At 53.6% G+C, this 70970-nt stretch overlaps 1 protein-coding gene across 1 annotated transcript; it reads right to left on the bottom strand.

The window, feature by feature from the left end:
* Nucleotides 1-39904: 39904 nt before the first annotated feature.
* On the bottom strand, nt 39905-52456 carry SPATC1 (spermatogenesis and centriole associated 1). The gene is made up of 5 exons (XM_074946705.1): nt 52204-52456; nt 50759-51076; nt 46887-47153; nt 42239-42378; nt 39905-40610 (listed from the first exon to the last, which is right to left on the bottom strand). Exons 1-5 carry the CDS (start codon nt 52454-52456, stop codon nt 40278-40280), a joined length of 1311 nt encoding a protein of 436 aa, XP_074802806.1. The 3' UTR covers nt 39905-40277.
* Between the last annotated feature and the right edge of the window lie 18514 nt (nt 52457-70970).

Raw genomic sequence — 70970 nt, 5'->3', positions numbered from 1 at the left:
ACAGTATGCAATCAGCCTGAATGGGCCATTAGGAAGGACAATAAGACTTTAAAGATACTAATTTCCCTCCTTCCTGAGAAGTTTCCTGGGACACTGCTTTGACACGGCAAGGTAAAGTGATCATGTCATCTGGTACAGGATATCTTGAAATGCTGGTACTTTTCCAGGGGAAGGGGGTGGGTTAAACTAGGAGACAAAGCATTCCTGCCATATGCAAATCCTATTTAAGGCTGGGGAGTGAGTTAATCTGGGCTCTTCTCCACTGCCTCCCTGCCCAAGAAGGAAGACTGCTGAACATACCTGAAGAAATAAAGGAACTAACCTGGGGGAGGCAGGCAAGAGAGGTCGGCCTGTAAAAGGAATCCCTGGAGATTTAAGCTGCAAGCAGTGCAGTTTCCCTTCAAGAAACCCTGCAACCTGCTTGAAACATTAAGGGTGAGAAATTATTATTTGTAGCCAGTATTCCTTAGTGCACTAAGCTTCATTTGCGTGTTTTGTTTTATTTGCTCAGTAATCTGCCTTGATCTGTTTGCTATTCCTAATAATCACTTAAAATTTACCTTTTGTAGTTAATACACTTGTTTTTTTTAATTCTAAACCCAGTTTGTGCAATTCATAACGGGGGGCGGGGGAAGCTCTGTATATCTTCCTCCACATTGAGGAAGGAGGGCAAATTTTATGAGCTTACGTTGTAGAGATCACTATACAACGTAAGACAATTTAATTTTGGGTTTACACTCCAGAGGGTGTGTGCACCAGAGTGCTGGGCAGTTCCCCAAGCTGAGCCTTCCCATACAGAGCTGATTGCAGACTGTGTGTGATTCTACAGCTGGGTGTGTCCCTAGCTGGGTGTGTGCTGGAGGGGGCTTGAGAGCCACACTGGGTCAGACCAAAGGTCCATCTAGCCCAGGATCCTGTTGTTGGGCTATATCTATATTTATAGATATATCTTCCAACATTCCCCCCCTTGATACATGATTAATGCCATTAATTATTGTATCACTTTATAATTTTGCAAGCAATTCAATTTCATATATCACTTGCTCCAAAACTTCTTGTCGCTTGCTTATTCAGCAGTATGAACATAGCATAATAAAGGTTAACACAATCATTAATGCAAACAATATGACAATAGGATGTAGTGTTCAATTTAGCAGAGCTGCGACACTGGGAGACCATCCTTTAAAAACATCATACCAGTGAGATATTTCCAATTCTTCTTCTTTCCCCAGTTTTAATATTTGACCATTGTGGATCAAAGTGTTTATTCCCCCCCCCCTCGCTGAGCAGGCTTCGATACATCTTTTGCACGTTGCTTGATTTTTTCGCTTTCATCCATCAGTTTTTCCCACTGTTCCCAACGTATCCCCATGTCAAAGGGCCAGTCCACATCTTTTCATTCCCAAACAATTTCCTTTTTTTAAAAATAGAGGACCTCGGTAAGTAATTCCATTCATAATGACCTCTGTTACATTACATTTACCTGTCTCAGTTGGGCCTTTTTCTGTCATACTTCCCCAAAATACATGTTTTTCAGTGGTTACCACCCAGATACACCCATTGCCTAAATCAAACACTCTTGTGCCATTAAAGGCTAAATATTGCATGGTACATTGTCCGCTTGAATGGTTCAAATGACATCCCTCTAGGGACCAAGTTAGTTGTGGGCATACCCATTTGCTTCATCCCCACTCTCCATAATGTTTCATTCATTCTACTAATTTATAATCCCCTTCTTCTTGAATCAAGGGTGTCCCACTTATTTCTGGTTTCAGAATAACAGCCGTGTTAGTCTGTATTTGCAAAAAGAAAAGGAGTACTTGTGGCTATTTGCCAGAACTCTCCATGAATAACTTTGGGCAACCCCCAGGCCATTGCTGCTTTTCGTTGCTTCCCTGTGTTGTGTAACATCATTCTGCCTTTCCACTCTCCCCTCAGGGTAGTTTGATCCCAATTAAACTTCATATATTTCTTCCATCCTGTAATTCGTTGATTCCATATATGAGGGTTTTTGAACCATTCCAAAGGCCATTGCCCATTACTTAACAGGTTAACTTTCTCTCTATGTATTGTATCCCATAAGTTTGCATCTGTACACATCGTGTTGCTAGTACAGTTTTATTGCCAATCTCAGACACACCAAATAGATTTACATTTAGAGACGTTTTCAAGGCTTAGGCTTGTTTCAGTTGGAGTTCCACACTTCTTATTCCTTGTTCCGATAATGCTTGTGCCTGTAGCCCCCAAAATCTTACCCAAAGCTGACATTTTCCCTTGTAACGTCTCAGTATCAAACGAGTTTAAAACTCCGGCTCCAGCACCAATACTGCCTATGACCTATTCGTCTGCACCTCTCTTATTTTGTACAGTCCCATCTCCCCATTGGTGCCACGCTTGTAATAGAGCCCAGGCATATGGCCCACACTCCGGATGTTGTACACTTATGTTTACTTGCACTCCTTCCAACCAGATTGTTTGATCCACAAAAGTTGGGGCTTTGATTACTTCTCCTCTCCTATACGGGTGCTTGTCTGACACGATTCTTGGTGCAGTCTTGTTGACTAGTGTCTGATTAATAAACGTAAAAAACCCGACCACATCCCCGAAAATATATTCCCCCAAATATTCGAAAAACATAAAAGCCAAAAACCATATTTCCACCCTTTTTGAATTATGAAGATCCTCAATATTGAAGCCATGGCCATTATTCCACTGGAATAATGTCCGATGCTTCCAGCCATATTATTCTAACTACGCTCACCTTGTCTATCTTTGCTCAAGCGCTGGCATTCGTTTTTTTTCTTCCTAAAATATAATGCACACATCACAATTCTTCTACTAAGCACAAAATGCAAACCAAACCAAGCATAAGCAATAAACCAGTTACAAAAATTGTAGCACCGTATCCACACTCCAAATCCAAGGTCTGTACCGGATAATCTCCAGCACAATTGAGCATTCCTTTCCCTCTGTAAAATAAACTAAAAGAAAAAGAAAGGAACATTATTTAATCTTTAGGCCATAACTTTAATTGTGATGTGTGGACCCACTTTCCCTTTCCCCCCTCATTAATCTGCACTACAGGCGGTGAAATTTTATTCATGATGGAAAATTGTCCAACCCAGTTAGACTCCAGGACATGATTTTTCGATGTTAATTTCAAATACATTACTCTATCTCAGATTTTCCGTAATTTACTGTCCTGAGCCACATGAGAATCCACATAGTCTCTAGCTTTTTCAATGGCGTCAGTCAGTTTAAATTCCATTTTCTTAAGTTCTATTGGTAACTCCCTTGCCCATTGGGTAACTGATACCTCTTCTTCTTCTGGGTGCAGTAAAGGGCTTCACAATCTCACAGGCCTTCTGAAGAGGTTTGATCCCAATTAAACTCCATATATTTCTTCCATCCTGTAATTCATTGATTCCATATATGAGGATTTTTGAACCATTCCAAAGGCCATTGCCCATTACTTAACAGGTTAATAGGGTAAGGCTGGTAGGCAGGATCCCATCCATCACGACTCTGGATGGCCGCCAACCACTGGCAACTTATCATCCCAATCTTTGCCAGTTTCTTGCACTGCTTTGTGTAAAGCTTGTTTAATAGTTTGATGAATCCATTCCACTGTCCCTGACGATTGAGGACGATAGGGAATATGTAGTTGTTGTTTTATTCCTAAGGCTTTTAATAGACTTTTAATTACTCCTCCTACAAAATGTGGCCCATTATCTGAATCAATTACTTTTGGAGTTCCACATCTACTGAACACTACTTCCCAAAACTTTTTGGCAGTGGTCTCCGCAGTATGATTTCTGGTGGGAATTGCCTCCACCCTCCCAGAAAAGGAGTATACTATCACTAATGAATACTGATTCCCACTTTGGGTCTTAGGCAATTTATCAGTATAATCAACCTGTATTCTACTCCATGGCCGCACAATTCTTTGGTGCAACAAGGGTCCTGAATTCGGTGGTCTGTTCCGAGCTGCTGCACACCTTATGCAATTTTTAACAAAGTTTTCTTTGTCCTCTTGCACCTTAGGCCATATTCCAATTTGTTTTACTTTAAAGAGAGTATTCTCTATTCCTTGGTGGGCCACAGAGTGACACAGGTTAATAATCTGTTCTCTTTGAAGTTTCAGAGTAACAGCCATGTTAGTCTGTATTCGCAAAAAGAAAAGGAGGACTTGTGGCACCTTAGAGACTAACCAATTTATTTGAGCATAAGCTTTCGTGAGCTACAGCTCACTTCATCGGATGCACACAGTATGCATCTGATGAAGTGAGCTGTCGCTCACGAAAGCTTATGCTCAAATAAATTGGTTAGTCTCTAAGGTGCCACAAGTCCTCCTTTTCTTCTTTGACGTTTGTCAGGTACCCACTTTACCTCTCTTGTTTTCTTATTCACCGCATAGCTGCCTTGTATATTCCAGTTTCCCCATCTTTCCTCAGGTTTAACCTCCTGTTTTATGGCTTGAGCTCTAGTAACTACCATAACTCCCTTTGCTGCTAATTTTGTTAAAGAATCCGCTTTAACATTCCAATATTTGTCATTCCCTTCTCGCTTTTGACGACCTTTAATATGTCTTACTCTTAATTTTCCTGGGTGTTTTTTCAACCAATCATAGATAGATTTCCAATCCCCCTTTTGGACAAATTTTTTTCCCTCAGCTGTTTCCCAATGATTCTTTTTCCAAATCCCAATCCGGTATAACAGTCCTTGTACCACAAAGTCTGAATCTATATAGACATAAAGACAGCCTGCTACATTATTCTTCTGTTTAAGCAGATCACTAAGAGCTCTGACCTCTGCTCCCTGAGCTGAAGTCATACTGCTAGAACCAGAAATAGTTTCCCCATCAATTTGCACAGCCGCATATCCCATATATTTCGGAGAGTTCTCATGGTATGAATGACCACTTGCAAACCAAACCTCTTTTTCTCTGAGGCTTAACACTTCATCTGCTGGGCACAGGCGCTGACTCCGGGGCTGGAGCACCCACGGGGAAAAATTGGTGGGTGCTCTGCACCCACGGGCAGCCAAACTCCCCGTCCCGCCCCCCCCAGCTCACTTCCACCTCCACCTCCTCCCCTGAGCACGCCGCGTCCTCGCTTCTCCTCCCAGGCTTGCTGCCACGAAACAGCTGTTTCACAGCTTAACAAACTGTGGGAGGGATGGGGGAGGAGCAGGAACATGGCGCACTCAAGGGAAGAGGTGGGGAAGAAGCGGGGCTAGGGCGGAGATTTGGGGAAGGGGTCCAATAGGAGCAGGGAGGGGGTGGAGTTGGGGCGGAAACTTTGGGGAAGGGGTTGGAATGGGGGTGGGGCAGAGGTGGAGTTGGGGCACGGGGCACGAGCACCCACCAGTGCCAGGAGAAGTTGGCACCTATGCTACCGGGGGTGCTTATTCAACTAACTTCAGTTCGGTTTCTGGAAGTGGGCATTCATGCTCCTCTCCTTCCATCAGGAGGGCATACGGTAACATGCTTGCTTGCTTGTTATTCTCATAAGTAACATCTCTGCTAGTTAACATCAAGGTCCACTGGGCCATCCTGGTATTTGTTACGCCTTCCCCTGCAGTTTCCCTGGTAAAATATACTTCAGGGGAGAGCGCGGTGTGTGCATGACAGTCGCGGCTGGGCCAGCAGTCAAAGCAAAAGTTTCAGTGGCCCACACAGCAGCTAAGCATTCTCCGTCGCAGATCCCAAGCTGCTGCTCCATAGGGGCTAATCTAGACTCGTATGCTACCGGGATTAATTTCCTGCCCATTTCCGGCATCAGTAGCGCTGCTAGACTCTGTTAGGTTGCTGCCAACTTAATCACAAACAGCTTGTTTATCTCTGGGAATGTCAGTCCTGGAGCTTGCATCAAGGCTTGTTTTAAATTACAAAAAGCTTTTTCTTGTTCAGGCCCCCACTCCCATTCTACTTTCTTTTTTAGTAAATGCCACAAGGATCCAGTTATAATGACAAAATTCCAGGTGTGTTTCCTTAAATAGTTAAACCCTCCTAACATCACCCTCAACGCATGAGAATCCTCTGGCCTTGGTAAATTCATTAATGATTTCACCTTTTGTTGACCTACCTGAATTCCTTGCTCCCCTAGGGTCATAGAATCATAGAATCTCAGGGTTGGAAGAGAACTCAGGAGGTTCCAGCCCCCAAATAGTTCTCACTCCTCTGCACCGATTGGGCTTTCTCTGTATTAGCCTTGAAACCCGTTTCCTGGATGAGTCTCTAGACTTTTTTAGTCCGCTCAGTCACCTCCTCTTCAGCGTCCCCCAACACTAATATGTCATCTACCTACGAGGTGACATTCTCCCGATCCTCTTTGGACAATTGATCCAGCATTCACCCCACTTGTTGGTGTGCAATAGCCGGAGAGCGATGTTGTCCCTGGTGAATTCTTTTAAATAAGTTCTGTTGTCCCTTAAAAGTAAATGCAAAGCGGGCCCAAGAATCGGGATGCAATGGGATGGTGAAAAAACAATTTGCCAAATCTATGACAGAGAACCATTTAGGGGCCCCCTGTGTTCTTGCCATTACTTGAGGTAGATCTGCTACTACTGGGGCCATGGGGGGGTAGCTTTATTAATTTGTCTAAAATCCACTGTCAATCTCCAATCTCCTGAGGCTTTTAATACGGGCCAAATTGGGCTATTGTATGCGGAATTCCCCTTTTCAATCACTCCCTGTTCTAGTGATTCAATTATTTTCTCAATTCCCGCCTCTGCTTGCACAGGATATTTATATTGTCTCTGCGGTGGCACTTCATCCCCCACGATTTTAACACACGCTTTGATTTTACCACATTCTGCTTTATTCTTAATCCATACATCGGGAAACTCCTTTACCCACATCCTGATGATCCAGTATAATCTCCTCCACTGCTTCTACAGCACATATTCTTGGAATGTGCCCTGATGTCAGGATGCTCGCCGTCCAGCCAGCCACATGCCACAGAACTCCATTCGTTAAATCCAAAACTAACCCATTCCTCTTCAAAACAGGAGTCCCCAATATTACTGGCTCAGCCACCTGATCTATCTGAAGCATTTGTTCTTTACAACAAAAATCCCCCACTCTCTCTCTGGGTATAGCTACTTCTCCTGAATGACACATTTTTCCTGTCCCTCCTTCCCCAATAAAGGAGGCTGCTGTAACAATCTCTGACACATATCGAGTCAAATCACAACAAGAGCAAATCGTGTCAAACCAGCCTGAGAGCTTTCTTTGACAGGGCAACAAGCCTTGTGGATAAGGGGGAAGCGGTAGATGTGGTATATCTTGACTTTAGTGAGGCTTTTGATACTGTCTCGCACGACCTTCTCAAACACAAATTAGGGAAATGCAACCTAGATGGAGCTACTATAAGGTGGGTGCATAACTGGTTGGAAAATCATAGAATCATAGAATCATAGAATATCAGGGTTGGAAGGGACCCCAGAAGGTCATCTAGTCCAACCCCCTGCTCGAAGCAGGACCAATTCCCAGTTAAATCATCCCAGCCAGGGCTTTGTCAAGCCTGACCTTAAAAACCTCTAAGGAAGGAGATTCTACCACCTCCCTAGGTAACGCATTCCAGTGTTTCACCACCCTCTTAGTGAAAAAGTTTTTCCTAATATCCAATCTAAACCTCCCCCATTGCAACTTGAGACCATTACTCCTCGTTCTGTCATCTGCTACCATTGAGAACAGTCTAGAGCCATCCTCTTTGGAACCCCCTTTCAGGTAGTTGAAAGCAGCTATCAAATCCCCCCTCATTCTTCTCTTCTGCAGACTAAACAATCCCAGCTCCCTCAGCCTCTCTTCATAAGTCATGTGCTCTAGACCCCTAATCATTTTTGTTGCCCTTCGCTGGACTCTCTCCAATTTATCCACATCCTTCTTGTAGTGTGGGGCCCAAAACTGGACACAGTACTCCAGATGAGGCCTCACCAGTGTCGAATAGAGGGGAATGATCACATCCCTCGATCTGCTCGCTGTGCCCCTACTTATACATCCCAAAATGCCATTGGCCTTCTTGGCAACAAGGGCACACTGTTGACTCATATCCAGCTTCTCGTCCACTGTCACCCCTAGGTCCTTTTCCGCAGAACTGCTGCCTAGCCATTCGGTCCCTAGTCTGTAGCGGTGCATTGGATTCTTCCATCCTAAGTGCAGGACCCTGCACTTATCCTTATTGAACCTCATCAGATTTCTTTTGGCCCAATCCTCCAATTTGTCTAGGTCCTTCTGTATCCTATCCCTCCCCTCCAGCGTATCTACCACTCCTCCCAATTTAGTATCATCTGCAAATTTGCTGAGAGTGCAATCCACACCATCCTCCAGATCATTTATGAAGATATTGAACAAAACCGGCCCCACGACCGACCCCTGGGGCACTCCACTTGACACCGGCTGCCAACTAGACATGGAGCCATTTATCACTACCCATTGAGCCCGACAATCTAGCCAACTTTCTACCCACCTTATAGTGGATTCATCTAGCCCATACTTCCTTAACTTGCTGACAAGAATACTGTGGGAGACCGTGTCAAAAGCTTTGCTAAAGTCAAGAAACAATACATCCACTGCTTTCCCTTCATCCACAGAACCAGTAATCTCATCATAAAAGGCGATTAGATTAGTCAGGCATGACCTTCCCTTGGTGAATCCATGCTGACTGTTCCTGATCACTTTCCTCTCATGTAAGTGCTTCAGGATTGATTCTTTGAGGACCTGCTCCATGATTTTTCCAGGGACTGAGGTGAGGCTGACTGGCCTGTAGTTCCCAGGATCCTCCTTCTTCCCTTTTTTAAAGATGGGCACTACATTAGCCTTTTTCCAGTCATCCGGGACTTCCCCCGTTCGCCACGAGTTTTCAAAGATAATGGCCAAGGGCTCTGCAATCACAGCCGCCAATTCCTTCAGCACTCTCAGATGTAACTCGTCCGGCCCCATGGACTTGTGCACGTCCAGCTTTTCTAAATAGTCCCTAACCACCTCTATCTCCACAGAGGGCTGGCCATCTCTTCCCCATTCTGTGATGCCCAGCGCAGCAGTCTGGGAGCTGACCTTGTTAGTGAAAACAGAGGCAAAAAAAGCATTGAGTACATTAGCTTTTTCCACATCCTCTGTCACTAGGTTGCCTCCCTCATTCAGTAAGGGGCCCACACTTTCCTTGGCTTTCTTCTTGTTGCCAACATACCTGAAGAAACCCTTCTTGTTACTCTTGACATCTCTTGCTAGCTGCAGCTCCAGGTGCGATTTGGCCCTCCTTATATCTTTCCTACATGCCCGAGCAATATTTTTATACTCTTCCCTGGTCATATGTCCAACCTTCCACTTCTTGTAAGCTTCTTTTTTATGTTTAAGATCCGCTAGGATTTCACCATTAAGCCAAGCTGGTCGCTTGCCATGTTTACTATTCTTTCGACTCATCGGGATGGTTTGTCCCTGTAACCTCAACAGGGATTCCTTGAAATACAGCCAGCTCTCCTGGACTCCCTTCCTTCCCAGAGAGGAGTTATCAGTGGTTCACAGTCATGCTGGAAGGGCATAACGAGTGGGGTCCCACAGGGATTGGTTCTGGGTCTGGGTCTGTTCCATATCTTCATCAATGATTTCGATAATGGCATAGAGAGTACACTTATAAAGTTAGTGGACGATACCAAGCTGGGAGGGGTTGCAAGTGCTTTGGAAGATAGGATTAAAATTCAAAATGATCTGGGGCAAATTGGAGAAATGGTCTGAAGTAAATAGGATGAAATTTAATAAGCACAAATGCAAAGGAGTTCACTTAGGAAGGAGCAATCAGTTGCACACATACAAAATGGGCAATGACTGCCTAGGAAGGAGTGTTGTCAGACGCTACCGGTGTGGTGCTTTGCTCTGTTTAATGATACAGCTAGGGGTAGCCTAGAATTCCTCCTTACCTGTAAGGGGTTAAGAAGCTCAAATAACCTGGTTGGCACCTGACCAAAAGGACCAATGGGGAAAGAAGACACTTTCAAATCTTCGGGGCCGGGGGGGGGAAGCTTTGTTTGTGCTCTGTGTTGTGTGTTCTCTGGGGAAGCAGAGAAGCATCAGGTCAGAAAACTCCCTCTCCTAAAATCATCCTAAAATGAGTCTCAATACTGCAAAAAGAGTAAATAAATAAGGCAAGGCATGTTAGATTATCTTTTGTTTTTAGCTTGTGAATTTTTCCTATGCTTAGAGGGAGGTTTATCGCTGTTTTTTATAACTTTAAAGTTTTGCCTAGAGGGGAATCCTCTGTGTTTTGAATCTGATTACCCTGTAAAGTTACCTTCCACCCTGATTTTACAGAGGTGCTTCTTTTACTTTTTTTTTCTTTATAATAAAGTTCTGTTTTTTTAAGAATCTGGTTTACCTATTTGGTTCTAGATTATTCTCAAGCCTCCCTAGGAAAGCGGGTGAAGGGGTTGGGGGGATATTTTAGGGAACAGGAACTCCAAATGGTCCTTTTCCTGAATCTTTGTCTAACTCACTTGGTGGTGGCAGGAGTACCCATCCAAGGACACGAAAGGATTTGTGCCTTGGGGAAGTTTTTAACCTAAGCTGGTAGAAATAAGCTTAGGGGGTCTTTCATGCGGGTCCCCCGATCTGTACCCTAGAGTTCAGAGTGGGGAGGGAACCTTGACAAATGTTGATAGCAGGCAGCTGCATACGTGTGTTTGAATAACAAATAAAAAAACCCATAAAAAACAAAACAAAACTATGATTAATAAAAGAGAATTATTTTTGTTTGCAATTGCATTATTTGGTGAGGCAGAAATATATGTACATATATTTGTAACTGAAATCTTTTGAACTTTGCACAAAAAAATTGGTGTTAATAATACTATGATTATACCCCAACCATGATCTTAAAATAGTGTGATACCACATCTACATATATTTTTAAAGGGTATAAAATTAACTTTTGTTGCAACAAAATAAAAATAATAAAAAATAGTTACGTGACACACATACACATAACATACAACTGTGATGGAGCAGGGGCTGGGGCGGATTGACCTGGGGATGTCGCAGGGGAGTTTTACTGGGACTGTCTGCAATGGGGATGGGGTAGCAGGGGGTGACTTCACTTGAGGGACGATACCTGAGCCTGTCACCTGAGCCAGGAGGGGGGATGGGGCCAGGTGACACCTTCTGCCCGGGAAATTGGACAAAGGCTGGAGGAGGAGCCGGGGGATGGCTGGGGGAGACGGCTGGAGGGGGTTTCAGTTTGGAGCAGTCTGGGGAAACAGAGGGAGCCCCAAGGCTGGGGTCTAAGCTCCCTGCCCCCAGAGGGACCTGACTGAGGGGTCCTGTTTGCACCTACAAGTTCTGTCTGGACTGTGTTCCTGTCGTCTAATAAACCTTCCGTTTTACTGGCTGGCTGAGAGTCACGGGGAATCGCAGGAAGAGGGGGGTGCAGGGCCCTGACTCCCCCACACTCCGTGACAACAACATACATGACACACAGGACTAACTTACAATGAAAAACAAATGGCTCCAGAATTCTATTTATAACTATACATAATAAGGCAAACAAAAATACAAAATAAACAAAAGGGTTAAACATTTAAATAGGGAAGTTATTACCTTGTTATTTAAAACTTTTAATAAAAAATGATAAAATTCATATAATTATTTGCAAAATTTGTTGTATTAATTTAGTAACTCAAGGCATTTTGCATTACTTTATATTTAACATTATTTTAAAACGTTGCTCTATGGAAATAAGAAAAGCTCATGTTTTAAATATTAGTGAGTGGTTAGAACTAGAAACAGAGTGTGCATTTTTGTTGCTTGGCAACCATATCTTCAAGAAAGTTAGGAATAATTTTAGTTGTTGCATTCCTGAAGGTTAAAATAATTAATTTACTGGATTTACATAAAGTAAAGTTTTTATCTTGTTTTCTTTTTGTTTCTTGTTTTGTTCTGTTTTTAATTGCTTTATTTTTTGGAGGTTTCTATAAAAACGATAACTTTTAACTTTTAAAACAAAGAGAGAGCCAAAGTGAGGAGAGGTGGCGGGCAGGGGGGGGGAGAAGAGCAACCTAGGAAGGTAGCGAGACCTGAGCCAGGAGAGATCAACTCTGAAGGTACAGGCAGCAGCTGCATCCAAGAGTGCTAAAGGAGTTGGCGGATGTGATTGCAGAGCCATTGGCCATTATCTTTGAAAACTCATGGCGATCCGAGGAAGTCCCGGACGATTGGAAAAAGGCTAATGTAGTGCCCATCTTTAAAAAAGGGAGGAAGGAGGATCCTGGGAACTACAGGCCAGTCAGCCTCACCTCAGTCCCTGGAAAAATCATGGAGCAGGTCCTCAAGGAATCAATTCTGAAGCACTTACACGAGAGGAAAGTGATCAGGAACAGTCAGCATGGATTCACCAAGGGCAAGTCATGCCTGACTAATCTAATTGCCTTCTATGATGAGATAACTGGCTCTGTGGATGAGGGGAAAGCAGTGGACGTGTTGTTCCTTGACTTTAGCAAAGCTTTTGACACGGTCTCCCACAGTATTCTTGCCAGCAAGTGAAAGAAGTATGGGCTGGATGAATGCACTATAAGGTGGAGAGAAAGCTGGCTAGATTGTCGGGCTCAACGGGTAGTGATCAATGGCTCCATGTCTAGATGGCAGCCGGTGTCAAGTGGAGTGCCCCAAGGGTCAGTCCTGGGGCCGGTTTTGTTCAATATCTTCATTAATGATCTGGAGGATGGTATGGATTGCACCCTCAGCAAGTTTGCAGATGACACTAAACTGGGAGGTGAGGTAGATACGCTGGAGGGTAGGGATAGGATACAGAGGGACCTAGACAAATTGGAGGATTGGGCCAAAAGAAATCTGATGAGGTTCAACAAGGACAAGTGCAGAGTCCTGCACTTAGGACGGAAGAATCCCATGCACCGCTACAGACCAGGGACTGAATGGCTAGACAGCAGTTCTGCAGCAAAGGACCTAGGGGTGACAGTGGACGAGAAGCTGGATAGGAGTCAACAGTGTGCCCTTGTTGCCAAGAAGGCCAATGGCATTTTGGGCTGTATAAGTAGGGGCATTGCCAGCAGATCGAGGGACGTGATCGTTCCCCTCTATTCGACATTGATGAGGCCTCATCTGGAGTACTGTGTCCAGTTTTGGGCCCCACACTACAAGAAGGATATGGAAAAATTGGAAAGAGTCCAGCGGAGGGCAACAAAAATGATTAGGGGACTGGAACACATGACTTATGCGGAGAGGCTGAGGGAACTGGGATTGTTTAGTCAGCGGAAGAGAAGAATGAGGGGGGATTTGATAGCTGCTTTCAACTACCTGAAAGGGGGTTCCAAAGAGGATGGATCTAGACTGTTCTCAGTGATAGCAGATGACAGAACGAGGAGTAATGGTCTCAAGTTGCAGTGGGGGAGATTTAGGTTGGATATTAGGAAAAACTTTTTCACCAGGAGGGTGGTAAAACACTGGAATGCGTTGCCTAGGGAGGTTGTGGAATCTCCTTCCTTAGAAGTTTTTGAGGTCAGGGTTGACAAAGCCCTGGCTGGGATGATTTAATTGGGGATTGGTCCTGCTTTGAGCAGGGGGTTGGACTAGATGACCTTCTGGGGTCCCTTCCAACTCTGATATTCTATGATTCTATGATTCTATGACCAGTCTCTTCCCCTGGAAATGGGTCCTGAGGCGTGGGAGACGGTAACTAGAGTAAGGTGGGATTCAAATGGGAGGCCTAGGACAACTCTCATTGTGGGAGATAATGGCCCCAAAGATGCCCTGTTGGATAGCGGGGCTGGTGTGAATATTGTAAATAGAACCGTAGGACTGGCAGGGACTCGAGAGGTCGTCTAGTCCAGTCCCCTCCACTCGTGGCAGGACTAAGTATTATCTAGCCCATCCCTGATAGGTGTTTGTCCAACCTGCTCTTAAACATCCCCAAGGATGGAGACTCCACAACCTCCCTGGGCAATTTATTCCAGAGCTTATCCACCCTGACAGTTAGGAAGTTTTTCCTAATGTCCAACCTAAACCTCCCTTGCTGCAATTTAAGCCCATTGCTTCTTGTCCTAGCCTCACAGGTTAAGGAAAACAATTTTTCTCCCTCCTCCTTGTAACAACCTTTTATATACTTGAAAACTATGTCATGTCCCACTCAGTCTTCTCTTCTGCAGCCTAAAGAATCCCCATTTTTTCAATCTTTCCTCATAGGTCATGTTTTCTAGACCTTTCATCATTTTTGTCGCTCTTCTCTGGACTTTCTCCAATTTGTCCACATCTTTCCTGATATATGGCGCCCAGAACTGGACACAATCCTCCAGTTGAGGCCTAATCAGCGTGGAGTAGAGCTGAAGAATTACTTCTCGTCTCTTGCTTATACATTCCTGCTCATACAGCCCAGAATGATGTTCGCTCTTTCTGCAATAGCGTTACACTGTTGACTCATATTTAGCTTGTGATCCACTATGACCCCCAGATCCCTTTCCGCAGTGCTCCTTGTAGTAAGATGAGGCCCTGAAACATAAACCCTTAGTATCAGAGCCCCGGGATGAGGCCTGAGGCCTGAGCTAAAGTAATGGTCAAGACTTTGCTGACATAAAGCAAAGTTAAGCTATGAGCCAGAGGCAGGCCCGGCTCACAGAAGCTGGCAAAGAAAGGGCTGATGCTGCAGAAAGATACATACCTGAAAGGTCCTGGACACTAGATATCAGAACATCCTGGTATGAACACATTCCCCAGAGATAACAAGGAACAGGCGACCCCTCCTAAAGACAGGGTCAGAAGGACAATATGATGGATGGGGTTGTTTTGTTCAAACCAACAGGTACAAGGTGAGAGGCGGCCCCTTGTTATGTGGAGGGGTTGTACCTTACTGCGTAGGGGGTTGTACCTTGTTATGTAGAGGGGCTGCACCTCGGTATGGCAGGAGTGATGGGTGGCGTGTTTGCACCTGTGTATAAGATGCATCCCTGGGGCGGTGTCTCTGTCCGGCCTAGGGGGAAGTGGACTGTCTCGCCACTGACTGAGCCAGTCCAGTCTCAGGGAGAACATATGTACTAGCAGAACTGTAGACATCTGATCCGGGGAGCTAGAGACTGTGTTTCGTTTGACAATAAACCGGGCCGGGGGCCTTCGTACCTTACCAGAGTCTGTGGTCATTGGGGCTTCTCTCGGGGTCTGCTGTGCCAGCCTTCCGCGCAGAGCCGGGGCAGCACGCAGAGGGAACACGCACGCAGCCGACTGTTATCAACATTGGACAGAGCAGAGCACCACACCGGTGGCGTCTGACAACACTGGTGACCCCGACCGCTGATCTGGTGAGTAAGCGAGCTGTCCACTGTAGGAATCACGATCTAACATGACAGAAAACCATGAGCTAGGGAACCCCCTTAACCCCTCCCTGCAAATCCCCACAACGTTTAAAAAATATAATGGGGAAGAAACATGTAATGAAATTTGTAAGGCTAGGGCAGAGATTGTAGCCTTAAAATGTAAAATATTGCAAACTATAACTATGGCTGTTAAATGGTTAAAACAACATGCCACAAAATTGGTGGAGCAAGTAACAGTAACAAAGAAAGCTAAAAAAATCAAAAGAAGCTACACAGCCCTAAAATGCTCCCACCCCCTTTGCAGGGCGGCAAGCAGCCCAGAGACAACCAGCACAGGAACCCAATAAAACCTTGGAACCAGCTACAAGAAACCTCCAAAAAATACACGTCTCGTCCCCTGTTATAAGTATTGGTGGTAAAGAGCAGGCTTCAGGGAGCTCCCCTGTGCCTGAAGAATGGGGACAGAAGTGAACAAAGGTGACCCTAACAAAATTAAAAGATGAAACAGGGTCCACTGCAGTGCACCCACTACCTCATGGTAAAATCCAGGTTCTGGTAAAACCTAACCCAGGACCGAGACTGGTGCCTGTCAGAACGGGACTAGTAAGTGCACAGATGAAAAAAGTGGCACACAATACTTTCACTGGATTGGTAAATCAAATAAAGGAAAAAATGAAACAGTTCACAAAGCACCTTAGAAAACAGACACTGCGACTCAATCGCAGGGGAGTGAATGAAAAAGAATTTAAAAGTAAAAATCCGAAATTAAGCAGGTTAATGTCTAGAATTGATGCATTAGCACATGGAGTTGCCCAAAAACAGTCAACTGCAGCCAAAAAGGGCACTCCCGCCATCCGTCTGGCATGCACACAAACGCAACGGACACTGGGGGAACAAATGCGGGTTTTACAAGAGCATGTAACTACTCCCACTCTCCTCTCAGAGCCAGGATAAAAACCAGGGGTGCGGTTCTCAACTGTGCAGGTTCCCGACTGCTTTGACCCACGGAACCACACACCACACTCATACCTAAAAGTAGACCCTTCTTTCTCAAATATTTGTACATACCAGTTAAGTTTTTTCCTTTAGATGCTTTCTCAGTTTGCTAAACTTGCTGCTGCTGCCTGTACCTTCAGAGTTGATCTCTCCTGGCTCAGGTCTCGCTACCTTCCTAGGTTGCTCCAGTCAGCTGGTGCAGAAGCAGATTGAAACGATCGGTTGCAGACGGCAGTTAGCAGTCCTGCAATTTCACATTTGAGTTCCTCCAGAACTCTTGGGTGAATCCCATCTGGTCCTGGTGACTTATTACTGTTTAGATTAGCATTTTGTTCCACAATCTCCTTTAATGACACCTTAATCGGGGACAGTTCCTCAGATTTATCACCTAAAAGGAGTGGTTCAGGTTTGGGAATCTCCCTCACACCCTCAGCCATGCAAAGATTCATTTACTTTCTCTGCAATTGCTTAATCTTCCCTTTAGCATCTCGATCGTCCAGTGGCCCCACTGGTTGTTTAGCAGGCTTCCTGCTTCTAATTTTCTTAAAATTTTCTGCTGTTACTCTTTGAGTCTTTGGCTAACTGTTCTTCAAATTCTTTTTCAGCCTTCCCAATTCTGTTTTTACACTTCACTTGCCAGAGTTTGTGCGCCTTTCTATTTTCCTCACTAGGATTTAACTTCCACTTTTTTACAGATGACTTTTTGCCTCTAACCACTTCCTTTATTTTGTTTTTTAGCCACGGTGGCACGTTTTTGTTTCTCTTACTGTGTTTTTTAATTTGGGGTAGACATTTAAGATGAGCCTCCATTATGTTGTCTTTGAAAAGTTTCTATGCAGCTTGCAGGGATTTCACTTTGGGTGCTCGACCTTTTAATTTCTGTTTAGCTAACCTCCCCATTTTTGCATAGTTCCCCTTTCTGAAATTAAATCCTACAATGTTGGGCCACTGTGGTGTTCCCCTCACCACAGGGATGTGAAATTTAATTATATTATGCTCACTATTACCAAGCGGGTCAGCTATATTCACCCCTTGGACCTGATCCTTTGCTCCACTGAGGACTGACTCAAGAATGGCCTCTCCTCTGGTGGGTTCCAGGACTGGCTGCTCCAAGAATCAGTCATTTAAGGTACCAAGAAACTTTATCTCTGCATCCCGTCCTGAGGTGACATGTACCCAGTCAGTATGGGGATAGTTGAAATCCCCCATTATTATTATGGAGTTTTTTATTTTTATAGCCTCTTTAATCTCCCTGAGCATTTCACAGTCACTCTCACCATCCTGGTCAGGTGGTCGGTAATATATCCCTACTGCTATGTTCTTCTTATTAGAGCATGGAATTTCTATCCATAGAGGTTCTATGGCACAGTTTGATTCATTTACTATTTTTACTTCATTTGATTCTACGCTTTCTTTCACATATAGTGCCACTCCCCCATCTGCACGACCTGCTCTGTCCTTCTGAGACATTCTGTACCCTGGCATTACTGTGTCCCATTGATTATCCTCGATCCACCAATCTGATTCCATGTCGCTCTTAAGAAAAGCCAACCCCGGGGATCTCTGCAAGCGGGACCCCGTCAGAGATTCAAAGTCATGAGACAGACTCCCAAAATCCTGAGATCCAGAAACCCTCCAGTCCGGTCTTTTCATCTGGCTTTCGCCTTTTCCACTCCTCTGCCAGCTGGGGGGAGAAGTTCAGTTGAAATGCCAACTGCTAATGCCCACCGCCATGCCCCTCTCTCCCCCCGGCCTGCTGGCTCCTCCACTTACCCTCTCCCAGCCCGGAGCCCAGGGAACTGCCGGCCGTCTCCCAGCACTGGCCAGCCTTCCCCTCCCGCTTAGTCCTGTGATAAGAGTCAGGCTGGGACCCGCCGACATCCCGATGCAGCACCATGGCCCTGGCCACGGCCCTCAGGGCACCGGGCGGGCGAGTCGCACACACGGCACAGAACGGTAACGTGCCCTGACGGATCCCCTCAGCGCCAGCCCCACAGAACAGCTGCTGTGGGGCTGGGCTGGCCTTTGGCAAGAAGCAACGTTCCCTGACACCCGCTGCCCCCGGCCTGAGACTGGGCAGCACCTCCCCCTTTCTGCCCAGCCCCACTGGTCTGGGCCCCCCGTCCCTCCCCTCCCTTCCATCCTGCCCCCACTACTCTGGGCCCCTCCCGTCCCTCCCCCTGCCCTGCCCCACTGCTCCAGGTCCCCCACTGTTCTGGGCCCCCTACCCATCCCGCTCCGGGCCCCCTGCCCGTCCCCATCCCCCATACTGCCCCCACTGCTCCAGATCTCCCTCCACTCCCCTCCTCTCCCCCCATCCTGCCACCACTGTTTCAAGAACATAAGAACGGCCAGACTGGGTCAGACCAAAGGTCCACCTAGCCAGCGTCCTGTCTGCCGACAGCGGCCAATGCCAGGGGCCCCAGAGGGAATGAACAGAACAGGGAATCGTCAAGTGATCCATCCCATCGCCCATTCCCAGCTTCTGGAAAACAGAGGCTAGGGACACCATCCCTGTCCATCCTGGCTAACAGCCATTGATGGACCTATCCTCCAGGAACTTATCTAGTTCCTTCTTGAACCCTATGAGTGTCTTGGCCTTCACAACATCCTCTGGCAAACAATTCCACAGGTTTACTGTGTGTTGTGTGAAAAAATACTTCCTTTTGTTTGTGTTAAACCTGCTGCCTGTTACTTTTACTGGGTGACCCCTCGCTCTTGTGTTATGTGAAAGGGTAAATCACACTTTCTTATTTACTTTCTCCACACCAGTCATGATTTTATAGACCTCTATCATATCCCCCTTAGTCGTCACTTTTCCATGCTGAAAAGTCCCAGTCTTATTAATCTCTCCTCATATGGCAGCTGTTCCAGACCCCTCATCATTTTTGTTGCCCTTTTCTGAAACTTTTCCAATTCCAATAGATCTTTTTTGAAATGGAGTGGCTACATTTGCACGCAGTATTCAAGGTGTGGACGTACCATGGATTTATACAGAGGCAATAGGATATTTTCTGTCTTATTCTCTATCCCTTTCTTAATGATTCCCAACTTTCTGTTCGTTTTTTGGCTGCGGCTGCACAGTGAGTGGATGTTTTCAGAGAACTCTCCACAATGACTCCAAGATCTTTCTTGAGTGGTAACAGATAATTTAGACCCCGTCGTATATGTATAGTTGGGATTATGTTTTCCAGTGTGCATTACTTTGCATTTATCAACATTGAATTTCATCTGCCATTTGGTTGCCCAGTCACCCAGTTTTGTGATATCCCTTTGTAGCTCTTCACAGTTTGCTTTGGACTTAACTATCTTGAGTAGTTTTGTATCATCTGCAAATTTTGCCACCTCAGTGTTTACCCCTTTTTCCATATCATTTATGAATATGTTGACTAGGACTGATCCCAGTACAGACCCCTGGGGGACACCACTATTTACCTCTCTCCATTCTGAAAACTGACCATTTATTCCCACCCTTTGTCTCCTGTCTTTTAACCAGCTGCTGATCCATGAGAGGACCTTCCCTCTTATCCCATGACAGCTTGCTTTGCTTAAGAGCCTTTGGTGAGGGACATTGTCAAAGGCTTTCTCAAAGGCCAAGTACACTATATCCACTGGATCACCCTTGTCCACATGCTTGTTGACCCCCTCAAAGAATTCTAGTAGATTGGTGAGGCAGGATTTCCCTTTACAGAAGCCATGTTGACTCTTCCCCAACAAATCATGTTCATCTGTGTGTCTGACAATTCTGCTCTTTACTATAGTTTCAACCAATTTGTCCGGTACTGAAGTCAGGCTTACCAGCCTGTAATTGCTGGGATCGGTTCTGGAGACTTTTTTAAAAATTTGACATCTGCCACGGAGTCGCAGGCTGGGTGCTCTGGAGCTGCTCTGAATGAAGGCAGGCAGGACTCTGGGGCAGCGTCTCCCCTCTGGGCACACTTTCATCAGGGCAAGAAGCCTCCTCGGCTTCAGAGCTTCCTGAGTCTGACCTTAGAGCGTTCAGCCCCCTGTTTGCTCCATGACCTCCCTGCAGTGAGTCCCCCCGGATGGGACACCTGGGGAAGCCTTCCACTCCCCCAAAGGGCCCTGCTCCCTACTCTGCAGTCAGCAGTGACTCTTAGCCAGTGTGTAACACAGAAGTTTTATTAGTCACCAGGAGCAAAGAACAGAGCTTGTTAGCACAGAAAGCAGGAACATTCAGCAAAGTCCCTCCTGGGATGGGGGATCCTGAGCCCCGAACCCTGGGCTCTCCCCTCTTCAGTCCCCCAGCCGATGACTGCCCAGCCTTCGACACACCCATTGCCCCTTCTCCATCCATTGTCTCTTTCCCGGGGAATCAGGTCATCTGGCCTCCACCTCTCTCCTTGTTCCAACTTGTTGCAGGTGGCTGGCTCCTGGTAGAGGGTCCTGGGCCATTAGTTGCCAGGTTACAGAGTGTCCGGTCATTATCTGTGCGCAGGCAGCCAGCCACAACTGCCCACTAGGGCCTCTGCAAAAATCACACACCCTTGTCCCACCACCTAGGCATTTGTGTAATACACAGGGGAAAGTGAGGCAAGGACAGTATTCATGCAAAACATAAGGAAAAACCTCCCACTTTGTCACAACGTCACATTAGCTATTCTCCAGACGTCTGGTACGAGGCTGATTTAAACAAGAGGTTACATACCACAGTATGTAAAAGCATCTAAAAGCATGAATTAGACACAAATCCCTTATCGTAAATTAAAGAGCATTTAAAATGACAGTAGCGTACAGTTTAAATGATTCTAAGTGATGTGGTCTTCCCCGGGGAATCAGTCTGTGACAGATCATTGACAGCAATTCTCAGACATACTTTGTTTTAAGTAGGAAAATCACATTTCACACACACACACACACACACACACACACACACACACACACACACACACACACACGCCCCCTATGCTATACTTCTGCCCGAGTTCAGGGGAACAAGCTTACACCATCTGTTGATTCCGGTGCTTTGGCTACTGTCACTGCTGCTTGTTTCTGCGACTCTTGCAGCCTGGCTAGCTCCCGCTCAGCATCGTCTCTCGCTGGGCTACCCTTGCAGCATCGCTTCTTGCTTTTCCAGCAGCTCGTCTTGCTGGCTCCTGACTGTTTAACTGCTTGTTGATTGTCTGCCTTTTATACTGTCCTATTGGAACTTTCTTTTATAGTGCTATTTTTAACCTCTACCGAGCATGCTCACGAAGACACTTGCCTTCATCTTGGATAGCTGTGCAAGCCGTCCTGAGTTGGCTCCAGCCAGTTGGGCTGAGGCTGCTTGGCCTCTGGGTCACCCCTTCCTGCACAGGCTCTGCATTAGCTCATGCGGGACTTGCTCTCTTGTGCTGGTTTCTTCCTTCAGAACGATTATTGCTTCTCCCCTGCGGCTCGTGCTCCAGGCCTTTCACTACGGGCCGTGCCTCATCGTGTGTCATTTGTACTACGGAGCGTGCTCAGCCCAGAGAGCTCCCCTGCTACGTCCCATGGTACGGGACGCGCCGTTTTTCCATAGTGAAGTGACTCCTGATTAGTCAAAAGGGAAACCGGAGACACTAAATGGAGTCGGGAACTTCTCCCCTCTCCACCATTTCTGTCCTGCCTTCCACTGCTCCATCCTGTCCTGCCCCCACGCACCGGATTCCTCTGCAGCCCCTAAATCTGGTGCCTACTCTCCCAGTCCCCTTTCCCAGGGTCTCTGCTGCTCCTCACAGCCCCGTGCCCTCTCCAGCCCCCAATCCATGGAGTGGCACCATTTTGCCTGTGATGGTGGCTTCAGCCTTACTGCACACGGTGGGAGGAGGCAGCTATCTTTGTTAAGGGCACCTCCCTTCCCCTTGCTGAGGGAGCACAGGGAAATGGCATCCACCTTGCCGGTGTCAGCCCCATGGACAGCAATGGGAGAGGGCAGCCATTCTGGATAAGGAAAAAGTCACCAGTTGTTTTCATGAGACTGGTAAAAAATCCCCAAATTGCAAGAACCGCAATGTTTGTTGTGGGGACAGTTTGACCGTGTGCTTGATTGGTGGTTTGAAAAGTGTGAATTGGGAGTGCTTTGTTCCAGGTGAGCCTTGAGTGGGCCTGACTGCATAAAAAGCCAGTCAGCTGCGAACCCGCTGAGCAGCGACCAGCAGAGCGGCTAACAGAGGGAGTTTGCTTGGGGAGAGCCCACTGAGGCTTACATCTGGCCGGCTTCTCAGTGTAGTTACTACAACTCCTGAGGAAGCTCGTAGAGGAAGGTAATATGGATGGGGAGTGTTCAGCTGTTGTGACCTGCACTGGATGTGCCATGTTTGTCTTTCTTCCACAGGACAGAAGCGACTTTGTTTGTACGAAGTGCAAGCTGGTCTCCATATTGGAAGAGAAGGTTCAAGGTCTGGAGCAACCCTGCATTGCATAAGAGAAACTGAAGATTTCCTGGACAGACGTCAGGATATGCTTCTACGGGCACAACGTTCTGAAGATTCAGAGCAGGCTGCACAGAGGGGACAGGAGGATGGTGAAGAAATTTGGCAGCATGTGACCTCCAGAAGAAGAAAGGGGAGCGTCCAAGGACCAGCAACACAGATACAGGTAAGCAACCATTTTCATGTTCTCTCCACAAGTCCTAATGCGGAGAGGGGACCAGATGATACGTCTGAGGGAAGGGAGCAGAAGGAGACTCCACCGATTGGAAGGCATGAGATGCACTGTCCTAGGGATGGGGGTTCCACGACCACCACTCCCAAGAGAAGGAGGCGGGTGGTGGTGGTTGGGGACTCTCTCCTCAGGGGGACTGAGTCATATCTGCCGCCCCAACCGGGAAAACCGAGAAGTCTGCTCCTTGCCAGGAGCTAGGATTCACGATGTGACAGAGAGACTGCTGAGACTCATCAAGCCCTCGGATCGCTACCCCTTCCTGCTTCTCCACGTGGGCACCCATGATACTGCCAAGAATGACCTTGAGTGGATCGCTGCGGACTACGTGGCTCTGGGAAGAAGGATAAAGGAGTTTGAGGCACAAGTGGTTTCTCGTCCATCCTCCCCGTGGAAGGAAAAGGCCTGGGTAGAGACCGTCGAATCGTGGAAGTCAACGAATGGCTACGCAGGTGGTGTCGGAGAGAAGGCTTTGGATTCTTTGACCATGGGATGGTGTTCCAAGAAGGAGGAGTGCTAGGCAGAGACAGGCTCCACCTAACGAAGAGAGGGAAGAGCATCTTCGCAAGCAGGCTGGCTAACCTAGTGAGGAGGGCTTTAAACTAGGTTCACCGGGGGAAGGAGACCAAAGCCCTGAGGTAAGTGGGGAAGTGGGATACCGGGAGGAAGAACGAGCAGGAGAGCGCGAAAGGGGAGGGCTCCTGCCTCATACTAAGAAAGCAGGACAAACAGCAAGTTATCAAGTGCCTATACACAAATGCAAGAAGCCTGGGAAACAAGCAGGGAGAACTGGAAGTCCTGGCACAGTCAGGGAATTATGATGTGATTGGAATAACAGAGTCGTGGTGGGATAACTCACATGACTGGAGCACTGTCATGGATGGATATAAGCCGTTCAGGAAGGACAGGCAGGGCAGAAAAGGTGGGGGAGTTGCACTGTATGTAAGGGAGCAGTATGACTGCTCAGAGCTCCGCTATGAAACTGCAGAAAAACCTGAGTGTCTCTGGATTAACTTTAGAAGTGTGAGCAATAAGGGTGATGTTGTGGTGGGAGTCTGCTATAGACCACCGGACCAGGGGGATGAGGTGGACGAGGCTTTCTTCCGGCAACTCACGGAAGTTACTAGATCGCAGGCCCTGGTTCTCATGGGAGACTTCAATCACCCTGATATCTGCTGGGAGAGCAATACAGCGGTGCACAGACAATCCAGGAAGTTTTTGGAAAATGTAGGGGACAATTTCCTGGTGCAAGTGCTGGAGGAACCAACTAGGGGCAGAGCTCTTCTTGACCTGCTGCTCACAAACCGGGAAGAATTAGTAGGGGAAGCAAAAGTGGATGGGAACCTGGGAGGCAGTGACCATGAGATGGTCGAGTTCAGGATCCTAACAAAAGGAAGAAAGGAGAGCAGCAGAATACGGACCCTGGACTTCAGAAAAGCAGATTTTGACTTCCTCCAGGAACTGATGGGCAGGATCCCCTGGGAGAATAACCCCTGGGAGAAGGGGAAAGAAGTCCAGGAGAGCTGGCTGCATTTTAAAGAATCCTTACTGAGGTTACAGGGACAAACCATCCCAATGTGTGGAAAGAATAGTAAATATGGCAGGCAACCAGCTTGGCTTAACAGTGAAATCCTTGCTGATCTTAAACACAAAAAAGAAGCTTACAAAAAGTGGAAGATTGGACAAATGACCAGGGAAGAGTATAAAAATATTGCTCGGGCATGCAGGAGTGAAATCAGGAAGACCAAATCACACCTGGAGCTGCAGCTAGCAAGAGATGTTAAGAGTAACAAGAAGGGTTTCTTCAGGTATGTTGGCAATAAGAAGAAAGCCAAGGAAAGTGTGGGCCCCTTACTGAATGAGGGAGGCAACCTAGTGACAGAGGATATGGAAAAAGCTAATGTTCTCAATGCTTTTTTTGCCTGTCTTCACGAACAAGGTCAGCTCCCAGACGGCTGCACTGGGCAGCACAGCATGGGGGGGAGGTGACCAGCCCTCAGTGGAGAAAGGGGTGGTTCGGGACTATTTAGAAAAGCTGGACGTGCACAAGTCCATGGGGCCAGATGCGCCGCATCCGAGAGTGCTAAAGGAGTTGGCGGGTGTGATTGCAGAGCCATTGGCCATTATCTTTGAAAACTCATGACGATTGGGGGAAGTCCCGGATGACTGGAAAAAGGCTAATGTAGTGCCCATCTTTAAAAAAGGGAAGGAGGAGGATCCTGGGAACTACAGGCCAGTCAGCCTCACCTCAGTCCCTGGAAAAATCATGGAGCAGGTCCTCAAGGAATCAATTCTGAAGCACTTACACGAGAGGAAAGTGATCAGGAACAGTCAGCATGGATTCACCAAGGGCAAGTCATGCCTGACTAATCTAATTGCCTTCTATGATGAGATAACTGGCTCTGTGGATGAGGGGAAAGCAGTGGACGTGTTGTTCCTTGACTTTAGCAAAGCTTTTGACACGGTCTCCCACAGTATTCTTGCCAGCAAGTGAAAGAAGTATGGGCTGGATGAATGCACTATAAGGTGGAGAGAAAGCTGGCTAGATTGTCGGGCTCAACGGGTAGTGATCAATGGCTCCATGTCTAGTTGGCAGTCGGTATCAAGTGGAGTGCCCCAAGGGTCGGTCCTGGGGCCGGTTTTGTTCAATATCTTCATAAATGATCTGGAGGATGGTGTGGATTGCACCCTCAGCAAGTTTGCAGATGACACTAAACTGGGAGGTGAGGTAGATACGCTGGAGGGTAGGGATAGGATACAGAGGGACCTAGACAAATTAGAGGGTTGGGCCAAAAGAAGTCTGATGAGGTTCAGCAAGGACAAGTGCAGAGTCCTGCACTTAGGACGGAAGAACCCTATGCACCACTACAGACTAGGGACCGAATGGCTAGGCAGCAGTTCTGCAGAAAAGGACCTAGGGGTGACAGTGGACGAGAAGCTGGATAGGAGTCAACAGTGTGCCCTTGTTGCCAAGAAGGCCAATGGCATTTTGGGCTGTATAAGTAGGGGCATTGCCAGCAGATCGAGGGACGTGATCGTTCCCCTCTATTCGACACTGGTGAGGCCTCATCTGGAGTACTGTGTCCAGTTTTGGGCCCCACACTACAAGAAGGATGTGGAAAAATTGGAAAGAGTCCAGCGGAGGGCAACAAAAATGATTAGGGGACTGGAACACATGACTTCTGAGGAGAGGCTGAGGGAACTGGGATTGTTTAGTCTGCAGAAGAGAAGAATGAGGGGGGATTTGATAGCTGCTTTCAACTACCCGAAAGGGGGTTCCAAAGAGGATGGCTCTAGACTGTTCTCAGTGGTAGCTGATGACAGAACGAGGAGTAATGGTCTCAAATTGCAGTGGGGGAGGTTTAGGTTGGATATTAGGAAAAACTTTTTCACTAGGAGGGTGGTGAAACACTGGAATGCGTTACCTAGGGAGGTGGTGGAATCTCCTTCCTTAGAGGTTTTTAAGGTCAGGCTTGACAAAGCCGTGGCTGGGATGATTTAGTTGGGGATTGGTCCTGCTTTGAGCAGGGGGTTGGACTAGATGACCTCTTGAGGTCCCTTCCAACCCTGATATTCTATGATTCTATGAAACCTCGAGAGTCGGCAGCATGGCCCGTCATGCTGACCGGCAGCGTCCCGTGGCTGTTTGTCTGTGTGTCTCCAGTGGGCTCTTGTCATACCCGCTTGGCAGCGCTTTGGGGCAGGGCTTGTCTCTTTGTTCTGATTGGACAGCTCCTAGCACAGTGGGGGCTGGGCCGGGGCTGGGGCTCCTAGGGTGATGGTAATGCAGCTAATATATCATCATTGTCACCCCACATGTCGCTAATTGAAGAGAGGGTGAAGAGGTGATTTAATCATGGGCTCGAAGTTCCAGATCCTCCAAGGTATTTAGGCTCCTAGCTGCCTTTGAAATCCACAGGAGTTAGGAGCCAAAATCCCTTTCTGCCTCTGGGCCTCAGTGTCTCCTGTGCGTGAAGATTTCTGCAAGCCAAGGGTAGCAGAACCCAGCAGGAAAAGGCAGAACAAGACCCAGAGGGTGGGAGCTGAAGTCAATGAAGTTCACAGTGGAAAATAAGGAGCAGGAGGCCTGGGCTGGATGGTGGGATCACTGGCTGCATGGTGCAGGGGGCAGGCTGGGTTTCCAGAATGGTCCCTTCTGGCCTTCATCTATGGCATCTTTTGCCCGACCACAGTTCCCGAGAGCCAACTCCTCAGGCCCAGCGGCCGCAGGCGCACTCAGAGCCGCGGCCCTATGCTGCCTGCACAAGCTCTTGGCAGAGCCCCATTACCTGGGATTTTATGTTGCCACATTTAATATGCGAGTAGGGACAGAGGCGCTCCCAGGTAATGCTGTCAGCTCTTTGATGTGTTCCACACCCCTAGAGGAAAGTGAAAATCCCTTGTACACGGTACAAGAGGTCTCTGGCCCAATTTCATGCTGCTCCCAGATGCAATGCTGCAATACGCCAGGTGTCTACATGGAAACACAGGTCTGGGTGGGTTTGGGAGCTTTCCAGCTTCCTCTCTTCCAAACCCATCCCCTCTTGCCTAGCCCAGTTACTCAAATGCACCCCCCCGCTCTGGAGTGTAAACCCAAAATTATACCATCTTACACTGCACAGAGAACTGTACAGAGAACTGTACAGCGTAAGCTCATGAAATTCACCCCCTCCCTCAATGCGGAGCGGAATATACAACAGCTTTCTGCCCCAAGTATGATTTCCACATTGGTTTTACATAAAACAAAAACAAGTTTATTAACTACAAAAGATAGGTTTAAGTGATTATAAGTGATAGCAAACAGATCAAAGCAAATAACCTTAGTAAATAAACAAAACTGCAAACTGAAATTACCACACTAGATAGGTAGCATATGAATTAACAAATCCTCACCTCCCCCATCCCCATATGGTCCTGTACTGCCACTCAGCCATCCCCCTCCCCTGTGCCCATGTGTCCCAGCACCCCCACTCCCATTCAGCCCCTTCCCCAGTCTGCCCCTGCAACTAGCCCATCTGAGCAGCCCATCTGGCAGCTGGTATCTAGCAGAGTGCCCCAGGGATCAGTCCTGGGGTGGTTTTGTTCAACATTTTCATTAATGATCTGGATGATGGGATGAATTGCACCCTCAGCAAGTTCAAAATGACACTAAAATGGGGGGAAAGGTAGATACGCTGGAGGTCCAGAGTGACCTAGGCAAATTGGAGGATTGGGCCAAAAGAAATCTGATGATGTTCAACAAGGACAAGTGCAGAGTCCTGCACTTAGGACGGAAGAATCCCATGCACTGCTACAGACTAGGGGCCGAATGGCTAAGCAGCAGTTCTGCAGAAAAGGACCTGGGGATTACAGTGGATGAGAAGCTGGAAATGAGTCAGCAGTGTGCCCTTGTTGCCAAGAAGGCTAATGGCATATTGGGCTGCATTAGTAGAAGCATTGCCAGCAGATTGAGGAAAGTGATTGTTCCCCTCTGTTCGGCACTGGTGAGGCCTCATCTGGAGTACTGTGTCCAGTTTTGGTCCCCCCCACTCAGAAGGGATGTGGACAAATTGGAGAGAGTCCAGCGGAGGGCAACAAAAATGATTATGGGGCTGGGGCACATGTCTTACGAGAAGAGGCTGAGGGAACTGGGATTGTTTAGTCTGCAGACGAGAAGAATGAGGGGGGATTTGATAGCTGCTTTCAACTACCTGAGAGGTGGTTCCAAAGAGGATGGATCTAGACTGTTCTCAGTGGTGGCAGATGACAGAACGAGGAGTAATGGTCTCAAGTTGCCGTGGGGGAGGTTTAGGTTGGATATTAGGAAAAACTTTTTCACTAGGAGGGTGGTGAACACTGGAATGCGTTACCTAGGGAGGTGGTAGAATCTCCTTCCTTAGAAGTTTTAAAGGTCAGGCTTGACAAAGCCCTGGCTGGGATGATTTAGTTGGGGATTGGTCCTGCTTTGAGCAGGGGGTTGGACTAGATGACCTCCTGAGGTCCCTTCCAACCCTGATATTCTATGATTCTATGAACCCCAGTCTGTGACACCCCGCCTGCCCCCAGCAGCCCCATGTGCCCCCAGATCCCATGCCTCCAGACCTGGCCCCACGGGCAGCATACTGAGCGGAAGGCAGCTTCTTTCTATTCCACATCCACAGCTGAGGCTGCTCCCGTCCCCTGAGGTTGCTCCCATCCCAGACAGCTGCTCTAGTCTGGTGCCACAGCGCCCCCGGTGGGCAAAAGGCATAACTGTAGCACCTTTCTGGAGGAAAAAAAACCCTGCACGGCCCATGAATTCTGCGTGTGTGCACTGGTGCAGAGTCCAAATACCCAGTAGGCCGAGTCTGGATGAGCTTGCCTCTGACACATTGTGATGAGATGGAGGAAGGACTTCAGGAGCAGCCCATGTTTGGGGAGACACGCCTATGCCACCTAGGTGCATAGCAGGTGGTGCTGCTTTGCCAGCCTGATCCGTTTGGGCTGGTTTTGTGCGATAATCACTCTGATATCGAGTGCCGGGGTAATGCAGTGTTGGGCTCCTTACCATACAGTGATGGCACTGGCTCTCACTGGAGCCCCCACAGGCCACCCGCTAGTGAATTATTCTGCATGCAACTGAGCCCTGGAATCCCTGTGGGACAAAGTGGGAATTTTCTGTAACATTTGATGATGCGTGTGTGTGCCTCAGTTTCCCTATATTTCACAGGTTACGTGGTGGGGGAGGGAGAGAGGACTGTTTGCTCTCAGGGCAGACTAAGAGACATGGCTATGAATGTTGCCTGGTTGTCTGAGCTGGGATGCACCATTGAAAAGGACTGGCCCAGCTGACCCCATATCAATGGAGGACCCAAGAAGACAATGGCAAATCCAATTACAGGACACTGACACCTGGCACCCAAGGCGGGGGAGGCCGGGGAGGGGTTTCCCCACCTCTGCAGGGAGGCTGAGCAAAGACCCCCCAGCTCGAGAACAAAGGACTGTGAGGAGTGAGGTGAGGGGGTAGGTGTTGGCTGCTGGAAGGAGCCTGGGGTCACCTGGGAACTGCCCCAGGAGGTCAGACGGACAGACAGACAGAGCTGGAACAACGGGGCTCTTACAGCTGGGCTCTGGGCTCCGGGCTGACCCCACCGGTCGGGGCTTTAACCCGCGTTTCCCTGGGCCACCCTGAGCACATCCTGTGCTGTGAGCAGCTAGCTAACAAGCCGGCTGTGACCGCGCGGAGAGTGTCCCTGTGAACGCTGGGCGAGGGGCACTAGCCCCTGCTGCGTGGCCGGGTCTCCCCAGGGGTCTGGCCCAGTTGGACTCGCTGGGCAGAGCTGAGGGTGTGGGGCAGGAGGGCTGGAGCCCCCGGGGTTCAGCTGAGGAGGCCAAGAGGCCGCGTGGCTGCCCATGAGCCGGGAGAGAGGCCCTGGGGGTCTGGCCCACTGAGGGGTTCCTCTCAGACCGTTCCCAAGCCGGGGCCTTGGACTGATCCCGGGCTCTGTGACAGCCTGTCAAACTCTATGGCCCCCCTGTGCCCTCTGTCAGCTGGCACCAGGAGTTTCCTGGGTCACACACCTCAGCACTCTTCCATCTCCCTGCACCCCAACCTCCTCCTGTCCCCTCACAGGGCCCTGCCCAGCCCCCAAGCCATGGAGCACAGCCTTCTTCCCTGCGGGCCGCCTGGTGCCATCCTTGTTGAAAACACTGGAAGCGGGCAGCAGCCATCTTTACTCTGGGCAGCTTCTCTTCCACAGGCAGGGACTGTCCTTAAATGAGCCCTTGGGAGCTGGCTTCAGCCCCATTTGGAGCCTTGGAAGAGGGCTGCCAATTTGAAAAAGGGAAAATTTGGTGAGTTTGCTGCCTATCACCGTAGCAATGAGCACAGGTGTGCAGGGCCCGCCTTCATCCCAAGATGGGGAGGGGGGGTAAGGCCTTGGCCCGTCCCTGATCCTGTACTGCCCTTCCCACCCCCATGTCTATACACAGCCCCTCCGCTAGACTGCCTCAACTCCCCTCAGATGCTGTCATGGATCCATGGGCCTGGTGCTTTCGCACGGCTCTGTCACGGCCCCTGGGAGGACCCCTTCAGTGAGTCGGCCCCCTGAGGGTCACACTCTGTCACTGGGGTCAGCCCCCCGGCTTCATCGCCTCCTGGGACTGATGCAGGTCACGCCATGAGCTCCCTGCAGTGAGTCCACCTGGATTGGACTCCACAGGGAGACTTGCATCCCCAAGGAATCAATACACACCTGGCTTCCAGACTCTGGAGTGACTCTCAGCCCCTGGGGTAACAGCAGGGGGTTATTAGGTGTCTGGAACAAAGCATTGGGAGTCCTTAGTTAACATGGAGAATGGAAAGTTACAGCAAAGTCCAGCTGGGTCAGTCCAGAGCTCTCTCCCCACTGTGTATTCCCAGGCCAAGAGCATCTCCTGCCTCCAGCAGCCCACACTTAACAACCCGACCTGGCCCCTCCCCAGTTCTTTGTCCTCCAGCTGGTCACCCTGGGCTGACTTCCGAAGGCACATGGGCCATCCAGAGTTATTTGTTGCTAGGTGTCAAATATCCAGGCAATTAGAGTGGTCATTGGCACACCTGGGTCTCTGCAAAGAGTAAATCACCTCTTCCCCCATCTAGCTAACCATGCATCACCTAGGGGAAACTGAGGCACACACACTACTCATATCAAACATTGTGAAAGATTCCCACTTCATCACACATGCCAGATGCTGCTGTCCCAGACCCCTCACCCCCATCCCTGACACATACACCCAGCTTCCCCCAGCCTCAATGACCCCCTTCACTGTACCCCCTGCCTGCAGGGCCCAGTGACAGTGGGGGTCAGCACCCAGATAGCCGGGGATAGAGACTCAGCACAGAGGGCTGAGGGCACTGAGGGAGCTGCAGCCCATGCCCTGTGGGTCTTGAGGCCCTGGGAAAGGGCAGGCTGGCCTGTAGACTGTGGCTCTTGGGGCAGGGGCTGTCGTTGTCACCCGTGAGTGCAGTGCCTGGCCCAACAGGGCTGAGCAGGGACTCTCACATCTGCTTGAGACACAGACAGAGTGAAGTAGGGCTAGCACCCCTGCGTCTGACCCTCTGCCTGATCCTTCACCGATGGGGCTGTGTGGGGTCCCTGCGAAAAGTGAAAACTCACTGGTTGTCACAGCAGTTGTGGGATGTTTGCACTGGAAAACTGTAGGGTTACGTGACTGTAGCCAGACAGCCAGCCCCCCCCCCAGACCAGCATTGCGGAAGCCAAAAGAGGGCACTTAACATAAATTCCAGCACAGCCTTTAGAAGCACAGGTGTGCTGCTACAATGTGCCTCTGGGAACATATACAACGATTAGGCTCACAGCAGACAGAGAAGCTGTGACAGACATGGCTCTTAGCCCCTACTAAATAGCGTGATGCACACACCCCAACATCCTAGGTGGGAAAATATTTACCCTAATAAAAGGAATGTCCAGTAGTCGAAACTTATTGTTTCTCTCCCTTGCAAGTGGGAACTACTCTTGCGAGAGCTGGCGTCACCCAGACAGACCAGCCCCAATTTAGCATAGAAAGGAGAAAGAGAATAAAGGAGTACAGAGGTATAAGTAGGGGACCTACAGCACCATGATTTTTGAGTGCTTTTCACTATCTATCTGCTGGTCAGATAAGTGACAGCCTCCCAAGGCTTCTGCAGCTAAGAGGGTCCCTAAGCCTTGTCCCTTATTCGTCTTTCCGCAGAATTGAGTGACCGATCCTGGCTTGGCACCGCTGGAATCGAGAGATGCAAGGAGGGTAAGAAGCACCCACACCTGATCTCCTATCTTTAGTGTACACATATTTTGAAATAGAGCTCTATACTTTGTTTTCTTTCTTTGGGATTGTGGCTTCAGTTTTTGTAACTTGTTTGTGTGTGTAACATCTCTACATATAAATAAGTAGGCACTAGCAATTTTGTAACCACATGATTAGAATCTAGTTTAATAAATTTTAGTAACCATTTGTGCATAAGCCTGACTTGTTTCTCTGGTTTACTGTAAAGCAGCCAACACAATTAAAGAACCTCAGCCGTTTTGGCTATAAAGCCCGGCCATTAGGTGAGAGTACTAAGAGCCGAGCGTTGAGTTGTGCCGCCTCCACGGGGCAAACTCTTGGGGCACCTGTCAGTCAATCCTGACTGCCCGCTGCGAAGGAGCTCTGAGCTCTAGCAGTTAAAGTCACGGGTGGTTAGGACCTTGGGGCATCCGTCAGCCTAGCCCGGGCTGCCCGCCGCGAAGGGACAGTGCGTCCTAGCGGTTAAAGTCACGGATGGTATAAACGGGCATAGCTGGCACCTCACCAAACATCCCTGGCCATCGGCTAACAGATTTGGCGTCACGAACAGGATTGTGATATAGGCTGCACTACAGTAACACAATGAAACCAGTCATGATAAACACCACAGAATTCCCTGAGCTAGAGAAAAGTTTGACCCAAGAGGGATGGGGAAATCCTCTGTGGAGCAAAGAACTGCTGGAGAAATATTGGGGAAAACCAGCAGAGATCTGGCAGCATTTCTGTAACTGGAGAACTGCCTGCAAGATGAAGAAAGGGAAAGGAAAAGGTGCTTGTATATGGCTGCTTACTAACATTTGGCAAGCTGCCTGTAAGGATTATCATAGTCTGGCAATAGAATTTAATAGGCTACAACAGGAAAGGGACACACTGCGCAAGGAATGCCAGAATTTAGATACCAGAGTAAGAACACTGAATAGGGATATGGAACATCTTCAGAAAAGATTACTTCCCTTAATTGAGAAAGAAGGGATAGAACGAAGGGAAAAGCTGGAGACTAAAACACGCAGAATCAACCGGGCTAAAGTTGAGACTGCTCTCTGGCTAGACCCTGAGGAATGGGATGGAGATATTTGGGATTCAGCAGATGAGTCCCCCTCCTCTGAGGAGGAAGGTCCCTCTGTAAAATTAAGACCAGCTATCACACAGCACAAATCAGAAGAACATGAGGGAAATTTGAGTGGGGCAGAGCTGGATGAAGAAGGGGATGACAATGATCCATCCACCTCTTCAAAAACAAAGAAGGGAGGTAAAAAGGGAAAAGGGAGTAAAGCTCCAAGACACTTTACCAAAATTACCACCCGCCAATATACTCCCATGGAGTTAAAAACAATCCAGGGAGATTTTGCTAAAAAGCCTGAGGAAGGTATAATAGATTGGCTGGTCCGCCTCTGGGACCCTGGGGGTGGATATATACGCCTGACAGCCCAAGAAACTGAGCGCCTTAACTTAGGTGCAGGCATATTCCTGGAACATTCAGTCCCTAGCATAACAGATATTGTAAACACCATACAAACCTGGGATAAACCCTGGCTAGCAGTATTAGATGTAAAGGACATGTTCTTCATGGTCCCTTTGCAACCAGCTGACCAGGAAAGATTTGCTTTTACTTGGAGAGGTGTACAATACACTTTTACCCGAATGCCACAAGGGTTTAAACACTCACCCACTATTTGCCATGGGGCACTGGCAAAGGTCCTAGATGACCTTATACTGCCACCCAATGTACAAACTGTGCAATACATTGATGACATCTTAATAGGTGGGAAAACCTCAGAAGAGGTACAGGAGGCTATGAATCAAATCAAAGGAGCACTAGAAGCCCTTAATTTAGAGTTACCAGCTGAGAAATGCCAAGGTCCCTCCCAAGAGATAAAATTCTTAGGTACTGTATGGATGGGAGGTAGGAGGTCTGTGCCTAATGACACTGTGCAAGAGCTAAATCAGGCACCCTCCCCTGAAAGTAAAGATCAATTGAGACAGATTTTGGGAACCCTGGGGTTTTGGAGAAAACATGTACCTGGCTTTGCCATTATAGCCAGACCATTGTACAATTTGTTAAAGAAAAGTGCTGCCTGGGAATGGGCTCCTGCCCATGAGGAAGCCCTCAGGCAACTGATAGGGGAGATACACACCTATCAGGCTCTGGGTCCCATACATCCTGAAGCCCCATTCCATTTGTACCTAATTGTGGGAGCCACTGGAATGTCTTATGCTCTCTGGCAAGAAAGTGACATTGCTCCCAGACGACCAATTCAGTTTGGTTCCAAGTCATGGCAAGGGTCACAGGCTAACTACACGCCTTATGAGAAGGTGCTTCTGGCAGCTTACACAGCCTTGAGAGAAACTGAGGAATTAACTCAGGATAAGGACATCCCAATTCACACTCCTCTTCCAATCATTAAACCTATATTGGAAGGGAAAGAGTTACCACCTGGTGTAGCACAAAAAATGACTATCCAAAGATGGGCACTTTACATACACCACAGGGTAGGTAGCGCAGACACTGCACAAAACCCCACTATGATTCAGGAATCCCTATGGAAAGTAGGAATGCCTGATGAATACCGCCTACCTCCACAGCAGTCTCCCATTAAGGATGCTGCCCCATTTGATCCTTCTAAGCCTGAGGGAGTATGGTTCACTGATGGCAGTGCCAGGCTGGTTAAAGGAAAATGGAAGGGAAAAGCTGCAGCAGTGCCTGCAGACACCTCTGCAGCACCCCTAACTGCTGAAATTGATGGGTCAGCACAACTTGCAGAATTGGCTGCAATTAAACTGGCCTGTGAAGCAGGAGCCACCGCAGTATATACGGACTCCTATGCGGTATGGGCAGGTGCCACTCAGTGGATCACTAACTGGAAAAATAACCACTGGGAAATAGGAGGTAAACCAGTATGGGGACTGGAATACTGGAAATGGTTATATCAGCATGCCCTGCAACAACCCCTGTCTATAGGACATGTCTCAGCTCATCAGAGGAATAATACCCCAGCTGCACGGTTAAACAATTTAGCCGATGCAGCTGCCCAGCTCTTTACCACACAAGTAGAATGGGAACGCTTATATTCCTGGTTACATGATAATTTAGGACACACAGGAAGTGATGAGTTAGTGCGGCAAGCACATATCAGGGGGTGGCCTATCACCCACAGACAGGCTAGAGACCTGGTGCAAGCCTGCGCTATTTGTGCTGAGACTAGAAAACATATAGCAGAAGGACAAAGGTTTGCCAGGCTAAGAGATGGGAAAACACTATGGGCAACCTGGCAGGTCGACTATGTCGGACCGCTGCCCACTACAAGGCAGAGGTGGAAATACATCTTGACTGGGGTAGAAATTGTTTCAGGGATTGGTTTTGCATATCCAACCCGATTGGCAACAGGGTTGTCCACAATTATGGGACTAAACCGCTTAACAGCAATTGTCCCAATGCCTCAAGAAAGCCAATCAGATAATGGTTCGCATTTTAAGAATAAACTTGTAAGGGAATGGACCCTTAACCATGGAGTCCAATGGACCTTCCACCTTCCATATCGACCTCAATCTAATGGCATGGTCGAGCGCTGGAATGGGTTGCTAAAGAATCACTTGAAGCCTACTGATGGCACATGGGGAGACAGACTGGACGAAGTGGTGCAGAGATTAAACAACAGACAGACTCCTACAGGAAGTCTAATCAGCAGGGGATTCTTCCCTACAGGGAAAGCTATCTCCCCTGCCAGAACACCACTGCACAGTTCCAAGTATGCTCCCGGAGACACTGTGGTGATTAAACACCCAGCCCTGGGAACCTTTACCTGCGTTTTGCACGCCTATAAAGAGAAAGGTGTATGGAGTGCCTTAAATGCTGATAAAAGGCTAATAACCATTACAGAGGCTTGGATCGCATCCAAGACCGGCTGACCATGTGATTTATTGCAGGAATGGTCCCATGGTTCCGAGCAACCTGCCAGCTAACCTGTCAGCAAAATGGACCATGCAGCTGACCTGTTTGATCACTAGAGACTACTATGGACTGTTGATATATTTGCCATTACTTATAATAGCAGGTGTAATTTTTGCTTTTGGTTTTAAAATAAGTTTTTTAGCTAGACCACGACCCACCAGAGATATGTTCCTGCAAGCCCTCATGATCCTTCTGTTGGCTCCAGTCACCTTGGCAATACCAGAACATCCTCTTCGGGGAGCAATCCAAACCATCGCCTCAGCTGCTGGTGCTACAAATTGCTGGATGTGCACCTTGCTAAATTCAACCAATGGACTGGGAATTGAATTTGTACCACTCAGCCTAAATGATTGGTGGAACAAAAGCGACATCTTTCAGTGGGGAGCAGCATGGTACACCAACAACCCTCACATTGACTCGGGGGAGGTGGGACAATGGCATCGCACTGTTTGGGGACGGCCTGTGAAATATGTAACGGGATCATCTAAAAAAGTTTATGTAAATCATTCAGGGCAAATAGAGCAAGATGTGGTTGCTATTAAAGGTGCAGTTAAAATTTTACATGCAGTGGCTGAGAATGGACAAACCTCATGGATGCAATGGTTAGCTCAACACTTGGGATTTTTCCTCTCCCCATTTTTACATTCGGTTGTAAATACTGTTTTAACCATTTTAATTATTGTAATTGTTTTTTGTGTAACTTTATGTATTATGAAGCGTTTGATTCAAACTGCTCTTTCCTCCACACAAATCAGATACCTAGAGCTAAAAAGGGATCCTAACCAATTCCGCGAACCCTCATCCTCTAATTCGGTTGTTGGGTATTTCTAGATTTCCCCAAGGAGGGCAAGAGGTGCTGGCATCACCGCCACCTTGCAATCTGGGATGTAGTGTGGTGCATCAGGGGGTGGAATGTAGCCAGACAGCCAGCCCCCCCCCTCAGACCAGCATTGCGGAAGCCAAAACAGGGCACTTAACATAAATTCCAGCACAGCCTTTGAAGCTGTGAAAAGCACAGGTGTGCTGCTACAATGTGCCTCTGGGAACATATACAACGATTAGGCTCACAGCAGGCAGAGGCGCTGTGACAGACATGGCTCTTAGCCCCTACTAAATAGCGTGATGCACACACACCAACATCCTAGGTGGGAAAATATTTACCCTAATAAAAGGAATGTCCAGGAGTCGAAACTTATTGTTTCTCTCCCTTGCAAGTGGGAACTACTCTTGCGAGAGCTGGCGTCGCCCAGACAGACCAGCCCCAATTTGGCATAAGAAAGGAGAAAGAGAATAAAGGAGTACAGAGGTATAAGTAGGGGACCTACAGCACCATGATTTTTGAGTGCTTTTCACTATCTATCTGCTGGTCAGATAAGTGACAGCCTCCCAAGGCTTCTGCAGCTAAGAGGGTCCCTAAGCCTTGTCCCTTATTCGTCTTTCCGCAGAATTGAGTGACCGATCCTGGCTTGGCACCGCTGGAATCGAGAGATGCAAGGAGGGTAAGAAGCACCCACACCTGATCTCCTATCTTTAGTGTACACATATTTTGAAATAGAGCTCTATACTTTGTTTTCTTTCTTTGGGATTGTGGCTTCAGTTTTTGTAACTTGTTTGTGTGTGTAACATCTCTACATATAAATAAGTAGGCACTAGCAATTTTGTAACCACATGATTAGAATCTAGTTTAATAAATTTTAGTAACCATTTGTGCATAAGCCTGACTTGTTTCTCTGGTTTACTGTAAAGCAGCCAACACAATTAAAGAACCTCAGCCGTTTTGGCTATAAAGCCCGGCCATTAGGTGAGAGTACTAAGAGCCGAGCGTTGAGTTGTGCCGCCTCCACGGGGCAAACTCTTGGGGCACCTGTCAGTCAATCCTGACTGCCCGCTGCGAAGGAGCTCTGAGCTCTAGCAGTTAAAGTCACGGGTGTGGAGAGGCTCTTAGTGCTGCCATTGGGGCACCTGTCAGTCAGTGTTGACTGCCCGCTGCGAAGGAGCTCTGAGCTCTAGCAGTTAAAGTCACGGGTGGTTAGGACCTTGGGGCATCCGTCAGCCTAGCCCGGGCTGCCCGCCGCGAAGGGACAGTGCGTCCTAGCGGTTAAAGTCACGGATGGTATAAACGGGCATAGCTGGCACCTCACCAAACATCCCTGGCCATCGGCTAACAGTGACACACAAACGGGGCTCCACATCTCCGGGAGGTGAAACGTCACTCGGGGTGGGGTGGTCTCGGGCTGGCTCAGTCGACACTGAGAACAGCAGAGATCTGTCGACCCGGCCCTGTGGTTACAGCCTGACCAGATGCAGGCGTGAGCACTGCCAGAGAGAAACGGAGCCCAAGGAAGAACTTGGAACGGGGCCCATTTGGACTGAGCTCAACTTGATGAAACTCCCTGCTCATGAGAAGAGACCAAAGCCTGGGTGATGCTGTTTACAGCTGACGAGTTACAGTAACACAGGCACCATTGTTACTAGGGGCATTAAATCTTGTACACAGCGTGTCAAGTACGGTATCCATAGAACAGTTACAATCGGTCAAGTGTGATTATCCTCGTTAAATCCATGTACCATCATTAGACCGGCAGTTTGCATATTGGCGATGTATCTGCATCTCAGACCTGTGTTGTAGGCCTGGGTGACACCCCCAGGTGGGTTGACAGCAGGGCTAGCCAGCTGTGTGTTGCTGGCCCATTAAGGATACTCCACTCTCACCACGGCCATTGAAGAAACTCATCCCGCCCAGCAGGGCTTCCTCAGACAGCAAGGAGCCAATGGCCACCCCCTGTGATTCAGAAGAAGGTGGGGGCAACTGATCTGCTCATGTGACCCTGGACTCCATCTTGGACAAGTAACCCTCCAGGCCCATGGCAGAGGATCGAAAGGACCCTGAGGCATCTGCACTGGGCACTCAGTGTAGCAAGGTGGGGTGTGTCCCTTGCTGGCCTGCCGAGGGAAGAGCAGCCGGTAGCTTTGAGACAACATCCCACAGCGGGCACAGACAAGAGCCCTGACACTGCGCGGGTGGTGGGGATTCACCCCGCACACCTTGGCTAAACCGGAACGGGTCACATGCCTGCACCGCAGCTAAACAATCACACACCGGCCAAAGGGAAGAGGCAACCGGGGAGCAGCTCCCAGCTCCTCTGCAGGGGCAGCAGTTTGCACAAGAACCGCAGGCTGACAAGGGCCTGCCCTGGCCACAGGGGAGAAATGGGGCAGTGGGCACACCAGAATAAAACTGCCCTCCACAGCAGCATGCCCTGGGGAGGGCGGGTGAATGTGTATGTGTGTTCAAATGGCAACCTGCAAGAGTCGTGTGTGGCTGAGTCTTTCAGACTAGCCGGTGCCCTTGGGGTAGAGGGTGCCTCTGGGAAGGCATGCTGGGAGTACATGGTAGCTGGGGCTGGCCCTGCCCGGCCTGCGGCCACAGAGGGCTGGTCTCGGGCACGGCTAGGAGATGAGGGTCGGAGAGCGGTGGTATAAAGGTCATTGGCTCTTGTGCTGTGTTGATCTTAAATGAAGCTCTGGGGCATCAGGCCTTTTGCTGAATGTTTAATGGGCTCGCTGCGGCACACGGCAGGCCAACCTCGGCTCACCAGATGAACATGGGCTTGCCGTCGTCCTTGGCCAGCTGGGCAAGGCACTCGAGCAGTATGAGGGCGTTGCTCCGGATGGGGTCAGGCACCGTCTCCGTCACCACCCTGCGCAGGAAGTCCACGTTGTTGTAGGAGCCGCTCTCGGAGGCGGCCAGCTCCGGCCGCTCCCGCAGAATGCCATAGGTGTTCACGATGTACTCGGTGAAACTGGGATGCATGCGGGCGTCGTACCCCACCGCCTTCAGGCGGTTCATGATTTCCAGGTAGCGCCGCGTCATCGCTGTGCACTGCTGCTCGTCCACCTGGTTGGAGATGGTGTTGGTGGAAGCCTGGAAAAAGAGGAGCGGTTTGAGGGGAGGGGTCGGGCACCCCGAGGTCCAGTTAACTGATCTCAGGGGGGCAGAACAGAGGAGACCGGATTCAGCCCAACACAGTCAGCCTGCAGGACTCACTGCCACTGCATGTCGGGGCATCCAAGCCCTTAGCAGGAGTCTGAAATGGGATGAGAGACAGTTACGTAGAGAGTCTGCTGGCCAGAGTCACTGCTAACCCCTGACTCAGAATTCAGACGGGCACGAACCCCTAGGGTAGGAGCCAGGCCTCCTGTGACAGGCTCAGAGGAACTTCCCCTGAGGCAGCTCACCCCACAACCAATACTGCAGGGCTCCTGCACCTTCCTCTGAAGCCGCGGGTGCCGGCTGCTGTCAGAGATGGGAGCCTGGTCGGCTGGGCTGGGGGGCTGGATGGGCCAGGAGCTACCCCTCTGGGGAGCCGGGAGCCGGGGCTGGCTGGGCCAGGAGCTGCCCCGCAGGGGAGCCGGGAGCCAGGAGCCTGGGTGGGCTGGGCTGGGCTCAGGGGCTAGCTGGGCCGGGGGCTGCCTCGCCACAGAGACAGGCTCTGGGGCTGGCAGGGCTGGGGGGCTGCCTCGCTGCAGCAGGGCCTGTGTCCCTGGAGCATGTCCACAGGACGGGAAGGGCTAGTTTGAGGGCTGTGCACATTTCAGCGGGAAGAGCCCTGTCAGCGCCCGTCCCATCCATGCAGCCCAGGGCCTGGGCAGGCTCGTCCTGAGGGAAGGCGGCTCTGGCTGTGAATGCAGTGGCCGTGGCTTCCTGCCCCTTCCCTAGGAGACGCTCTCCAGAGTATCTGTCCCCCTGCCAGACAGATCTGCCTGATGATTGGGAAATCTTCCCCGCGGCTTTGTCTGCCCAGGTGTGGCCCCGTCAGCAGTGTGGGTCATACCCTGGCGCTGACTCCTTTGTGCAGCCATTCATGCCCAAGAAGCTAAGCAGCCCTTGTCTGCGCAGGGCTGTCCTTGCTAGTCCCACCTCTCCCCACCTGCAGACTGTGGCAGGGTGAAGCTTTCTATCCCAGGGGACTGGGCATGGGGCCGGGCACTTTGCCTCTAGGGCCCTGTTGAACCCCCGCTGACTCTGCTGTGACCCAAAGCCCTGACCCTCCAAGGGGCCCTGCGTGAGACAGGCTGGTGGATTCTCAGCCCCTTTTCTAGTGGCCAGGCATCCACCTGGCTGCACCCCGTCGCGATCCATCGGGGAGTGCATAATGTGCCCCTCTCTGGGGCCTCCAAGCTGCCCCAGGCTGCCTGTCCCGCAGAGCAAGGGCTGGACGGCTCCCCTCAGGGCAGGGTGCTGTGGGGAGCTTACCCTGCCCTGCCAGGCTGCTCTGGGACTGATGAGATGATCCAGCCACCCAGGCTGGCGTTCGCCAGCAGACTGGAAATGGCCCAGGGTAGGTAATGATCCCCTCCCCCTAGCAATTGGGGCACAGAAAAGGGGGGGCCCGTTGGCTTCAGCTCTAGCAGAAAGCACCTTGTTGTCCCTGCCCTTAGCCACCCCATGGCGTAGCCCTGCCCACAGGCCAGCTTTAGCAGTGTGCCATCCACAGAGGGGGCGCGGCGGCCGCAGAGCCAGGCTTGCCCACCCCTCAGCAGCTCTCCTACCTGGATGATCTTCTCAGGGATGTTGTTGACGGTGAAGCCGTAGAGCCGCACGCGCTCGGGGAAGATGCTGGAGAGGATCCTGCGATCCAGCTGGAAGGCGATTTCTCCCACGATGCGCTCCCAGGTCAGCTGGTTGTGATCTGCAAGGCCCCAGGGAAGCCAGTCAGTGAGTCGCCCACTCTGGCCCCGGCCACCCCAGCGTGCCAGCAATAGGAATCAGCTGGATGGTGACCCTCAGTGGCAGGCACGAGTCTGTGCAAACAAGCCATGTTTCTATGGCAATGCCCCCTGGCTCCCTCTCCCTGTGTGCACACTGACCCCTCCCCAGCTGTGGCTGGCCAGTGACTTCCCTATGGATGCTGCAGGCGGGCCAGCCCTCTGGGTAAAATCCGTTCCTCTCACCTGCCCGCACAGTCTGTCTGTCAGCGGGACACGCCTGGCATCCACCCTAACCCCCCTGGCTCCTGAGGAGAGCCCCGTTCGGGGTGACTGCCTCACTGCTGCCGGAGCCCCAAGTCTGGGGCAGATGTGCCCCTCGTGCTGGCACGTGCACGTCCACACCGGCATTCCCACGGGAGCCGAGTCCAGCAGCAAAGGGAGAGCGGGATTCCCGCTCCATTAGTTGTATTAGGAATATGTTAATTACCAACTGCAAATGGAAACCCAACACGTTTTGTGGGTGCAGTTTGGCTAATACAAGTATGCAAGTAACAAAACAATCTTAGTATTTCACCTAGGGGGTGTAACCCTCACTTCTTTCCTTACCACCTCCCGCTTACAGGTGGTGGGGGGCGGGGTAGTAAGCAACCAGCCTTTGCTTTACCTTGTACGTGCACATTAGACGTAGCCTAATGGAACTACAAGGAAGCAGAATTCAGTGTTTTACAGGATTTTAATTTTAATATTATCCTGTCAGAACCAGAAGCAATTCACTTTGCCCACTTCCCCTTTCTCCCAAATGCTGAGAGAAACTGAGCCATTCTCCCCGCTGGTCATTCAGAGCAACACGAGGGAATGCGAAACACACGGGCTTAGCCAAGCGCTGGCCCTAACAGGGGTCAACCTATCCCAGCAATGCCCACCTCAGTACAGGGCTTCTGGCCTTGGCCTTTGCAAAACAAACCACAGGGTGCTAAGCCAACATAGTCGCTCTGAACCTGAGCTCCATCCCCAACCCCTCAACCCGTCAGCTGGCTTCAACGGTCAACCATGCTTTTCTGGAAACCGGGTCCTCCCTGGGCTCCCATGCCACAGTCCTCCCCTGGTCCTCTTCCTGCATCTCTAATGCTCCTTCAGCGTGTCCGTCACCGGATTGGAGCCCAGTGAGCTAGTTTGCCTTTGTTATATTCACTGCTTTGCATTATATTCAGCAGTAACACAAGGAACCTACAGGCCTGTATTCTGTAAGACATTAGCTTCAGCAAGTTAGCATAAACCTTGAGGCCTATGAACTTTGCACAGATTAACAGCCCAACAGAAAATCCCAAGTATTGGGGAGCTGAAAATAGAGTGTTTAAGGGGAAGTTCTGACCACAGAAGTGTCATGGCAATGAACTGAGGTGCCAGAAGGATGGCCACTGGTGAAGATGGGGAAGGTGATGGTGATGAGGAAGCTGATGGCTAACGTTTCAGGTTGTTGTACAGGAGAGGTATATGGATGTGCAGATGGACGTTCTGTAATATCTCTATCTGCCTTACTGAGTTGGGGTGTTTGGGACGGTGCTAAATGTATTAATAAACTATATTTGTAAATATAAAAGAATTCCTATAGTGTGAGTGTTGCAACTGTGCCCTATTCTATCCGACTATATAACAATTTAAATAATACTGTGCCTGATCTTGGGACAAGAACCTCTCAATCCTCAAAATAATAACTGGGGATTCTTAAGTAATCAGTATAATTAATATATAATCTAAAGATCAGGCTAGAGATTGGCACCCCAGATGGGACCCTGAGAGGCGCACAGGGGCAACCTCCCTACCCAAGATAGGAAACTCTAAGTAAAAGTCTAAGTTGAAATTCAGCTGATCTCTCAGTCAGAATTTGATGCCGATCAGAAACACTGCAACTCATCAGGGACTTCCTCTTTCCCTCAACTGTTTCCATTCTGTTTCTTTGCCTCTAGGACACTACTTCTACTTTTCTTAACTGATTAATTCTGCAACAGAGGGAGGAATATGTCCTCCAGGGGGAAACAGTAGACATCTACACAAATATGCACCTCACACAAAGGAGCACTCAGGGTCTTGACCATCAGACTAACTTGGCACCATAAGGTCTCCATGGATATTGTAACTGTGTAAGGACCCCTCATTGCAAGCCGAGGGCATCCTCATTGAGTATTACTGACTAGTCATTTGGGTTTAGAATCTTTATACATGTGTTAAGGGGGCTTTGTAAGTTGAATTGTGGTCATATTAAGGTACCAGAAGTTTAAAATGGCAGTTGCATTGGGCCCAAAGAGTCACACCTTGTGGTGGTGGGAGAGCTGATTGATTTATGTTTTAATTGCCGCCAAGAGGCAGCAGTAACTCAGAACTTGTACAGTTCCCGCTACCTTATTTCAGTCTCCAGAGCCGTCTATCGTCAGGCTGCCCCGTGCTGCTCAGGGCTGTCCCTAGCTATTCTGGGGCCCTACGCAGCACTCACCGGCGGCACGGCTGGGGCCGGGTCGCTGCACTTCCTGCTGCCGGTGAGTGTAGGACCGGCCCGGCTGCAGAGCTCAGGGAAGTGGGGGCGGAGCTAGGGTGGGGCAGGGGAGGAGCAAGGGTGGGGACCCTGGGGAAGAGCCAGAGCAGGGGCTGGAGCAGCACGCAGCTGCGCAGGGCACCAGAAAATTGCCCCAAATTTCCTGGTGCCCTAGGCAGCTACGTACTTTGCGTATGGGTAAGGACGACCCTGGTGCTGCTCGATAGATCCCGATTGGGTAATAACCTCTTGATCAGCTAAGAGCACATTAGCCATTGAGGGAAGAGAGAGGGAGCAGACCCCTCCACCTCTCTGCTGTTTCTTGGGACTTGTTTAAGTAATTGTTGAAACTGGTTAAGGGGTTAATTATTTATGGAAGGGTGCCTCTATATATGTATGGTGTTACATGCTTATTGTGTAGTGTTAGAAATTAGATATTAGGCTAGCTAATAACATTTAATTGAGCTCATGTGAAGTAAGAGTTGGAGGTAAGTGGAGTCGAATCAACTGAGAATTCCGGCTGTAATCGACCAAAACATAGCATACCTAGATGTTAAAGATCATGGAGAAGGTTTCATATGAATGCAACATAGCCAGGCTATTTTAATCACCCTAGTCAGTCAGGTTTGATCATATGATCATGTTTAATGTAACGTTTAATATGTGGTATGATGTAGTCAGGGAAAGTACAGAAAACTGTACATACAAGTATCAGAGACAGCTACAGCCAGCCAAGTGCTCTCTGACTGCCCTCATCTTAAAGAGGCTCCCTCAACGCCCCCGTCAGCGCCTGTCTGAAGGTGTTCTAGCTCTGGCTGTGAGCCGGCGCCCACAGGAGGCGCGGAGCTGGGTGATCGGGGGAAAGAGAGAATACTCTTTCCGTTTGTTCCCTTTGTGCATTAGCCACTTGGGCCTGAGGCGAAGCCAGTCAAACTCAAGGAGAGTCACAGCCAGAGGGAGCGGTTCCTGCTTGTAGGCTGTGGCTTTCCCGGGCCGTGCGGGGGCTGCTGTGTGCAGCCAGATCTCCTGGGTTTGTCAGGAGACTGGGTGAAAGCCCCAGCTCTGGGCACAGGGGTCGGGGAGAATCCTAGCTGCCCCTTTTCTTTGAAGTCACTTTCCAGCCCTCGTAGGTGCAGAGACAATCTGGAAAAGGTGCCCCACAGTGCAGACACCAGAGGGCAAAGAAACCAACCCTGGACTTTTCAAAGAGTCTCCTGAGTATAGGCCCAGACTCCTGCATTTGGAAGGGCTGGGCTGCCACCGCTGCCACCACACAGTCATGGGGGAAGGGCAGGTTTAGCAAGGACCATATGGACAAAAAGCCACCAAAACCAGCAGGATGGTGCAGGACCAGGCCCTGGTGTGACTTTGAAAGAGTCCAGGTTACAAATCGGTAGTGTTCCTTTAATACTGAAGGGCAGCTGGAGGTGACAATGTGCCAGCATACAGTGGGCAGCCTTGCCATGTGGGCAGCCTGCATTGCATGGTGGGACTAGTAGTCTGGTGGGCCCCGGACCCCATCTCCACTTGCAGTGGGCAGCACCACAATCTGTAGGCACCAGTCCCAGCAAAGTCACAGGACTCTTGGTTGGTAGGTGCAGCATCTGGGTGCAGTGGGGACTGGCTGGGGACCAGCTGGAGCCTGTGGGGTGGCTGGCCAGCTGGTGGCAGGGGTGCAGGAAAGTATTGGCTGGCATCCATGCACATACTCTTGGAAGAGCACCGGGCTCTGGCCACAGCTCTGAGACACGGCACCGGGGCCGTTCTCAGCCGGAGCCCTGGGACGAAGGCAGAGATCCCAGCCAGGCCGCCTCGTTCCCATTTGCCTGGTTCCCACGGAGCCACCCGTGGGTTCCCCAGCCCGTGCCATGCCCTCCCGGGGCTCTTGGTGTGACCATGACTCGCGGGGGCTTACCATGCTGCTTGTTTCCAGCGGGCCGCACAGTAGCTGCCACTTACCTTTGGCCAGGCTGGGCTTGGAAGTGGCCCCTTGTGTCTGGGGCCTGTCAGTGGCTCGGAAGACCTTGCGCGTCATCTCCTTGGGCCTGACGTCCGGCGGGCGCTGGGGATCCGCTGGGGTTGGGGGCAGATGGAAGCTGACGGGGGCGGCCCTGCTGGTTGGGGAGGAGGCACTCTGCAGGAGCAAGGGCATGTCGTCGGTGAAGACCGTGTCGCTGAGGTTGGAGTCCCATGGCGAGACGTTGTGGGGGATGCTGTCTGTGGAGGCTGCAGGGGACCAAGAGCCCGCGGTGAATGTCCCCACAGCACCAAGCCAGCCCCAGCCCTGACGGGGAGTGCGGGCCATGCAGCCAAAGCAAACCACCCCGGCGCTTGGCTGCCTTGGGCATGCTTGTCCTTCCATCCCGGGCACTGCTGCTATGGACACCTGCCCAGGCCCTGCCCCAGGGCCCTGCCCTGGCACCGGCTCCCCACCACCAGCACCAGATCGGGGGTTGCAGTGGGATGGGTGCACCGAAAAGGCCTGGCCCAGCCCGCCTGCACTACAGCCCAGCAGGACGACAGAGAAGAGGCCTGGAGCTGGGAGGTGCTGGGCCCAGCTGCGCCTGGGGCCTCCCTCTGACAGCTGGCACCTCAGTGCCACAGAGCCACTGGCAAACCCAGGGCAGCTCAGAGAACAGCCACCGGCCACAAGGAGAGGGCTGGGGAGCCAGCACCAGGCCGGGGATGGGGGGAGAGGAGCGGGCTAAATCCAGCTGCTTGGCCAAGAGACAGCTCTGGTGAGAGGGGTATTCAGAACTGGGGTGGGGGTCACTGAGAGTGCAGGCCCAGTGTGGGGTATTCAAAGCCATAGGGTTGCCAGGTATCCAGTTTTCGGCTGGAATGTCTGGTCGAAGAGGGACCTGGCGGCTCTGGTCAGCACCACTGACTGGGCCGTTAAAAGTCTGGTCGGTGGCGCAGCAGGGCTAAGGCAGGCTCTCTGCCTGGCTTTTCGCAGTTCCTGGAAGCGGCTGGCATGTCCGTCTCCTAGGCACAGGGGCATCCATGGGGGCTCCGCATGCTGCCCTCGCCCCAAGTGCCAGCTCCGCAGCTCCCATTGGCCGGGAATCGCAGCCAATGGGAGCTGCGGGGACGGCGCCTACGGGCCGAGGCACCGCACACCGTGCAGAGCTGCCCAGCCGCATCTCCACCTAGGGGCTGAGGAATGTCGCCACTTCCAGGGAGCCCCCTGAGGCAAGCGCTGCTCGGAGCCCACACCCCCCTCCACACCCCAACCCCCTGCCCTAACCTGGAGCCCCTTCCATCACCCAAACTCCCTCCTGGAGCCTGCACCCCACACCCCCTCCCAACCATTGAACCAGCCCTGAGCCCCCTCCCACACCCTGAACTCCTCATTTCTCGCCCCACCCTGGAAACCACAGCCCCAGCCCAGAGCCCTCACCCCTTCCCACACCCCAACCCCCTGCCTCAGCCCGGAGACCCCTTCAACACGCAGAACCCCTCAGCTCCACCCCCCCAGCCCGAAGGCCCTTCCTGCACCCCAAACCCCTCATCCTTGGCCCCACCCCAGAGTCTGCACCCCAACCCCCTGTCCAGAGCCCGTTCCCACAGCCTGAACCCCTAATTTCTGGCCTCACCCTGGAGCCCGTACCCCTAGCTGGAGTCCTCACCCACTCCTGCATCCCAACCCCCCGCCCCAGCCCCGTGAAAATGAGCGAGTGAGCGAGGTGGGGGAGAGCGAGCGACAGAGGGGGGGGGGACGGAGTGAGTGGGAGGTGGGACCTAGGAGAAGGGGCGGGGCACGGGCTCGGGGAGGGGGCCGGGCCGAACAGGGGGGTTTGGTTTTGTGCACTTAGAAAGTTGGCAACCCTAGCCATGGGTGGGGGAGGGGGGGTCGCCGAGGGTGCAGACTCGTGGGGTATTCAGAGCCATGGGGGGGGGTCACTGAAAGTGTAGTCCCTGGGGGGGGTTTTCAGAGACATGGTGTGTGTGTGTGTGTGGGTGGGGGTGTGCAGGCCCAGTTGGGGTATTCAGAGCCATGGGGGGGGTCGCCGAGGGTGCAGACTCGTGGGGTATTCAGAGCCATGGGGGGGGGTCACTGAAAGTGTAGTCCCTGGGGGGGGGTTTTCAGAGACATGGTGTGTGTGTGGGGGGGGGTGTGCAGGCCCAGTTGGGGTATTCAGAGCCATGGGGGGGGTCGCCGAGGGTGCAGACTCGTGGGGTATTCAGAGCCATGGGGGGTCACTGAAAGTGTAGTCCCTGGGGGGGGTTTTCAGAGACATGGTGTGTGTGTGTGTGGGGGGGTGTGCAGGCCCAGTTGGGGTATTCAGAGCCATGGGGGGGTCGCCGAGGGTGCAGACTCGTGGGGTATTCAGAGCCATGGGGGGGTCACTGAAAGTGTAGTCCCTGGGGGGGGTTTTCAGAGACATGGTGTGTGTGTGGGGGGGGGGGGGGTGTGCAGGCCCAGTTGGGGTATTCAGAGCCATGGGGGGGGTCACTGAGGGTGCAGACTTGTCGGGTATTCAGAGCCATGGGGCGAGGAGGAATGGGGTGAGAGGAAGGGCCGTTCAGGGTGACTGTCAGGAGAAAGCTGCTGGGAGTGAAGTGGGTTGAGGTTGGGCTCTGTGTCCTGGGTTGGGTGGAACCCCCCGGACCCCTCCTCCCCTGGCCCCCTGGGGGAAGTCAGCACTGACTGGACAGAGCCCTGAAGAGCCACCCAGTGGTCGGGCCCTTAGGGGGTGGGGTCCGGCACGACGGGGGCTCCAAGGAACTGCACCAGCCCCACAGACACACGTATCCCCCACACGAACACCCGCACATACACATGTCCCTCCCACAAACACACGTACCCCCACATACACATGTACCCTCACTAACGCCGCCACTAACACAGGTACCCCTACAAACACCCCCACAAACACACAGAATCCTAGAATGTCAGGGCTGGAAGGGCCCTCAGGAGGTATCTAGACCAACCCCCTGCTCAAAGCAGGACCAATCCCCAACTAAACTATCCCAGCCAGGGCTTTGTCAAGCCTGACCTTAAAAACCTCTAAGGAAGGAGATTCCATCACCTCCCTAGGTAACGCATTCCAGTGCTTCACCACCCTCCTAGTGAAAAAGTTTTTCCTGATATCCAACCTAAACCTCCCCCACTGCAACTTGAGACCATTACTCCTCGTTCTGTCATCTGCTATCACTGAGAACAGTCTAGAGCCATCCTCTTTGGAACCCCCTTTCAGGTAGCTGAAAGCAGCTATCAAATCCCCCCTCATTCTTCTCTTCTGCAGACTAAACAATCCCAGTTCCCTCAGCCTCTCCTTGTAAGTCATGTGTTCCAGACCCCTCATCATTTTTGTTGCCCTCCGCTGGACGTTTTTCAATTTTTCCACATCCTTCTTGTAGTGTGGGGCCCAAAACTGGACACAGTACTCCAATGTCGAATAGAGGGGAACGATCACGTCCCTCGATCTGCTCGCTATGCCCCTACTTATACATCCCAAAATGCCATTGGCCTTCTTGGCAACAAGGGCACACTGTTGACTCATATCCAGCTTCTCGTCCACTGTCACCCCTAGGTCCTTTTCCGCAGAACTGCTGCCTAGCCATTCGGTCCCTAGTCTGTAGCAGTGCATGGGATTCTTCCGTCCTAAGTGCAGGACTCTACACTTGTCCTTGTTGAACCTCATCTGATTTACCCCCCACGAACACCCCCTCATACACACGTACACCCCCCCACAAACACCCTACATGCACATGTACCCCTCCACATGAACATATACACACAAACACCCCCACAGACACATGGACCCCTCATAAGTCACCCACAGACACATGTTCCCCCCCCGCCCCCCACGGCACAGCGCTGTTACCTTTGAAGTTGACGCTGGAGGGCAGCCGGGTGTGCATGTACTTTTTGCTGGAGTCGGTGGAGCTCCGGTAGGAGGACTCGGGGGTTCGGGCCCTGGCCTCGGACACCTGGCCCTCGGAGATCTGGCTGGAGTGCTTTGACAGGGACGTCTTGCTGACCCGGGAGGACGATCTGGAGCCTGAGCCAAACAGGTTGCTGGCTACCGGCCCCTCCTCAATGGTGTCGTCCCATAACATGGAGTTGCTCTGGCGATAGAGTGGGGACCCGGATGCGGGGCCTGCTAGGGTGGAGATGGGTCTCCTGCTGATGCCTGTCACCCCTGGGCACGCGATGGCCTAGCCTCGTTCCCACAGGGGCCTGGAGCCAGGCCGGGCGCACCTGCCCCTCAGCCTGCGAGTGGGTGGGTGCCAGGCTCCCTCCTCCGAGCAGGGCCCGTCCCTGCCTGCCAGACACCACCTCACCTCCTAGTGTACCCTGCCCTCCCAGGTCCCTGTGTGCGGGATGCAAAAGGGTGCTGGGGGGGTACCCTGTGTTTTCTTCATAGCAGGTCCCCTTCACAGGGTTTGGGCAGAGACGAGGCCCCGTCCAGGCACCTGCAGCCCTCTGCCGCTCTTCAGTCAAAGCCGACCCTTTGGGGCAGAGCTTTGCAGAGACAATCTAGCCAGCTGTGGGTTTGTACTAGCAGGGCCTGGCGCCTGTGCTGGGACGGGGTCTCTGGGCTTGGTTGGTCTGGCGAGCGCCCTGGGCAGGGACCACATCTGAACAGCACTGCTGCCCAGAGAACAGGGGCTGCCCCAGGGCACAGCGCAGGGCTGCATATGGGCCGTATAGAGGAGGAATGCCCTCTGCCCAGAGAACGGAGGGCTGCCCCAGGGCACAGCGCAGGGCTGCATATGGGCCATATAGAGGAGGAATGCCCTCTGCCTAGAGAACAGGGGCTGCCCCAGGGCACAGCACAGGGCTGCATACAGGCTGTATAAAGGAGGAATGCCCTCTGCCCAGAGAACAGGGGCTGCCCCAGGGCACAGCACAGGGCTGCATACAGGCTGTATAAAGGAGGAATGCCCTCTGCCCAGAGAACGGGGGGCTGCCCCAGGGCACAGCACAGGGCTGCATACAGGCTGTATAAAGGAGGAATGCCCTCTGCCCAGAGAACGGGGGGCTGCCCCAGGGCACAGCGCAGGGCTGCATACAGGCTGTATAAAGGAGGAATGCCCTCTGCACAGCTCAGGGCCCAACCACCAGCAGGTCGCTGGAGAAAATGGTCTCCCAGCTAGTGAGGAAGCATGTGGGGCCGCAAGTGCCCCTAGAGAGGACCTGGGTGCCCCACTTCAAAGCACACTGGGGTCTCCTCAGGACAGTCCACCAAGCTCAGCTCCTGCGACCATGCTGGAGAACCCCAGCTGCCTAGCCCCCGCCATGGCGCTGTCCCCAAGCCCCCCTGACCTGGGCTGAGGACACTACTTTGCCCTCGCTCGGTGGACCTGGTGGAGGTGAGCGAGGACAGCGGTGTATCGCTGCTCAGTGCCTGGTTCCGCAGGACGTTTTTCAGCTCCTGGTTCTCTTTGATCAAGTCCACCAGCTTCCTGAGCTCCTCATTCTCCGTGATCAGTGCCTGGATCTCCCTTCTCAGCTGCTCGTAGCAGCTGGTCACGGCCACCCCCGGAGGCAAGGAGCCTGCGCCTGCCAGTGACGCCATGGGGAAAGGGCGTTCAGCGGCTTAGGTGGGCTGGGAGCTGGCCATGCGCCCCCCTCTGGCCTCCACTGCTGGGACGGGTGGCTGCCCCGTGGTGATGACATGAGCCGGGCACCTGGCAGACATTGTGATGTAAGCTGCCGCTTCAACACCAGAGCCCAGGGGCTCCTTGGGCAGGTCCTGTGCTGACAGGGCGAGGGGGGAAGAGGGTGGCAGGGAGCTAGCGTGAGCCGGGAAGGGGGCTCCGGCCACAGGGCGTCTCCAGCCAGCCAGTAGGAGCCTGGGGCACAGCGCACAGAGGTGCTATCCTGCTCTGCCCCTTCCCTGGCTCCCCGCGCCCCCTCCTGCCCTGTGGTAAACAGGCACCTGCCACTTCCTGGCACCCTCACCAGCATCTTCCAACCCAACCCTCCCTCTGGCTTTGCAGGGGGCAGCAGCGAATGGCCCAGCCAGGGCCCCCCAGCTGGCCTGGCCCCGGAACCTTTGGCCAGTTCCATGGAAGGCGTCACAAAGGGACGCGGGAGTCCCAGGCCCCGGCCGCACCCCCGGGCTCCTCTGCCCCCCAGAATGGAGCCACAGCAGGTGTAAGGGGGCGAGGCTGGCTGCTCTGCCCAGGCGCTTTGCCAGGGCACCATGTCTCACGGCCACAGCCCGTGCCCCTGTGGCCCCTGTGCCCACGGCACAGTGGGCCCCTGCAGCTGGGCCTGCAGGCAGCACACAGTCCTGTGGGAACGGGACCACAGCGTGTGCCCTGGCGGAGACAGCCATGCCCAGGGCCCCGAAGGGGCGTGCTGGGGCTGGGAGGGGGCCCAGACCAGCCCTCCGCCAGTGACAGGTACATGGGGCAGAGCTGGGGTGTTGGACACAGTGAGGCTGTACACAAAGGGGGAGCAGTGGGGACCTGGGCTCGGAAGGGCGGGAGGAACCTGGCCCAGGGACAAGACCAGGGCTCGCCGGACGTTAATGTTGGGCAAGCACCGGCCAGGCCAGGGCCAGGCTCCTTCCAGCAGCGTGGCTGGCCCAGCCAGCAGAGCCCCCGGGGCTAGGCCCCTTTGGCGGGGGGCGATGCAGCACGAGGTTGTTTCAGGGCCAGTCGTACCATTTGTTGTCAGGTACAAGGCAGCGTGGGGCAGGGAGCCTTCAGGCTCCAGGGCGAGGACAGGGCTGCCGGGCTCCACGGCAGCACCGTACGGTCGGCCAGGTGCACTGGGGGCAGGGGGGCCTTCTTCTTCTGAAGGCTGAGGAGCTGGGGCCTGCTGGAGGCTGAGCACTGCGGCCTGCCTCCCCGGCCCCTTCCCCACTAGCTCAGGGCAGCAGCAGGAAACGGGGCTGGGCACGGGCAGACGCAGGCCGGAGCTGGTGCTGCCCGCGCCTCGGTGCGGTCCTGGTTTGCAGCTAGGCCAGGCTCTGAGCCTGCCATCAGCCCGGGGCACATCGCCTAGTGCAGGCAAGACCAACGTTTCCAGCCCTGGGTCTGTAAGCAGGCACCTCAATCCCTATTTAGCCACCTGGACTTTGGAGGGGCCATTGAGCAAACAGCCACGGAGGCCAGGGAAACGGGCACCCCGGCCAGCCAGTCACCCCCGCAGCCCAGGAGGGAGGGGGATGCCCCACCTTTGGGCAGGGAAGCAGAGCGCAGCCCCAGCTCCTGTGCAAAGGGGAGAGGTGGCGGAGTAGGGCTGCCCTTGGCAGAGACGCTGAGCTCTCCCCTGGGGCTGGCGAAGAGAAGGGAGCTGGAGCCAGAGACGGTTCCGCGGCAGCGTAGCTGGCTGATTGCGCTGGCTTGGCCAGGAGGGAGCATCTCTTCGCTCTGCCTCTCTGCGCTGAGCTAAGGGTGGCCGGTGCTGGGCTCCAGCCGCGAACACCCCTGCGCGGTTTGGAAACGCGGCCATCTCTCGCTGCAAACACTGGCTGGGGGCGCGAAGCTCTGTGGGGCGTACACATCTCCACCAGGGTCTGGCGCTGCAATGTAGACACGACCTATGCCGCCAGGGGGCTCTCCCGGGCAGGTGGGGTTGGCGGAAGAATTCTGTGGGTTTCTCACACCCCTGAGAGACGCAGCTCTACCAATGTTAGTCCCTAGTGTAGACCGGGCCTGAGCAGACCTGTCCGAGCTCCCTTCTTCACACAGTCACCTGACACCGCCTGGCTTTTGTCCCCATTGCAGTGGCTGCTGGCCGGGGCTTCCCCGTCCTGGCGCATTCACATCCGGGCGCAGGCCCCTCCAGCATAGGCAGCGCCTCCGTTCAGTCTCTGCTAACGTCACCAGTCCCAACCCAGCCAGCACACGACACCCAGCCCCCTCGACACCCAGCTCCCCCTGGCTCCGGAGACGCCAGCCCCTTCACGCCCTGCAGGGAGCAGTACAGCGGGCGTGGGTGAATTCAGCGGGCAGGACACCAACCCCACACTCGCCATGGCGGCTCTGAACTTTGTCCATTCTGAATCAGCGTCTCCGTTATTTTCCATTGATGGGATGAAGTGGGAATTTGCTGTAATATTTTTATGAATCGTGTGTGTGCCTCAGTTTCCCTCTGTACTTTGCGTTGCTGCCCACTGGAGGGGAAAGGGTTTGGTCTGCTCTGGGGGCAGCGCAGGATAGGAGGTGTGGGTGCCGCCTGTCTGGCCGGGCCGCATTAATACAGTGGTTAAGGAACTGGTTGAAACCGACCCAGATCAACAGAGGTCCACAGGGACAATGGAAGCCCCATGGCCTAAACACTCCCCAGCGGGAAGCTCTGGCTGGTGGGGTATGACCGCAGCATGGCCCTGCCTGGAGAACACAGGACGGGGATGTGATGGGCAGGGGATACAGGGCTGGCTTCGGGAGGAGGCCGGCTGCTGTCTCCTGGGACTGACAAGGAGTCCGAGAGAGACAGAGTCTGGGGTGGAGCCACTCCAGCTTGGCTGGCTGATTGCTCTGGCTCGGCCAGATGGATGATGCTTTAACTTTTACATCTCTGTGCTGAACTAGGGACGGCCCAGGCCATGTCCCAGCTGACTCGTAAACCCTTCGCTGTTTTGCAAACACTGGCTGAGTGCACTAGTCCCTGCAGAGTGTACACGTCTCTCCCAGGGTCTGGCTCAGTGGGACTCGCAGGGCAGAGCTCCTGGCGTGACAAGAGGGCTGGAGCCCAGGGGCTCAGGAAGGTGGCCTGCTCTGGAGGAAGAGTGGGACCCCTTGTGAGTCTGGCACACTGAAGGCTTCCTCCACGGGACTGTTCCAAAGCTGGATCCGTGACAACAGATATCAGGCTAACCAGCCTGTAATTACCTCCTGGATCATCCTACTTGCCCCCTTGAATATTGGTGCAACATTAGCACTCATCCCATCTTCTGGAATCCCCCTGATCGTCCGAGATATATCAGAATTCATATCAGCCGGGCAGAGATCACCTCAGCCAACCCTTAAGGCTCTTGGGGTGCAAGCCATCTGGGCCTGTTAATTTTAAAATGTTTATCCGTAGGCGATGCTGTCTAACCTTCTCTTACTAATGGACTGGAAAGTACTTCGTCATCCTCATATGATAAGAAAGAAGCAGGATGATGTGTTCTTAATACAGAACAGAAATAGTTATCAAACACTGCTATGTTTCCTGTATCATTGTTAACAATTTTACCATCTCCAGAAGCGATGGGCCTCGCCCACTGCTGGGGTTTCTCTTGTTCCTACTATACTTTTAAAACTCCTTCTTATTGCCCTTAGCCCTGCCAGCCATGGTGTTTGCTGGGTGTATTTTGCTTCCTTTATCTGTTTTCAGTGCTTTGTAGCTGATATTATATCGAAGGGACAAAATTTCCAGTACGTTCTTGGATTGTGCTGGGGACAACTTTTTGTCCAGCAAATGGAGGAAGTAAGTGGAGGACAGCCCTTTGAGACTTAATTCTGACCAACGGGGAGGAATTGGTAGCGAATCTGATAGTGGAAGGCAATGTGGATAAAAGTGATCATGAAATGATAGAGTTCCTGATTCCAAGGGAAAGGAAGGAGTGAGGGCAGCAGAATAAGGATGATGGACGCTGATAAATTGGGGAGGGGTCAGAGAAGAGCCACGAGGGTGATTAAAGGGTTAGAAACCTGCCTTAGAGCAAGAAGCTCCGGGAGCTCCGTCTCTTTAGCTTAACAAGGAGCCGGTCCCAGGGCGACTTGGTCCCAAAGTGCCTGCGTGGGGAACAGAGATTTGACAGCGGGCTGCTCAGGCTAGCACAGGAAGGTCGAACATGATCCAACGGCCGGAAGCCGAAGCAGGAAATAAGGCCTAGTTTTTAACAGTGGGAGTAACTAACCACTGGAACAACGTCCCCTGGGTGCTGGGGGAGTCTCCAACACTGGCAGTGTTCAAATCCAGACGGGCTGTTTGTCTCCGTGCTCTGCTTCAGGAGTTCCTGTGGGGCAGGGCTCTGCGCCGTGTGACACGGGGTCAGACCGGATGGGGCCCTTCTGGCCTTGGGATCTACAAAGCTAGGAACTGGAGGCTCCCACGGTGGGAAAAGTTGGCCCGTGGCTGCTGGGCGAGTCAGACCTGGGCTTAGAACCCAGGAGTTCCTGGCTCCCGGCCATAGGCACCCACATTGTGGGTGCTCCGGGGCTGGAGCACCCATGGGGAAAAATCAGTGGGTGCTCTGCACCCACGGGCAGCCAAGCTCCCCGCCCCGCCTCCCCACCTCCTCCTCCGCCTCCTCCCTTGAGCACGCCGCGTGCCCGCTCCTCCACTCACCGCCGCCAAAGAGCTGTGGCCAGCTCCGGGAGGGAGCGGGGAGGAGCGGGAACGTGGCGCGCTCAAGGGAGGAGGTGGGGAGGAGGCGGGGCCGGGCGGGGATTTGGGGAAGGGGTCCAATAGGGGCAGGGAGGGGGTGGAGTTGGGGAGGGGACTTTGGGGAAGGGGTTGGAAAGGGCGGGGAAGGGGGCGGGGCAGGGCTAGTCTGGCTGGGGTTTGGGGACGGCCCACCCCAGGGCTCTCTTGCGGCGTAATCCTGGCTGGTTCTCCAAGCTCCTTGGGGCAGGGGCTGGTCTGGATGGGTGGGGCCTTGTGGGCACATTTCCTGAGCTGCAACAACAGCATGGAGAGCACAGGTTGAGGCTGCAGCTGTCCCAAGCCCAGCAGGGACCCCACAGGGTCTGGGAATACCCTCCCAGCCCTGAGTTTTAGGGGGCTCAGCCCCCCGCATCCCTGCCGTCCCCAAACCTCAGCCAGACTAGCCGGGACCAACAGGCCGAAGCTCCCAGGAGCAGAAAGTGTTGGCGCCGGGAGCATAGGTGCCGACTTCTACTGGCACCGGTGGGTGCTCGACCCCCCTCTGCCCCCAGCCCCGTCCTGACTCCACCCCTGCCCCACTCCCTTACCCCCCTTTTCCAACCCCTTCCCCAAAGGCCCCATGGCCTTGCTCCGACATCCCTGAAGAGCCCGGTCCCCTGACTGTGCTGGGCCCCGTTTTAGGTTCTGGGGAAGAGCAGGGCCCTGGGCACAGCTTCACCCCATCTGGAGCTCTGCAGGCGGTGGGACCTCGCCCCCCTGGGGTGCTGTGCGCAATGTGGCCGCACCCTGTCTGGGGCTCTGCGCTCAAACTTTGCCTTGTCCTTGAACCCTATGCTGCCACCACTAAGCGTGTTAAACAAAGAACAGGGAAAGAGCCCACTTGGAGCCCCAAAATATCCCCAGAAGAGCCCACTTGGAGCCCACAGGGAAAGAGCCCCAAAATATCCCCCCAAGCCCTACACCCCCTTTCCTGGGGAAGGCTTGATAAGAATCCTCACCAACTGGTACAGGTGAACACAGACTCAAACTCTTGGATCTTAAGAACAATGAAAAATCAATCAGGTTCTTAAAGAAGAATTTTAATGAAAGAAAAGGTAAAAGAATCAGCTCTGTGAAATCAGGATGGAAAATACTTTACAGGGTATTCAGATTCAAAACACAGAGGATCCCCCTCTGGGCAAAACCTTAAAGTTACAGAAAACAGGAATAAACCTCCCTCTTAACGCAGGGAAAATTCACATAAAACAAAAGATAAACTAACCCGCCTTGCCTGGCTTACCTATAGTGGTTGCAATATTGGAGACTTGGATTAGGATGCGTTGGGGAAGATGGATTTCTGTCTGGCCTCTCTCAGTCCCAAGAGAGAACAACCACGTGAACAAGGAGCACAAAACAAAACCTTCCCCCCCAAGATTTGAAAGTCTTTTGCCCCCTTATTGGTCCTTTGGGTCAGGTGCCAGCCAGGTTAGCTGAGCTTCTTAACCCTTTACAGGTAACAGGATGTTGCCTCTGGCCAGGAGGGATTTATACACTGTGTACAGAAAGGTGGTTACCCTTCCCTTTATATTTATGACAGCACCTTTGCAGGGAAGGGGCCCAGGCCATCAGTTGCCAGGAGACAGGGTGTCGGCCATTCTCTGCGCAGACACCATCACACTGGCCCCCTAGGGCTCTGCAACAATCACACCCCCTTATCCCCCCCACCTAGATACTTAAGAAATGCATAGGGGAAACTGAGGCACCCACACAGTGTTCAGAGAAAGCATAAAGAACATTCCCATTCGTCACAGGTGGGACCTCGCCCCCCGGGGTGCTGCGGGTAATGTGGCTTCGCCCCGTCTGGGGCTCTGCGGGCAGCAGGGTGGCCAGGCACAGGACACCCCTTCACTCTCGTTTTCTGATTGCAGGGGACTCTCCGCCCGGTGGGAGCTCGTACCCAGGGGACACGCTCCCCTGCAGCGTGGCCCAGGGCAGGCGTCGTCTCCAGCCAGGCCAGTCGCACTGCGGCTGCTGCAGCCGGCGCACCGGCGCTGGGAGGATCGAGCGAGACCCCTGCTGGGCCAAGGCCTGGCCGAGCCTGGCCCATCCCCAGGCCCCCCGGCCACAAGACGAGGCGGCAGCGGACAGCGACGGCGGGGGCGCCAAGGCATGTCCGTGCCAAGCGGCCCTGCCCTGCGGCCTGGGGGCACCGTCACGCTCCGCAGACAGCCTGGACAGCTGCGGGTTCTCCACGGCCACCTCGTCCCTCAGCACCCCCAGCCTCTGCGAGCGCCCAGCCAGAGAGGGGGAGGGGGCTCTGGCCTCTGCCCCAGCCCTGGGGGGCCCAGCCGAGGAGACTATCAGCTCCATGCTGGGCTGCTGCGCCATCAGCCCCAGGGCAGTAGCCCTGCCCCTCGGCATCGACCGGTCGCCCACCGCCAACAGCACTGCGGCACGGCTGCTGGAGGAGTTCCTGACCCAGAAGGTCCGAGCCAGAGACCCGGCCGCCCTGCCTGCCGGCGCGGAGGGAGGTGGCCCCCCAGGGCAGGGGGACGTCCTGCACAGAGCCGGCCGCCCCAGCCAGCCCACCGCCTCCACCTCCCTGCAGCAGCTCCGGCACCACACCCACCGCTTCCAGCTGGCCATGGCACGCTTCGAGGGCAGCACAGAGGCCTGTGGCTGGCAGAGCGAGCCGGGCCGGCTGCGGGCCGGAGAGACCAGGCAGGGGTGGGGCGCAGGGGGCCCGCAGCACTGCAGCCGGAGCGGGGAAACCAGGCGGGCCGAGCCGCGTCCACTCCACTGCAGCGTGGCACGGGACTCTGCTGTGTGCGATGCCAGGGGCCCTCCTTGCCGCGCCACGGGCCTGCCCACGGGACACGGGTGCTGTGCCACGGTTGAAGTCGTGGGCAGGAGGCCTCGGCAGGATCAGAGCCGAGGCCGGAGCTCTGCATTTCACTGCTGCCGCCACAGGCCCTGCGGTGACCGCACCAGCCCCAGCCCAGACTGGGAACCCCCGTGCGACGGCAGAGGCACCTGGGCAACCAGAGGGAGCCACAGGGAAATGGGTGGCGCCCCCGAATGGATCGAGAAGTGTCCCAGCGACCTGCCCGCCACGCCCCCCAGCCGCCGCACGGCGCAGCCAGCGCTGAGACGGGCACACTCGAGCCACAGCGCCCTGCGCATCCATGCCTGCAACACAGGCCCCTGGGCCAGCACCTCCTGCTCAGACCACGCGCCAGGGAGCCCCTGCCAGGCGCCCAGGAGAGCTGCCATGGGGCCCCGCCCGGGAGACTGCTATGCCCCCCTCTGGCCTGGCGGGAACTGCCCTTGGGAACCAGAGCCCGTGATGACCCCACAGATCCCCCAGGTAGATGCCGGGGGAGGGGACTCACAGCTCATACTGGCTTCAATGGGGCTCCCTCACGCACAGAGTCCTGCCCCCCCGGAGGGTCCCCGACCTTGGCTCCTGCCCCACAGCGCCCAGCCCCCCTGCTGCAGGTGGGGATCTGGACCAGTGCCGAGAGGGCAGTGCTCTGGGGCTAGGAGCAGCCTCTCCCTACACCCCCATAGTCACTAGGCAGGGGTGGCTTCCCAGGCCAGGGGCGTGCCAGGCTCCAGGCCTGCATCTGGGTGGGGCTGGAGGGACGGACACACACATGCTCTGGGGCCTGGCCATGCAGCCCCTCCCCCCATCTCTGTTCAGTGACATCACAGCCTGGTGCATGTGATATCATAGTCACTACCATGGTGATGTCACAGGACTCCTCCCATGGGGCTGGGCTGAGGGGTCTCCAGGGCCAGAGTGGGGCAGGGGCAGGGCGTGTCCTCCACTAGCCAGTGGGTGGCTGGCCCTGCAGGGCATAGAATCATAGAATATCAGGGTTGGAAGGGACCTCAGGAGGTCATCTAGTCCAACCCCCTGCTCAAAGCAGGACCAATCCCCAACTAAACCATCCCAGCCAGGGCTTTGTCAAGCCTGACCTTAAAAACTTCTAAGGAAGGAGATTCCACCACCTCCCTAGGTAACGCATTCCAGTGTTTCACCACCCTCCTCGTGAAAAAGTTATTCCTAATATCCAACCGAAACCTCCCCCACTGCAACTTGAGACCATTACTCCTTGTTCTGTCATCTGCTACCACTGAGAACAGTCTAGAGCCGTCCTCTTTGGAACCCCCTTTCAGGTAGTTGAAAGCAGCTATCAAATCCCCCCTCATTCTTCTCTTCGGCAGACTAAACAATCCCAGTTCCCTCAGCCTCTCCTCATAAGTCATGTGTTCCAGTCCGCTAATCATTTTTGTTGCCCTCCGCTGGACTCTCTCCAATTTTTCCACATCCTTCTTGTAGTGTGGGGCCCAAAACTGGACACAGTACTCCAGATGAGGCCTCACCAATGTTGAATAGAGGGGAACGATCACGTCCCTCGATCTGCTGGCAATGCCCCTACTTATACAGCCCAAAATGCCATTGGCCTTCTTGGCAACAAGGGCACACTGTTGACTCCTATCCAGCTTCTCGTCCACTGTAACCCCTAGGTCCTTTTCTGCAGAACTGCCGCTTAGCCATTTGGTCCCTAGTCTGTAGTGGTGCCTGGGATTCTTCCGTCCTAAGTGCAGGACTCTGCACTTGTCCTTGTTGAACTTCATCAGATTTCTTTTGGCCCAATCCTCCAATTTGTCTAGGTCCCTCTGTATCCTATCCCTACCTTCCAGCGTATCTACCTCTCCTCCCAGTTTAGTGTCATCTGCAAACTTGCTGAGCGTGCAATCCACACCATCCTCCAGATCATTAATGAAGATATTGAACAAAACCGGCCCCAGGACCGACCCTTGGGGCACTCCACTTGACACCGGCTGCCAACTAGACATGGAGCCATTGATCACTACCCGTTGAGCCCGACAATCTAGCCAGCTTTCTATCCACCTTACAGTCCATTCATCCAGCCCATACTTCTTTAACTTGCTGGCAAGATTACAGTGGGAGACCATGTCAAAAGCTTTGCTAAAGTCAAGGAACAACACGTCCACTGCTTTCCCCTCATCCACAGAGCCAGTTATCTCGTCATAGAAGGCAATTAGATTAGTCAGGCATGACTTGCCCTTGGTGAATCCATGCTGACTGTTCCTGATCACTTTCCTCTCGTGTAAGTGCTTCAGAATTGATTCCTTGAGGACCTGCTCCATGATTTTTCCAGGGACTGAGGTGAGGCTGACTGGCCTGTAGTTCCCAGGATCCTCCTCCTTCCCTTTTTTAAAGATGGGCACTACATTAACCTTTTTCCAGTCGTCCTGGACCTCCCCCGATCGCCATGAGCTTTCAAAGATAATGGCCAATGGCTCTGCAGTCACCTCCGCCAACTCCTTTAGCACTCTCGGATGCAGCGCATCCGGCCCCATGGACTTGTGCACATCCAGCTTTTCTAAATAGTCCTGAAACACTTCTTTCTCCACAGAGGGCTGGTCACCTCCTCCCCATGCTGTGCTGCCCAGTGCAGCAGTCTGGGACCTGACCTTGTTCGTGAAGACAGAGGCAAAAAAAGCATTGAGTACGTTAGCTTTTTCCACATCCTCTGTCACTAGGTTGCCTCCCTCATTCAGTAAGGGGCCCACACTTTCCTTGACTTTCTTCTTGTTGCTAACATACCTGAAGAAACCCTTCTTGTTACTCTTAACATCTCTTGCTAGCTGCACCTCCAGGTGTGATTTGGCCTTCCTGATTTCACTCCTGCATGCCCGAGCAATATTTTTATACTCTTCCCTGGTCATTTGTCCAATCTTCCACTTCTTGTAAGCTTCTTTTTTGTGTTTAAGATCAGCAAGGATTTCACGGTTAAGCCAAGCTGGTCGCCTGCCATATTTACTATTCTTTCCACACATCGGGATGGTTTGTCCCTGTAACCTCAATAAGGATTCTTTAAAATACAGCCAGCATTCCTGGACTCCTTTCCCCCTCATGTTATTCTCCCAGGGGATCCTGCCCAGCAGTTCCCGGAGGGAGTCAAAGTCTGCTTTTCTGAAGTCCAGTGTCTGTATTCTGCTGCTCTCCTTTCTTCCCTGTGTCAGGATCCTGAACTTGACCATCTCATGGTCACTGCCTCCCAGGTTCCCATCCACTTTTGCTTCCCCTACTAATTCTTCCCGGTTTGTGAGCAGCAGGTCAAGAAGAGCTCGGCCCACCGAGCAATTGCACCAGGAAATTGTCCCCTACGCTTTCCAAAAACTTCCTGGATTGTCTATGCACCGCTGTATTGCTCTCCCAGCAGATATCAGGGTGATTGAAGTCTCCCATGAGAACCAGGGCCTGCTATCTAGTAACTTCTGTGAGTTGCCGGAAGAAAGCCTCGTCCACCTCATCCCCCTGGTCCGGTGGTCTATAGCAGACTCCCACCACAACATCACCCTTATTGCTCACACTTCTAAACTTAATCCATAGACACTCACGTTTTTCTGCAGTTTCATACTTGAGCTCTGAGCAGTCATACTGCTCCCTTACATACAGTGCAACTCCCCCACCTTTTCTGCCCTGCCTGTCCTTCCTGAACAGTTTATAACCATCCATGACAGTGCTCCAGTCATGTGAGTTATCCCACCACGTCTCTGTTATTCCAATCACATCATAATTCCTTGACTGTGCCAGGACTTCCAGTTCTGCCTGCTTGTTTCCCAGGCTTCTTGCATTTGTGTATAGGCACTTGAGATAACTCGCTGATTGTCCCTCTTTCTCAGTATGAGGCCGGAGCCCTGCCCTCTCGTGCTCTCCTGCTTGTGCTTCCTCCCGGTATCCCACTTCCCCACTTACCTCAGGGCTTTGGTCTCATTCCCCTGGTGAACCTAGTTTAAAGCCCTCCTCACTAGGTTAGCCAGCCTGCTTGCAAAGATGCTCTTCCCTCTCTTCGTTAGGTGGAGCCCGTCTCTGCCTAGCACTCCTCCTTCATGGAACACCATCCCATGGTCAAAGAATCCAAAGCCTTCTCTCCGACACCACCTGCTTAGCCATTCATGCATGCAGAGCCGGGTAGTGCCAGGCAGACTGGGGGGCGCGAAGGCTGCTGGGAGCAGGGGGGTGGCTCCATGGGGCTGGTGAGCAGGGGCAGGGCCTGGGGCAAAGGTGACCCAGCTCTGCTGGAGCACCTGGGGCCAGGCCAGTGGCAGCCGCCCACTTTCCCCTAGCCCAGTCCTGGGGCGGAGGGCAGCCCCTCCCTGCAGACTTGGGGAGCAATTGGGGAGGCATCCCTGGCTGCAGTGGGGACAGTGCAGACAATATACTACAATATACATGCAGGGGGCACCATTTCCATCCCCGACCAATGGGGCACACGAGGGGGAGGCCTCCTCCCACGGCCAGGAATAGGGCCCACCGAGGGCCATGGCCCGGGCATGGGGATCCCATCCTTGTTCCCCTGGGGTGCCCCTCTGCTCTCCCTCCCGCTCCTCCACGCTCACACCAGGGGAAGCCTCATTAGACACATCTTCCCCAATCCAGCCCTGCCACCCGCTGCCCCCAAACACCCTACCCTGCCCGTGCCCCCCAGCCCAGCATGGCATTCCCCGACCCGGCCCCCACATGCCCCAGCCCTTCCTGCCCTGCTCCAGGGCAGCCAGTGTGGGTTGGACAGCCCAGTCACCCAGCCAAGAGACGCCCCTCTCTGCTCTGCCCTCCTTGGCCCCCTGGCACTCTCAGCAGCTCTGTGCTATGCCCCAGCGCACTGCCAAGAGCCCCACTCTTCCTCCAGGGTCGGGCACATGGCCTCTGAGACCCCCCGGGTCCCCACCCTCCTGCTTTACCCTCGAGCTCTGCTCTCGAGTACCCCTGAGCCAGACGGTGGTCAGAGACCTCTACCCTCTTCCACCCCCGTCCCCCTTGGCCCTACCCAGGCACCTCCATCCGTGTTAATGGCTCCAGGTGGCCGTCAGGCAGCACCAGCCCTGGGCTGCCCTTGGGCGGCACAGGGGGGCCAAGGCTAGGACAGTCAGCGTGGCCAGCGCCAGGGCTCCACCCGGCCTCGCTGCTGGGCACACCTTGGCGCTGCCCCATCTCTGTCCCTGTGTCTGTCAGCCCCAGGTGAGCGGTGCAGCTCTGTGAGCTCGGCTCTGAGCTCAGACCCCTGACGCCTCTCGGGCCCTGCCGAGGTCACTGGTCAGCCAGCCAGAGCTTTGCTCTTGGTGTCAATTGTTCAGGGCTCCCAGCGCCCTCCTGGATCTCCACTGGGCCGGGTGGGTTCAGCACCCGTCAAGGCCCCCTTCACACCACCGCAGCCAGGCCTTGACCCAGCACCTCCCAGCTCCTGCCCTGCCCTGGGTGTCACCCTTCAGCACCACGGGGGCATGAGACCAGCTCCCGCCCGGGCCCCACAACAGCGAGAGTTGCCAACTTCCTAATTGCACAAAACTGAACACCCCTTCTCTGAGGCCCCGCCCCTGCTCCGCCCCTTCTCCGAGGCCCCGCCCCTGCTCCTGCTCCGCCCCTTCTCCGAGGCCGCGCCCCTGCTCCTGCTCCGCCCCTTCTCCGAGGCCCCGCCCCTGCTCCGTCCCTTCTCCGAGGCCCCGCCCCTGCTCCTGCTCCGCCCCTTCTCCGAGGCCCCGCCCCTGCTCCTGCTCCACCCCTTCTCCGAGGCCCCGCCCCTGCTCCGCCCCTTCTCCGAGGCCCCGCCCCTGCTCCTGCTCCGCCCCTTCTCCGAGGCCCCGCCTCTGCTCCTGCTCCGCCCCTTCTCCGAGGCCCAGTCCCTGCTCCTGCTCCGCCCCTTCTCCGAGGGAGCTGCGGAGCCGGCACTCGGGGCGGGCGCAGCGCATGGAGCCTCCCTGGCCGCCCATGTGCCTAGGGGCCACGAGGACCTAGCAGCTGCTTCCAGGAGCTGCGCGGCGCGTGGGCAGGCAGGGAGCCTCCCTTAGCCCGGGCCCCCACTGCGCCGCCGACCGGACTTTCAGCGGCCCGGTCGGAGCGGCCAGCTTCGTTCCAGTTGAAAACCGGACGCCTGACAACCCTACGGGCCATACAACTGGCACAGAAAATTCCTGCTTGTCACAGCAGGCTTCGTTCCCACTGCAGCCCCAGCGTGCCCCGCTCTGGCACACCCTGCTCAGACCCAGCAGACCCCGCTTCCAGTCAGGGCTCAAGACGCTCCCAGGGCCCCAAACCAGCCCGGACGTGGCCTGCTCTGGCCCTGGCACCCACCAAATGGCTCGCTTGACTCTGCCCCAGCCCCCCACCCTGCCCCATGCCCGGTGCTCATCCTCCCGGCTTGCGGCTTGTCCTTGTGGGCCCTGACCCGGCGCCTGCTCTGCGCCCCACGGGGTCCCCATCGGCTTCGCTCTCACCCTGGGGAGTTCCCAGCCTGCGGGCCCAGGCTCCCTCCCTGTGCCCAGCAGCGACGCTCTGGGCCTGGTTCTGGGCTGCCCAGCCAGGCAGCCAGAGAAGAGAAGCACCAGGGAGTGGGGCCCCTGCAGCATGAGGGAGCCCGAAACCTATCGGCCCCCAGCCAGGGCTGGAGCCCACAGGGCAGCGACCCGCCCGGCCCTGCCAGAGGGGCACCAGGCCTCAGGCTGGGGCAGCCACGGAGCGGCGCAGCATGGAGCCGGTAGCACTCAGCGGGCTCTGCCCTGCCCTGGGCCGACCCGCCTGGCCCCATGCCGGAGCAGGGGTGCCGGGAGCTGCCAGCTCCATGCGCCGCCCCTCACCTTTCAGGACGAGGCCCTGCTGCCCTAGAGAGCAGGCTCTCCGTGCCCAGCAGCCCCTCAGCTGCTGCCCTCGGCACAGGGCTCCCCTGAGGTGCCAGCCTGGCTCACCAGGCCTGGGGGAGTTGGTCCCCCGGCTCCCTCTGGGCTGAGCTCTCCCTTTGTCTCTCCTCACTGGCCACAGCCCGTCCCCAGGAAGCTGAGCTGCAGCCACACGGAGCCTGGCGAGAGCCCAGAAGATGACTGCGCCTGCACCCACTGCATGAAACGGGGCTGGCAGGGCCGGTGCCCGGGGGCCTGGAGCCAGATCCACCCCTCGCTGGGCGGGGACGAGCGGGACTCAGAGCAGGGCTGGGAGCGGGACCACGGGAGGGAGCAGGGCTGGGACAGGGGGATGGGCGGGAAGCGGGGCAGGGACCAGGAATGGGTGGGAGAATGGGACAGGGACCAGGAATGGGCTGGGGAGTGGGCCGGGGAGCGGGGTGGGGACCAGGGATGGGCCGGGGAGGGGGGCAGGGACTGGGGATGGGCTGGGGAGTGGGCTGGGGAGCAGGGCAGGGACCACGAGTGGGTCAGGGAGTGGGCCAGGGATGCGTGGCAAAGGGCCAGGGAACAAGGGAGGGCCCCACAACAGCGCAGAGCCCGGCCCAGGGAGCAGCAGTGGGGCTGGCCCAGGGAGTGGGACGGGGGCCCCAGGCAGGGCCGTGTGAACAGGGTGCGGCTCATTGCCAGGACCTTTGAGCTCAGAGCACAGCATGAGGCTGCTCAAGCCAAGAGGGAGAGGAGGGCTCAGGAACACAGGGCTCTGAGGTCCCCAGGCAGCCCGGCTGGGGAGCCCCGGGGCCCCAGGGGCCGTTCCCAAGAGCTCAAGAGAGGCAACGCCCAGGCCAAAGACTCCTGGCAGCAAAACCCCCCTAGCCAGGCTGTCACCAGGGCCCATCCGCTGGGGCCACCCCACCCCAGGAGGGAAGCCAGAGCCCAGTGGAGGGCCGGGCACCTCAGCTCCTGGCTGTGAGAGCCGGGGGAAGGCCCCAGTGGAGCTGGGGAGGGCGCTGCAGGCTGGCGGGGTGCGGGAGGGTGCTGGGGAGGGCTCAGTGGGTAAGGACGCTGCAGGCCGGCTGGGGGTGTGGGGAGTGGCGGGGGAGGAGGGCACCGTGGGGCAGGAAGCGTTGGTGGAGATGCGCAGGGAAGGCAGATGCTGGGTCATCCCAGGCATATTAAAGTCCCTGCTGTCGGCTGAGCTAACAGCTGAGGGTTTGCTCTGAACGGAAAGATGCGCCTCCCCCCGACAGTCTGCCCACCCCCAGCCGGTGCCCTGCTCTACCCCCCAGGTGCTGGCCCCGACCTGCCCCGGCCCCCTGGATCATTCTCCTTGCAGCGCTGCTGCCTTGGCGCTGGGCATGAGCACCGCCGGTGCCTGGCCCCCCACGTGTGGGTCAGCGCCAGCTCGGGCTCAGCTCCCCAGACTGGTCTGTGCCATGGGTGGCTCAGCTGAGTGGCTGCAAAGCACACGGGGGCCAGGGGCATCTGCACTGCCCGGGGGGCTGAGCCTGCCCACAAGGCTCCTGCATCCTGGGTCCCCCCGCAGCGCTGGAGCCCCGACTCTCACCTTCCGGCCAGGACTGTCCCCACTGGCCCCTGCTGCCTCTCCCAGACCTGGGCCGGCCCTGGGCACACAGCCAGCCTGGCACAGCCCTCCGTGCTGCTCAGAGAGGACCATGGCCTCCAGGGGCTCTGCTCAGAGCTCATTTCCAGCTCCCCCCAGCTTGGGTTTTCGACCAAAATGCCCAGTCAAAAAGGGACCCTGGCACCTCTGGTCAGCACCGCTGACCGGGCTGTTAAAAGTCTGATTGGCAGGGCTGGCAGTCTCCCTACCCGGCTCTGCGAGGCTCCTGGAAGCAGCCTTGTCCCTCTGGCTCCTAGGTGACGGGGCGGCCACGGGGGCGCTGCACACTGCCCCCACCCCAAGCACCGGCTCCGCAGCTCCCATTGGCTGGGAACCATGGGGGGCTGGGAACCACGGCCAATGGGAGCTGCAGGGGCAACGCCTATGGGTGAGGGCAGCACATGGAGACCCATGGCCCCTCCGCCTAGGAACCGGACATGCTGGCTGCTTCCGGGAGCTGCTTCAGGTAATTGCTCCCTGGAGCCCGCACCCACACACCCCAACACCCTGCTCCAGCCTGCAGCCCCCTCCCACACTCCAAACCCCTTGGCCCCAGCCCTGGGCCCCCTCCCACACCCAAACTCCCTCCTGGAGTTCACACCCCCTTGCACACCCCTTTCCCCAGCCCTGAGCCCCCTCCTGTATCCCAAACCCCTTGGCCCCAGCATGGAGCCCCCTCCTGAACCCAATCTCCCTGCCAGAGCCCACACCCCCTCCCACACCCCAACCCCCTGTCCCTGCCCTGGGCCCCCTCCCACACCCAAACTCCCTCCTGGAGTTCACACCCCCTTGCACACCCCTTTCCCCAGCCCTGAGCCCCCTCCTGAATCCCAAACCCCTTGGCCCCAGCATGGAGCCCCCTCCTGAACCCAATCTCCCTGCCAGAGCCCACACCCCCTCCCACACCCCAACCCCCTGTCCCAGCCCTGAGCCCCCTCCCACACTCTGAGGCCATCAACTCCAGCCTGGAGCCCCCTCCTGCCCCCCAAACCCCTCATCCCAAGCTCCACCCCAGAGCCCTCACCCCCTCCTGCACCCAAATTCCCTCCCAGAACCTGCACCCCACAGCCCCTCCCACACCCCAACTCCTTGCCCCAGTCCAGAGTCCCCTCCCACTCTCTTAACCTCTCGGCTCCACCTCCCAGCCCAGAGCCCCCTCCTGCACCCCAAACCCTCATCCTCAGCCCCACCCCAGAGCCTGCACCCCAACCCCCTGCCCCAGCCCAGTGAAAATGAGTGAGGGGGGGGGGAGCGAGCAATGGAGGGAGGGGGATGGAGTGAGCGGGGGCGGGGCCTCAAAGGGGCCAGACAGGGGCAGGGGCAGGGCCTCGGGGAAGGGGGCAGGCAGGGATGTTCGGTTTTATGCAATTAGAAAGTTGGCAGCCCTACTGCTTCCACATGCCCCCCCCCGGGCTGCCAGGCCTTCATGCTTACCAGCCAGTTGCTGGGGGCCATGGCCGTCCCAAGGATGGCTCTTGGTCAGTCAGCCATACCAGCCCAACCACCCTCACTACCTCCCTGTCCCAGAGGAGAAATTAACTCCTTCACACCCAGTGGGTGACAACAGAAAATGAGTGGGGAAACTGAGTCACGTTTTTCATGAAAATATGAGACATTTCCACTTTGTGCCGAGCACTTTTTGTACAGTTTGAGGCCAGAAGGGATCAGACCATTTAGTGTGACCTGCGTAGCACAGCTCAGAGGCACCCTCCCTCCAGCGTCTTCTGCACTGAGCCCAAGAACTTGGGTTTGACTAAAGCATCCTCCAGAACGGTGGCCAGGCCGGATCTGGAGACATCAAGAGCTGGAGAGTGGAGTCACCCACACTGCTAACAGTGTGTGCCTAACTTCCCATTTCCCTGGGCCTGGCTTCACCTGGTGCTGCCTTCCTTTGCTACATTAAAGACCTCGATACTGCTGGGGATTTCCTCCCCAGGAAGATACTGACACACGGAAATTACATCACCTCGCAGTCGCTGTGTAACCCTTCTGCCAGGTGGAGCCGGCAGCAACCAGGACCGGGCTCAATAAGTAGGGGTTCCTTTCCATCGATAAAACACAGAACCGGCTCGAGCCCCCACCCAGGAACCTGGGAAAATTACACACCACCCCTGAAGCTGTAGCTCACGAAAGCTCATGCTCAAATAAATTGGTTAGTCTCTAAGGTGCCACAAGTCCTCCTTTTCTTTTTGCGAATACAGACTAACACGGCTGCTACTCTGAAACATCACCCCTGGGTGCCTCTGAGAGGCAGTACTTCCTCACTTGCAAGCGCAGAGTCTGAGCGTACAAAAGAAACATTCATGAAAGGAAAGAAGTCACCCGACATTAAGCAGGACTCATAAACATAAACTGTGAGCAGGACGCCCACCGCAGAGTGCATGAGGCAGAGTCTTCTTCTGCCTCATGTTCTTGAGTTCCTTTACCGTGCCCCTCTCTGCTCTCT

This window comes from Natator depressus, chromosome 2 (genome assembly GCF_965152275.1).
Source record: "Natator depressus isolate rNatDep1 chromosome 2, rNatDep2.hap1, whole genome shotgun sequence".
Classification (NCBI taxonomy): domain Eukaryota; kingdom Metazoa; phylum Chordata; order Testudines; family Cheloniidae; genus Natator; species Natator depressus.
This window is presented reverse-complemented; position numbering and strand designations above follow the sequence as displayed.

Coding starts and splice junctions, on each gene's coding strand:
- SPATC1 (XM_074946705.1), bottom strand. CDS start 52,456: ATGGCGTCACTGGCAGGCGCAGGCTCCTTGCCTCCGGGGGTGGCCGTG. Junction 51,077..52,203: donor AAGTAGTGTCCTCAGCCCAG/GTCAGGGGGGCT, acceptor TCGCGTGCCCAG/GGGTGACAGGCATCAGCAGG. Junction 40,611..42,238: donor TCCCTGAGAAGATCATCCAG/GTAGGAGAGCTG, acceptor CTCTTTTTCCAG/GCTTCCACCAACACCATCTC.